This window comes from Prionailurus viverrinus, chromosome A2, assembly GCF_022837055.1.
Source record: "Prionailurus viverrinus isolate Anna chromosome A2, UM_Priviv_1.0, whole genome shotgun sequence".
Lineage (NCBI taxonomy): Eukaryota > Metazoa > Chordata > Mammalia > Carnivora > Felidae > Prionailurus > Prionailurus viverrinus.
The window spans coordinates 93,731,159-93,803,247 of record NC_062562.1 but is presented as its reverse complement, the minus strand read 5'-3'; the positions used below and the strand labels follow the sequence as shown (position 1 = coordinate 93,803,247).

The window sequence follows — 72,089 nt, the reverse complement described above, 5'->3', positions numbered from 1 at the left end:
AATAAGTTTCATTGTGTTTTGAAATAACTATCAGTTGCTGGTTCTAGGACAAAACTTGGACCTTTTAGAAAAAATAACCTGCTATAACAAGGACACATAAAATTCACAAATGAGTCCAGAAGTAAAAATAAAAAATGCATCTCCTGATGTACTCAGTGATGTTTCTGACTGACACAGACAGGCCAGGTCTAAGGGCCCAGAGGGGTGTCCTACAGGACCAGCAGGAGGGTCCTTGGCTTCATGCAGGATGGAAATCAAATGAGCCAGCAGGAGGTGAAAGCAGAGTTTATTGAGGATAAAGAGAGCAGATACAGATGGAGTGTCCAGGAGGCTCAGAAAGGAAAGGAGCATGAGTCTGATCTTTGCTTAGGGTCTGGGGTTTGTTTTGGTGATTGTGATCTGGTGCACATGTCCTCTCAGGCATCCAGGAACTTGTTAGGTCCCTGGACAAGTTAGGACCGTGCACAGGGTCCAAGTGACCTTCATAATGTTTCAGGATTCTTTATGTCATTACTGGGGTTTGTTGTCTTGCCACTTGGAAGAATGAAGAGGTGGACACAGAATAAAATGAGTAACAGGCAAAAGTTTATTGGAGTATAAAATCAGAAAGTAAGAGTAGTATGGAAACTCTGTTTATAGAGAGGGGGCATTCGAAGGTGAATGCCCCTGACTATAGGCGTATGTTTTATAGGGTTTTGGTTGGAGCCCCCTACTCCCCATTCCACCCCCCCCCCCATTTCTCCTCAGATTCTATCCTAATTGGCTAGGTAACTCTGTATGCCTAGTCATTCCTTTTGATTGACTCATTTCAATTGTATGGGGGGTGGTCTATGGCCATAGAGTTCCTTTGGGTTAAACCTTTTATGGTCTACTCATTTTTAGTCAGGTCTTTTGTTTGTCAAATTCCTGAGGGAAACCTGAGGGCAAGTAGGTGGTGTCTATTATATTCTTAAGAGGAACTTTATGCCTGAGGGAGTTTTGCTGGAGGTCAGAGGTTCCCCAGAAGAAATGTTTTAAAATATGTGTTTTTCCCCACCCTGGGACCTTTAAGCCCTAGCCTATCCCTTTTTGCCTACTGAATCCTATCTTTTCCTATCAATAAGTCACTTATTCCCTGAAGCCAGTAGTCTGGAACAGGCACATCATGTGGTGGAGCCCCTCCATAAGGAATGTGGTGGAGGCCTTCTCAGAACAAAGGAAGGCAATGTGCAACATGGCCCAATCAATAGGCATAACTCTGACACGACCCTATAATTTGGAGTGTGTCCAACAGACTATCTGTGTCACCATATATAGGAGACAACGAAGAGGAAATTACATAAAATGTTAAATCCCGCTAGATCTGAGGCTCAGTTTTTCAGGTACGAACCCACTTGAGCCTGTGATGGCACAATGGATAAAGTTGCTCCCTGGACAAAGAAAGCCTTGGTGTCTGGTCTCTGTGCAAGAATCCTGCTATAATGATGTTTCTGCCTAATCACTCCTTAGATACATCATCTCTTGTGCTGGAAGACTCCAGAGATTCCATTATCTCTTTGTTCCTTGCATGGAGGACATACATTAACATATGTATAGGGTGAGGGTACAGGTACTAGCAAGAATAGAAGTAGGAAAAGAAGCAGAGGGAAAAACCAGCTTATTCTTTCATGGGGTCCCTTTGGTTTCCCTGTCTCATGACTATACTCAGCCATGTTTCTCACTATATACTCGATTCACCATGTTTCCTGAGTAAGCTAAAAGATCTTACACAGTATGCTCTTGTTGCTTCCAGAATCATTTAGAAATATCATACCCTTTCCCCACAATGTATTTATGGAGTTTGTTGCTCCTTCATTTCCCTCTAGCACTTTACAATAGTTTATCACAATCTTGGGGGTGCAGAAGAAGACAGAAATGACTCTGGCCTGAAGCCAGGTTGTAGGGATGCTCTATTTTCCCCAGGATTAGGGGTTCTTAATTCTGGTGTCTCTCACATCAGAACCCAGGCTTCAGTAAAGGATAATCTCCTCTACTCAAGATGCTTAATTTAATCATATTTACAGAGTCATTTGGCTGTGTAACATATTCACAGGCTTCAGGGATTAGAATGTAGATGTCTTTGGGGTGGGAGGGGGCATCATTCTGCCTAGCATAGAGTTCTTAGGAATATTGGATTCTGTTCTCCAAGTTCTAGGCAAACCCAATAGGACTTGTGCAAAAGTTTCACTATTGACCTAAAATCCACTAAGTATAATACATTAAGCTGACCTTTTGCCTCTGCTTTGATTTAAAGTAAAAATAAAAAGAAGTTATAATGTCCCCTCCCCAGCTCTGTCTGGTCTCACAAGTGTTTCAGAGCCATTATAGTCAAAAAAGGCATGTTCTGTGCCCAGGAACAAACAAAATTCTCACAGACAATTCTGTCTAAATTCATACTTACAAAAAGCAGAATATCTGTATGTATACATTTTACATTACTGTAAAACTTCAGCCTGAAGCATCTATAGTTGTTCAGTTGACTGTTTTAAACTCTCTAAAAAAAAAAAAAAAATAGGTGAGGACTTCCTCACCTATACATACCCCCTAAATGTTCAAATGATTGATTCTTCCCAGAAAAAGGAAAGGGCCAGTTCTCAAAAGAGATTGAATTTTACTTCTGGAATTTGGGGATGGTTTAGGATCATTCCCTTACATCTCATGGCTGATATCCATTCCTAAAAATTGAAGGTCAAGTCTCTACCTCTTACAATAGGAAAACTCTGCTGCTAACTCTAACATAGCAGTCAGATTCTCTTACACATAGGATGGTTCTCTTTTAGGATGCATCCCCTTTCTGTACTCAGTCACTCCAGGACTTTCATGATCACTTACAAACCTCTGGAAATGAGGGGGGACTTTATAGAATATATAACTCAATTCTGAAATTTTATAAAAGAAGAAATTGAAACACGCAAGTTAAGTAACTTTCCAAGGATCCTGAGTAGTAAGTACAGGGTCTGTGCTAGTGCCAGTTTTTTTTTTTTTTTCTTTTTGACTCTCTTTATAATCTGGTTTTCAATATAAGATACAGTCTGTATAGATGGAAAATTTCTTGCTAATTCTTTATATTCAAAAGTATGTCTACCTATTTGATTTTTTCTGGATATATCATCTTTCTAACAGGTGCTCTGGTCTAACAATGACAAAACCAGGAGGAACTAGCCATGGTGGAGACTCCCTGCTTATTTATACTTTTGAGATAGCTCTAACCACTTCTTCTGGAAGCTTATTCTAGAATTTCTGCCTTCAGATATCAATGTTGTTTAAGCTTCCTAAGCCTCAAAATTGCTCTTCTTAAAAAAAACAGGGATAATACTTCTTAAGCTTTGGTAAGAATTCATAAGGGAAAGTGTTTAAAACCAAAATAGGAGTTTAAGAAATTGTAACTCCCCAAGCCTTCTAAGAAGAGTTTGTAAAGACTTGAACACAGAAGCCATGATTTGATAATTGTCTTAAATCTTAAATAGCACATTGTGGATCTGCAAGGCACACAGAGGTAAAACACAAAAATGAAAATGGAATAAAACAGATACATGGTTGAATAAAGATCATAAAAAATGATTGAATGAAAATAAGACAGTTTAGGACCTAGTTTTATGTCCTTTTATGGATCTGAAGCCCTTTAGGTACTTTTCCATGTTTTAAAATAATTTCAGTTTTCAGTACATCAGTAATCTGAACTAGCAGGGAAAATAACAAGGACCCAAGCTCCCCAAATAGTCCAAACGTAAAAATAAGATATAAAAGAAAAATGTGAAAGTTGCACACAGCCTAAAATCCCATGCTATAGCTCACCTAGGAAATATTATTCCCTTCACTCTGGAGTTTAGAAAGTAAACAATGACAGGCTTCTAAACCTAGCGGTATAAATTTAATATGATTTGAGAACTATACTGTACATGAAATCAGAGATAAAGCCAGTGGAAGAAGGAGCCACTCATTTTTCTCTATTCTAATTATCTTCGTTTCAGTGGATTAGAAAATGGTAAATGTAGAAGTCAAGTTGGAGATGGTCCTGAGCTCAATCGCCTGCCAAGTTAAGTCTGATAAATGGCAAGTGTGTATAATTAATACTGTCATTTTTCCCCAGACCAAAGGGCGACTGCAGTAACTATAGATTGTAATTGTCATCGTTGTCACATAAAATGTGCTATTATTAAGTTCAGGCTGAATTTTATTGCTGGGAATGCTCATAAATTGAGCGGTCAGTCATTTAAATTACCAAGTAGAGAGCTTTGTGGCTTGCTCTGAAACTACTTTCTAAGACAATGTATTTGACTTTGGACCTCCAGAAACTAATTGCATTTTCTGAACAGACGTTAGACAGGCTGTAACCTATAAGTGAGGATATTCTGACAGACATGCCACGTACACTTAGGAATGTTCGTAAGAATCTTACATTTTTATTTCCAATATTTTTGGTGGTAGGGGCAAGAGAGGGATGAGGAATAGATGTGAACTGACATATGAGTGGGAGAGATTATTTTGAAAATACACTTACTGCTCTCTTGCAAGATACCTACTTTCCAGAAAGTGATGTTGATAAAAAAAAAAAAAATTGCAAGAGTGCGGGATGAAAATTAGGATGGATTTGTTGTTACTGTCTTACAGGATGATTGTGGGAGGGAAATTTGAGTGGTGTAGCAAGGGAGGGGTGCCAGCTAGCAAGATGTTAAAAAGATTCGTAATGACTAATAGAATGTTTGAGGATTGGTTCCATTTATTATTAGATCAGTTTCTTTGTGTATTTAAGATCACTATAATTAAAACATGTATTAAACATAGGTTTACCTGAAATACTATAATCACTACTCTGATATGAAAAGCACTGATAAGACACATGATTTTCTCTTGGGTATGTTGAATTCTACTTACATTTCTCAGCATGAAAATAGTACACTTTTAAACTAAAAAATAGAAATAAAGGGAAAAACACACACCCCATATTAGTACCACTACTGTTGCCAAGTTAATGCATAGCTTCTACGTAAGATGAACTTTTTTTTTGTTTTATTAATTTTTTTTTTCAACGTTTATTTATTTTTGGGACAGAGAGAGACAGAGCATGAACGGGGGAGGGGCAGAGAGAGAGGGAGACGCAGAATTGGAAACAGGCTCCAGGCTCTGAGCCATCAGCCCAGAGCCCGACGTGGGGCTCGAACTCACGGGCCTCGAGATCGTGACCTGGCTGAAGTCGGACGCTTAACCGACTGCGCCACCCAGGTGCCCCTACGTAAGATGAACTTTTATCATTGTAATAAATGCTTAAGTAACCTTATGTTCTGTGTTTTGTGTTCTGTGCATCTCTTTTTCATGATTTTCTATGATTAGATAGCATTCTGTAGATTTTCACATAGCCGTCGGTTCACTCTTGGTATTCAATTCTTCCGAATCACCTCCCAGATGATTTAATCTATGTTAGCTTACTTTCTCTCCTCCAACTTTCTATCATGCTATCCTTCACAGAATCACCGTATTCATAACTATTAGTCCTCTGGTAACTAATTTTGCTCATTCAGTTGCTCATTTATTTTCTCTATTCAGTTAAAATATAAATTCCATGACAGCAGAGACTTGTCTGTCTTTCTCAATACTGTATCCCCAGCCCTAAAATAGGACCTGGCATATGCAAACAAATATCTATCGAATGAAATGAAATTTTTGCTGTGCCATTCTTCCTTTGTGGGACGTAACTTATGTCAATTTTGGTGTTGTTATATAGTTTATGCATTGAAGGGTATTTTCCATGAATATAACAGTTCTCAAATTTTAGAAATAAAATATTAGAAAAGCTTAGAAAATAAATTCAAATGTTAGATAATAGGTCAAAGAGTCTGACATTATGCTTTTTATTTTATTTTATTTTTATTTATTTTTTTAGTTTTCTTTGAGAGAGAGAGAGAACACATCCCAACCAGGCTCTGCACTAGAGCTCTGCACCATTAGATTATGATCTGAGCCAAAACAAGAGTTGGACACTTAACCAGTTGAGCCACCCAGGTGCCCCATGAAGGTATTCATGTTTTAAACATTCAACTTATTTTTTTAGAAGGCTTGAACAAATGTCAGCAGCCTTTTGCTTCTGTATACTTTTTCTCATAGTTTCACCTCTGCTGTGTGTTACAATTTTATATCTTTATTTTTTAATATTTTTAAATTTATTGTCAAGTCTGCTAACATATAGTGTATACAGTGTGCTCTTGTTTTGGGGGTAGATTCCTGTGATTCATTGCCTACATACAACACCCAATGCTCATCCCAACAAGTATCCTCCTCAATGCCCATCACCCATTTACCCCCTCCCTAGCCCCAACCCCCATCAATCCTCAGTTTGTTCTCAGTATTCAAGAGTCTCTTATGGTTTACCTCCCTCTCTGTTTGAAACTGTTTTTTCCTCTTCCCTTCCCCCATGGTCCTCCATTAAGTTTCTCAATTTCCACATATGAGTGAAAACACATGAAAAATATACAAAAAAGTTCCTATGAATCAAATGGCAAATGGGTGAAAACAATATACCTGTGCTTGTTTATTTTAATTTTCTTTGGTTTTTAGCAAGTTTGTACTTTGCTTTTTTTTTTAATAGTGGTATTTTTTTCCTTCTGTAAGTTTGTGTTCATTCCTTCATTATGTTTTATGAGTATGGGCTCTTGTATACTTGAACCCTTTGAGCTATCAGGCTTAGTTGTATTCAATTAAACCATTAATTAGAAAGGTAGCATGCTATGAGCTTAACTGGTGCATGAAGGAATGAGTTATAACCATTGAATACCCCTGATGTGACGTAGGAGGGAGATAAGTATTCTGACCCCTCAGTACTAAGACTAGTTATGTCACACATTGTGGTCAGTACTTTGTATCACTTAATTCTCAGAAGTCGACAGAGTTGATTGTATATTCCTATTTAAAGATGTGACACTAAGGCTCAGCAAGATCAGATAAATTGCTCAAGATAACACAGTTCTTAGGTGTTGGGGCCATGATTTAAACTCAACTCTGTTTTCTCTCGTAGTCTGTCTACTATGACAGGATATCACCTTTGTGATGGACATGTAGATGATTAGCAAGGAAAAGTGCCACAGATGTCACTGACAAAGATACTAGAAATGAAACAGTCTGGAAACATTGACGTCTGACATTAAAATGTGTATTTTTCAATTGGCTTGAATTGTCCCATGTTGCATACACATCACCATGTTAACCTCTTCCTTTGTTAAGTAGGCAAGTGCTTAATTTGTAATAGTGTGGTTTAAATTGCTAACTAAAATAGTTTCATTTTTCTTGTTATATTAAATACTAAAGAATGGTTTAAAGTTCTGCAAAAATACTCTGGTTCCATTGTTTGGATAAATGTAGACTGTGCACTATTTATTTTCACTGAAGTTTACATGATATGTTAATGGATGATGTGAAAACTGGTTTCCAGGACTGACTGACAATCAAGATGTCTGCTTCAGAATCCCCAGTGAGATTTACTTACTTTCTCACATTCTGCTCTTGAATAAATCAATTTAGAGAATCTATCATTTCCTGTGCTTATATTGGCAGCATGGGATTATTGGAACATCTCTGGCCTAGATATCAGATTATCAGGGCAAGCAAATACCAATCAAAGACTCACATAGTATAATCTCTGCTTTTTAAGACCTGAAATCACATACTTGCACAGAAGGGATGATGTAAGGAATAAGGTAAGAACAAAACTTCTTCAAAATGATTGATCTGATGCCACCAAAGAAAAAAATGTTTCCAGTTAGATAAACGCTTTGTGAGTTACTCTAGATATCTTTGTGTTGATAAAGAGACATAATAGTATTTTTTGTGTTCCTGACTGTGGGAGAAGCAGAGGGGAGACTCTCAAAATAGCTGAACTAAAAATCTCTCCCCATGTCCTGTGTCCCTCTTTGTACTCCTGTGTGCGTGTGTGTGCGTGTGTGTGTGTGTGAACAGGTGGTGGTTATCTGGACATACACTTCTAGAATTAAAAAGGTAATGAATGTGTTTCTCACATCCTATAGGTATCTTTTTATAACACAAATTAATAATTTTTTATCATGATCCAAAAAAATGTGAGGAAAGAAGATCTGCTAGTGACCTCTTGACTAAAATTTACAGAGAAGTCTTTTTTTGGAGTGGATTTTTTTCTGTGTTTCTGAAAAATCATGCGATGGTACTTGTATTTTCATAAACTTTTAAAGTGCCCTTTAACAAAATGATAAAGTGCCCTTTAATCTCTGTCTTTTTCTTTGGTGTCTAAACTCCACAATTGTAACTTGTTTATGTAGTTGATTTTATTCCTGTGAAATGTGTGAGTTGACATAGGAATAGTAGATAATTTTTACAGATAGGTATCAATATTCTGGAAATAAAGTGCGCCGGGATATGATGCTAAGATTCTTAACCAAGCATTGATTTGGGCCTCTTTATCGTCCATTGCATGTTTGCATAATAGCTTTGACTCCCCACAGCACTTTTACCTGCATTAGCTGACGACATCAGTACCACAGCGCTGAAGTAAGGTGGGCGGCAGTATTTTCCATTGAAAAATAAAAGGTGCGGAAACTGAGATTTAGATCTATTATGGGACCAATCCAAGGCCACACAATAAATTCCAACCAGAGCTGGATGTCTTGGGTACTCTAATAAAGGTTTGATAAGTTATAATATCTTGGTGTATCATAATGCCTCCTGGCTTCTCATTAAATTTACTTATGCTTGAGGGGGAAAAAACAATTCTCCTTAATGTGGTTTGCATCCAGAATTCACTAACTAATGCTTATGAAGTCCACATAAAGGAAATAGCAGTCAGTGCTGAAAAAACAATAAGAACCAGTGTCCCAGTGTTTCAGAAACAAGAGCCTGTGACAAGTCCTCAGTGGGTCATAGCCGGCCCTCTGCTGTTCTCTGTTAAGGCATAATGTTCCTTCATTAATATTAATGATTTTGAAGTGCGTATTTGTGGCTAACATTTCTAAGGAATCTTTCACTGAAAAGAAAATTAAGGTAGAATAAGGCAGAATACTAAGGTCATCTTCAAGTCTTCACAGCTGAAATAGGATATAAGAGACAGGGATATGGCAATGAAAAAGCTACCTGTGAGGGATTGCAGAACCCTTCGATGCTTGCAAACCATTTGTTGGTGAATATGCCATTTATAGGACAATGAGTTGTTAATATGTAACTTGCAGTTTTAGTCTGTAGTTTATGCAAACATGCCAATGTACTGTCTTGAAAATGTTATTTTGCTTTCCTGAAACCAGACTAAATCCTGAGAATAAGCCTAGGTATTTGTCAGACCTGGATTATGTCAGAAAAAGACATGGCATAAAATAGTGGTTTGGCTTATCTGCTTTGCCATGTATGTCCTGTGAACAGAAGTTTATTTATGTTTATGGTTTTATTTGCCATGATGACCATATCCTTTTATTTAATATTTTTGTTTGACCGAAAAGCTCTATACAAAATTAAAATATTAGTACTAATTATTATGGATTTCTCTTTCCTGGAAAGGGTCATATAACCTTGATTAAAAGAGATAATCTAACAGTAGATGAATACTTGGTATAGACTGGATGTTTTGGCTTAGGATTTTTACATATCAAGACAAGAGGAGGTGTAATGCCCGAAGTTCCGAAACCTCCCACAAAAGTCCACCAGAGTCATAAGTCAAAGCGAAGCGGCAAGGGTCATTTATTGCAGGTTCGAACCTGGTCCTCTACACACTCATCGCCGGTGACGCAAGAGGCCACGATCAGGGTTGGTACAGCGTTTTTATAGACAGAGACAAATAGCACAGGGGAGGTTTCAAATTATGAGGGGCCTGATTAGTTGATTTTAAAGTAAGGACATTTGTTGTTCTCTGATTGGGCGTCCTTTGTCTGTCCTTTGGCGGGAAGGCTTTGTCCGTTACTTGTGGCGGGAGGAAAAAGGGGGAAGGGGGTAGGGTAGGTGAGGAATGTGCTAAGCAAGCAGGTTTACAGAAGCGAGAAATGCCGGTTAGTTTATGTACAATCACTCATTCCATTACATACCAAACTACATTTAGGAAGGTTTACAACCCATTCTATTACACAGCAGGTTACATTCAGGAAAGGCCTCACAATGCTCGTAGCAAACAGCAAGCAAAACAGACTTCTCAGCAATTGTATTTCTTATCAAAGATCCATAATAAGCAGAAAAGAGAACCTAGCTTTAAACTAAGGCAGGGCTGTCATTTGGATTGTTCCTTTCAGAGGATAATCTGAATTGTAAAAATACTGAGGTATCCAAAATAATTGTGAAATTGGAAGGAGTTGAAAGATTCCATGTGTACTAGTTTCTCAGAGTATATAAATAAAATTTTATAAGCCAACTCTTTTTTTTCCCAGGCACTTCTGGTTCTAGAAACATCAGAGAAAGATTTCTATTACCTTTTAAAGTGGGAAGAAACATTGAACTAAAAGCCAAGCCAGGGCACCTGAGTTCTAATGCCGTCTCTTTGTCCTTGGGCAAATTTCATTCCATCCTATGCTATCGAAGCACTTTGTCTGTAATGAGGAAACCAAAAACCAATAAAGTAAAGCCTATGGTATATTTGAAGAACTCAGAAGAAAAATGAAATAGAAATTAGATACCCTTTACAGGCATGAAAATAAGCACCTTTATTATGCCTGTAAAAAATTTAATGATACAACTTTTTTATATTCCTTTTATTAACTTTGTAATAATGGCTAGAAATACGAATTTAAGGGAAGCAAACACAAGTGTGGGGCATAATCAGAAAGAGTAGGAGACTAACTGGCATGTCCTGAATCTTTATCTAAACATGCATATCAGATCCAAACATTCTGTATGTCTTGATTAGGGAAAATGAAATAAATCAGGTCAGCTAGGCAGTTCTGTCAAGTCATGAATTAGTCAAATAGTTCTCACTCGACTGAATGGTTTAGTTGATATGTTTACTCAAACAGCCAGCAAAAAAAAAAAAAAAATTTGAGCATCAATTCTGGGTCAAGCATGTAAACACAAAGATGGAACAGACATAAACTTGGGCTTTAAGGATTTTATAGATTATAGGTGATGCAACTACAATCCAAGGTATTTAGTTAAATGCCATCTAAATTGAGCCTGCTATAGGCAGAGGTTTGGTTGATTCAGGGTGAGATGAGGAACAGTGAGAAGTTGTCTACAAGATGAGACCCTTGGGGTCAAAATAAAGGTAATTCAGGAAAAAAAACTTTGTAGAGGTTTCAGGATTGAGAGAATTTTTTTGGCTGATTCATCATTTCCATTCTGCAGTCTGATGAACCTGAACCCAGATGACATTGGGTCAGTACCGAGAATAGACTTTGTTGCTAATCTTTTTACATTGATTGTAGTCCAAATTAACTGACTTCCTTTCTGCCTATTATCATCCAGAGATTCTTTCTCCTTTCTCTTTGATCAGATGAAGGACAGAAAGTCAGGTGAGTACACAAATTGTTCATAGATAAGTAATATGAATAGGTAAAGGGAATAAGGGGAACCATGACTCCATATGTTAACATGAAGTGCTTAATGAAAATTCTCACATAATATCTTAGAATGTTCATAGTAACACTAAAGCTGATCATTGCTATTTATATTCAAAGTTAAGTAAATGAGCTCCCAACTGGATATAGAACAGTGATTTGGGTTTAGCACTCTGTCTTGAAACCATAGCTTGGAAAGCTATGGAAAGGAGATCTTTATGTGTTTTTTTTTTAATGTGTAGATTTATTTATTTATTGATAGGGAGAAAGCAAGTCAGGGAGGGGCAGAGAGAGGGAGAGAGAGAATCCCAAGCAGGATCCATGCAGTCAGCACAGAACCCGATGCCGGGCTTGGTCTCATGAGCAGTGAAATCATGACCTGAACTGAAATCAAGAGCTGGATGCTAACCGACTGAGCCACCCAGGTGCCCCCAATTAAGTGCCTTTTTTTTAGTGTTCTTGGTAGTCTCCAGTTCATGTTGGACACAAATGTGAGATGTTTGTATTTTTGTGATAATTCTGCACTGAGGCACTAGGATTCACTATGGTTATCATTTAAAAGCCATATTCATTTAAGGCTATGTCTTATGAGAGAGCAGAGACCATGTTGAAATACCCTGTGCTAACAAAATCCAACTATTTCAGAGGTGTAAAATCACCCTGACTTTTGGTCTTTGGATGATGGCACTGGGGATTTGCAGGGACAGCACTTTAATAAAAAGAACAAAATAAAAAACAAAAAACAAACAACTAATGGATTATAATGGCACTGAGGGATTTCTTCAGATGGTGCATGGGAGAGTGAAGGCTTTGTCATGCCTCTAAATCAAGAGGAAATACTTAGGTTCAATTTGAAAATTCTTTCTAGGTCTAAAGTTTATTTTAAAATGCATGCCTGGGTGGTTTAATACATTAAGCATATGACTCTTGATTCTGGCTCAGGTCCTAATTACACAGTTCGTGGGTTTGAGCCCCACATCGGGCTCTGTGCTGACAGTACAGAGCCTGCTTGGGATTCTCTCTCTCTCTCTCTCTCTCTCTCTCTCTTCCTCCCTTGCTTCCTCAAAATAAATAAATAAACTTAAAAAACTGCATGCCATATCTGATTAGTTAAAATTTCACTGAATTAGTTTCTTCTGCTATAAAATTATCTTTTATAAGCTCTTACATTCAAGACTCAGTCACACCTGCATTCAGTATTAGTAATTACTTAGATATTAGAATTATCTAAATATTTATCTAAATGGATTAATGATAGCCAAATGCTGCTCTAGCAATCATCTGTTGTGTTAATAATTTTATCACCATTTCTGTCCAGATCCTAGTGTGAGTTACATAGTAGAATTGAATTAATTCATGGATTTTTTATTCAGTTATGCTTGTTTCACTGGAAACGGTTGCCAGCAGATTCTGCTTGGATCGCCTTGCCTGCAATTTAATAGAAGGATCTCTGAAAGGCAGGGGGCTTGTCCTGTAATCAGCAAGCCCAAGGCACACACATCTTGAGTCTGAGTGGGCTAGGCAGACTCAGTCTCTAATAGCACTTTTTTTAAAGGACATTTTGGATTAGTTGAAGGGAAGAACAAGTAAGTGATGAGTTTACACAAGTCATCATTGTTATACGTGATAATCTTGATTTAGGATCTCAATTTGAATATACCAGGGAAAGAGGCTGGTAGAGGTAGGAAGAGAAGAGGATGATTTTGAGAAGAGATGAGTAACAAATTAAAGGTTCAGATAGAGTGTGTGTGGCTTCACAGGATACAAATCCAAGGGGTGACGAGGGATTCCATTTTCCTTAATTTCTTTTTATACAAGTGTTAAGAGATTGAAGCAGAAACCTTGGGGAAATAATGTTGCATTAACTGATAGTTGCTAACTAGCTTTTGCATTCAAAGTTCACTTAGGCAGCTGTGTTATATCAGAAGCTTGGAAACCTGATAGTTAAAGGTGAGGTTCCACAAACTACAGTATCTTGGCCAAATCTAGCCATTGTGTGTGTGTGTTTGTTTCTTTGTTTTTTTTCTTTTACTACCTGGGGGCTGAGAAGGTTTTTTGTTTTGTTTTGGTTTTTGTATTTTTTAGTGGCTGAAAAAATTCAGAGGAATATTTATTGACATACGAAAGTTACATAAAATTCAACTTTCCATGTCCATAAATTTTTATCAGAACACACATCCACAGCCTTTCTTCCTCCCTTCCTTTCTTTCTTTCTTTCTTTCTTTCTTTCTTTCTTTCTTTCTTTCTTATCTTTCTTATCTTTCTTATCTTTCTTATCTTTCTTTCTTAACATTTTGTTAATGACTGCTTCTCTACTACCAGGGAGGAGTTGAATAGTTGAAACAGACTGCCTGACCTGTACTGCCTAACCTATTTACTTACTCTCTGGCCCTTGATAGAAAAAGTTTCTGAGCCCTGGTCTAAGATAATCCCAGTTGCTCCATTGCTTAGTGCGGGATTCAGTGATCTCCCAAGCAAAGATTTATTGCGGACGATTGTGTGTCACAGCATTTTTCAGAGAACTTGTCTATTCTCATTTAGCCCTTGCAACACTTTCATGAGATAGCTGTCATTATTTAATGCATACTTTAAAAGAAGAAACGTACGCACCAAAATATTAAAAGCTTGCCTCTAAATCACAGGGCTATTAAGTAATCAAATTGAAATTTGAACCCTGGCAATTTGACTTCAAAAAGCATGCTACACACTTTCTAATTCTCAATTTCTCATCTATAAAATAAGGATACTAATACCTTTTTAAATACTTAGGATTGAATTTGTTAAAGTATATAAATCCCTTGCCATGAAAATACCTAATGCATTAGTCTGAGCCTTAATTCTATCTATCTTGGACTCAGAAATTCTGGAAGGCAGGCTAAAAATAAGCTTTATGAAAAGTGTCCCCAAGTTATTTCAGTGCATGTGGTCAGGGTGGCATTTTGAGAAATCTTGGGTCATTGAGGATGTAGAGAAAGCAATGATTCTGTCCTCTAGAAGGATCTAACTTGTATGCATAAAGACATAATCATTATAACAAACATTAAATCCAAGGTTATGAACAAGTCTCATAGATACTCACAGGATGGAAAGATTATTGTAGGGATCAGTTAAAATTATGGAATTAGAAATGGGAAAGGTCAGAAAAGCACGCAAAGAACAGAGAACTGATTAAAGTATAAACTGCCCTAAATGAATGAATAAACCAGTGTGGCAACTTAACTTGAGGAGGAGGCATTCACAAGACACTTCTGAAAAAGGGGGTGCCCCTATTGAGTTCTGAATGCTTAAATTAGACAAAGTCTATTTTAAAACAAAGATTGTATGGGGCGCCTAGATGGCTCAGTCGGTTAAGCGTCCGACCTCAGCTAGGGTCATGATCTCATGGTTTGTGGGTTCAAGCCCTGCGTTGGTCTCTGGGCTGGTAGCTCAGAGCCTGGAGCCTGCTTCAGATTCTGTGTCTCCCTCTCTTTCTGCCACTCCCTGCTCACGCTCAGTCTCTATCTCTCAAAGATAAATAAACATTCATAAAATTCATAACGTAATTAAAAAAAGAAAGACACTTCTGAAAATGCAGGCTGTCTGGGTGTCTGTCAGAAGTAGACACAGAGACCCCGCCTAAGGAGTCATGGTTCCTGATCTCAAGGAGTTAACAGTTCTAGTGGAGAAGCAGTGACACCAGCAGTCGTTACACTACACTATTGAAAATTCAGCAGCAAAAATATGATCAATCTTGCTAATCACTAAGCTGAAGAGGTACCAACCAACTCTGCCTGAAGGAGAAAGCTAGGTTTCAATGAGGAGTCAAAATTTCTGGTGGGAAGACAAATGAAACATAAAGACCATGAGAAGCAAAATAACAACAATAATCAAGGAACATTAATGGAGAAGTTCACAATGATGTCAAAGAACAATATAACTTTTATACCAAAATGTGATCTACAGGTAGAAGGCTTAGGCCAAAGAATCTATGAAGAAAACATTTTGATTTTAATATGTATTTTAGTTGCAAAGTATCATTTCAAACTCAGTCTCTCTCTCTCTCTCTCTCTCTCTGTCTCTCTGTCTCTCTGTCTCTCTGGTCAATAAGACTAGGTAGTTCATACTTGACATAGTCACCGTTTTTAGGGCTTTTAGTGGTATAGGGTGGAAAGATCAATAAAAGGTCCATTGTCCAGACAAATGTTCAAAACCTTACGGTGGTTATCCACTGATGATGAGTTCAAGGTTAAATGTGAATTTTTAAAAGTTTAACTGACTTTCCATGCAACTTTTGTAGTAGAAATACCCTTTATCTTTGGCCTAATTTCCAAAGATGAGCCTTCTCTAAGTGTCTCCTTCCAACTTCCCTCCCTTCCTCTTGTGTTTTTTGAAATATTTCAAATATACACCTACAGCATCACTCCCCAGTTTAATCAACTCTGAACATTTGCCACATTTGCATCCGAATAGCTGGGCTTACATAACATTTTAAAGATACAGTAGAACTAAAAGTTTCATTTATATGCCTCTCCAAGGCTGTCCCCTTGGTTCTTCTTCAGATTTGATCACTATTCTGGTGTACAACTTTGATGGTTTCCATTCCCCCAAAGTTTCTATATGTTAGGTAGTTATAAAAAAAGAAGTACTAACTATAATATGTTTAAATTTTTGGTATTTAGATCTATTAATTTTAATTTAAATATTAAATTTCTAGTATTTATAACTATATATATTTAAATTTGTAGTATACATATAACTCTGAATACATTTTTACTTAAAGCCATGGTTTAGGGGTTATTCATATTGAATTATACCACACTAGCTTGTTAATTTTAACTGTTCTGTATTATTCCACTGGGTGACTATGCCACAAATTATTAATCCATTTTCCTGAGGAAGAACATTGGTTTTGTTTCTAATTGTGAGTTATGACAGATAATATTGCAGTGAGTATTCCTAGAGGTGTCTCCTGTGCACCTGTGTGACATTTTTGGGAGGACAGTGGTTTTAGCAATGGTTGGAGATTGCAATCCCCCTCATCCTCATCTGAGCCTCACCCTTAGAGATTCTTACTCATTTGTGCTGGGCCACTGGTCAGGTACTAGTATTAAATATAAAACAAACAAAAAGCTCCCGAGGCCATTAGAGTGTAGAGTTAATAACTGAAAATCCATTCTAAACTAAGAGTGTGGTTCCTGGGTCCTGGAACCATATGCATCTTTTCAGATTTGTTGTATTATTGACAGTTGGTTCTCTCTTTAACAATATGTGTGTGTTCCAGTTGAGCTACACCCTCACCAGTGCTTGTATTTGTCTCTATTTTTGTTTAGGTGTGAATTGAATTAGTTGAAAGGGAATACCACACGATTTTTAATTTTGTAGTTCTTAGATTACTAGTGAGATGAGTTTTATTTTATTATACATTTAAATTTCCACTATTGCGAACTTAATGTTTGTTTGTTGTGCTCGTTTTTCAATTAGATTTTTAATTTTCTTGGTGCTTACTCAAATTGAGTTTTTAATATCATCCAAATATTGTTTTTTATTAATTACACGTGTTACTGATATTTTCTTCATGTATGTGACTTTTTTCACTTTATTTATGGTCAATTTTCTTAAACGAAAATATTTTATTTTGATGTAGTTAATTTCACTTATGATTTTCATTAGGGCTTATGTTATTTGTGACTTATTTTAGAAATTCTTCCCTATTCTGAGGTGATAAAATACATTGTCTTACAATTCTTCTAAAAGCGTGAAATTTTAACTTTTTCCATTTGGATTCTTAATCCACGTGAATTTATATTTGTGTATGTTAGAAGAATATTATAGTGGCTAAAGTTCAAATGGAGAACAAACACTAGCTAAGTAGGCTGGCTTCCAATGAATTACTACTGGTATAGGGACTACTGGAGGAGAAGCAGATTGCAAAGTAAGTTGTGCTGTATAGCGTTGGTTAGCAAGGTTTGGGATACATCTGTCATGGCTAGGGCTGCCAAAACAAAATACAATAGATTGGGTGGCTCAAACAACAAAAACTTAGTGTCTCACAGTTAGGCAGGCTAGAAGTCCAAGGTACAGGTGTCAGCAGGTTTGGATTCTTCTGAGGTCTTTCTCCATGGCTTGTAGATGGCTTCTTTCTCACTGTGTCATCAACCTCGGTGTGCGCACCTTTGATGTCTCTTTGTACTTCGAATTTTCTTCTTATAAAAATACCTGTCAAATTGGATTGGGGCCCACCCTAACAGCCTCATTTTAACTTAATCCCCTCTTTAAAGGCCCTATCCCCCAATGCAGTCACATTCTGAGGTACTGGGGATTGGGCTTCAACATATAAACTTGTGGACGAGGGAGTCATGTTTCAGTCCCAGACAGGATATATTGAGTTTGCTTCACCCATGGAATTAGGCAACCATCCTGGTAACTATAGGCTCTCAGAGAGTAGAAGCAGAAATTGCCAGGTTTCTGGAGAATTTGATCTGGAATTGAGACAGTTCCACTTCTGCTTCATTCCATTGGTCAGGTAAATCACAGGGCCAGCATAAATTCTAGCAGGAAGGAAAGAGATGCCACCTAGAAGAACAGAGAGAATTCTCTGGCCATGAATGCAGACACTTTACTGTAGACACTGAGAAAGTGGTCACAGATGTAAGATGAGAACAGAGAGCTCATTCTCAGATTCCAAGGAAGGACAGTGATTTGAGAGGCAAGCAATTCAAAGCTGTAAACATAGCAGAATGATGAAACAGGGAATGAAACAGAGGGAAGCCTCTGGATTTGGCCGAACTATGAGATTTTTGGGCCACAGAAGGTCAGGAATTGGCATTTAAGGATTTAAATGCAGTAGAAACAGAAGGACTAAAACAGTGGGCAAAGAGCTCAGCTTCATACTATTAAGTAAATTGAAGGGAAGAAGAGAGGAAGTAGAAGATGCAAGGAAACAGGCTTCTCTGAGTAGTATGGAAATGAAAACAGGGGGTAATTATAGATAACTCCATCTCAGGGACACATACAAAAGTTGCTGCAAGACCCGGGACCTGCCTTTCATTCAGATTGTATTTGATGAGACCTCTTTCCTAAGATGATGTGACTATCATATGAGATAAGGGCTGGCCTCATTTTGGAAGATACTGAGAGGCAATTTCTCCACTGAAGATTTCTTGCACTAAATAGAAGATAACTTGCAGACAGAGCTTATGTTCTTGTGGTGTCTTTTGGTTGGGTTGATTGCTTTCAGATGGGGAACTCAGCTCACCAAATCTTACAGGAGTGTCTGTCTCTGGCAGAGAACAGTAAACTAGTGTTCATGAGGCAAATAGGACCTGCTGCCTATCATTGTAAATAAATTTTATTTGAACGTAGCCACACTTGTTGGTTTATGTATTGTCTGTGGCTTCCCTGCTATATTGGCAGAGTTGACTAGTTGAGACAGAGACTGTATAACTCAGAACACCTAAACATTTATTATCTTGCCCTTTTCAGAAAAAGGTTTTCAAGCCCTGATCTATATAATTTTGAGAACTCGCTCTAAAGCTTTGTCATTTAGCAAGCAGCTAAGGAACCCTATGGTGATGAATTAGGAAAAAGCCTTGGCAATTGCCAAGCCACTGCTGAAGGTCTTAGAGACTATGTAGGAGAAGAAAAGTCAGTCTAAATGGCAGTCCCCCTCTGGGCTGCCAGATTCATCAAATAAAAATACAGAATACCCCAGTTACAATTGAATATTAGGTTAAAAATAATTTAAAAAGTTTTTTTTTTTAATGTTTACTTATTTTTGAGACAGAGAGAGACAGAGCATGAATGGGGGAGGGTCAGAGAGAGGGAGACACAGAATCTGAAGCAGGCTCCAGGCTCCAAGCTGTCAGCACAGAGCCCGATGCGGGGCTCTAACTCAAGGTGTGTGAGATCATGACCTGAGCCGAAGTCGGATGCTTAACCGACTGAGTCACCCAGGCGCCCCCCCCCCAAAATAATTTTTAAGTATAAAGATGCCGCAGGCAATATATTGGATATATTTATACTAAAAAGCCTGATTTTTTATCTGATACTAAATGTTAACTGGATGTCTCATATATTCTCTGGCCACCCTAACTAATATCGAGGCAAAAGAGTAATGCTGAAGAGTGGATTCTGAATACAGACTGCCTGAGTTCAAATTTGCCTACATTGCTCCCTAGCTTAGTGGCTTTTATTTATTTATTTTGGGGGGGGGGGAGGGAGAGGGAGGGAGAGAGACAGAGAGGAAGAGAGAGGGAGAGACCATAAGGGGGGGTGCAGAGAGAAAGAAAGAGAGAATCCTAAACAGGTTCCAGGCTCAGCATGGAGCCTGACACAGGGCTGGATCTCACAACCATGAGACTGTGACCTGAGCTGAAATCAAGGGTCAGGTGTTTAACCCACTGAGCCACCCAGGCGTCCCCTGAGTGACTCTTACTAAGATATTTAGCTCTTTATGCCTCAGACTCCTCACTTGTAATATGAAAATAGTAATAGTTTTGACCTCAAAGGATTAAGTGAGCTCACATATTCAAAACATTTAGAATAGTGCCTGTCACAACATACGTCTCCTTACATGTTGACTCTTCTTAATCATGCAGCAAAACAAATCAGAATGAGAAAAGAACTTTGAATCTTGCTGGATACAAATGCTGTGAAGAAATGCCTAAACAGAGGTGGTGCTCAGAGAGACAGGTATCAAAGCAGAAATAGATGGATTTGGTGGCATCTGTTGAGAAGAAATTGGCATGGACTACAGTGTTTCCTTGAAAGGTGCACTTTTAAAAACCACACAGCTGATCTCAGATGCAGAGTCCCTTAATCCTAAAGTTTCCTGGGATCCCAGAGTGACATTATCATTTCAAATCACAAAGAAGAAGTCATAAAATTTTTGCATAACAAGAAATGAGGTAGAACACTTTTTCTTAGTCAACAAAAATCTTAGGCAGCATTACTTTCTCTTATTGGAATGGTCCCAACTATTTACCATCATGGATCTTATTTCAAAGGAGACTCATTTTTTTTTTAAAGTTTTATCTTATTTATTTTGAGAAACAGTGAGAGAGAGCATGTGAGCAGAGGAGGGGCAGAGATGGAGAGAGAGAATTCCAAGCAAGCTCCATGCTCAGTGCAGAGCCTGATGCAAGGCTCAGACCACAAAGCCATGAGATCATGATTTAAGCTGGAATTCAGAGTTGGATGCTTCACCGACTGAGCCACACAGGAGCACCCAAAGGGACTATTTCTTAAATTCCTTGAAATGGAATGTGCTCTAGAAAAGCAAAACGATTCATGGTTATATTCCTGAGTCAAATAATATCTACTAACAAAGGAGTTTTTTGTTTTATTTTTAATTAATAAAACCTTTTTTTAATGTTTATTTTTGAGAGAGAGAGAGAGACAGCACATGAGCTGGGAAGGGGAAGAGAGAGAGGGAGACACAGAATCCGGAACAGCTCCAGGCTTTGAGCTGTCAGCAGAGTCTGATGTGTGGGGCTCAAACCCACAGACCACAAGATCATGACCTGAGACAAAGTCAGACACTCAACCGACTGAGCCACCCAGGCACCCCCAAAGGAGTTTTTGTAATTGCAAAAATTAGCTACTGTTTTATACTTACCACTGATTTGCCATAATGCCTTTAAATCTAGGGCCTGATGGGATAATTCAGAAAGTGACAGAGACGTGGAAACCGAGACTAAAAGTAACCTTGCCCCAAATAGTGAAGCTCATTTTGGAACATGGTGAGATTTTTCTTTTGGTTAGCTGTGACAGACAAGATCAGGTTTTAAAAAGGTCTTGCTTTGTTAGGGTGCAAAACAGACCTAGTTCAAAAGGTGTTTTTAAGTATATCTCTTTTTTTCTAGGATTACAACTTAGGTTCTCCTGTAAGCCAAGGATTTTATTTAAAATCGTTATCAAAAATTAGTTGTTTCCTTATCAGTTATCTACCTTTAACCCCCATTCATCTTTCTAATACTATGTTAGTCACATGAATAGAGCTCATTGTACAATATTGTCTGTACCTTTGCTATTTCAACAGGAGTCTTAAATAATACTATCTAGTGACCAGTTGTTGGGAATAGAGGTGCCGACTTAGACTTGGTATGGATTCCTTGTGCTTAAGCCAATATAAGACGTTGATTTGTGCTCTGACAATAACAAATGAACTTATGGAAATACTGGGGGGGGGGGTGTGCAATAGATACACCGAATGAATGGTCCAGGAATAATGCAGCACACTTTAAATTACAGACCATTTCAGAAATGATGATGAGGGAAAATATTTTACAGATATTTTTCCGGGGGATTCATTAGGGGTTTTAAGTGATCAGGAGTTTAGATTTATGTGCTACTGAGTCAGTACCAATAAATTATCTATCCATCCATCCATCCATAAGGGAGGAATAAAGTAAATGAATAATATGAAAAATATTGTAGGGAATACAAAATCATGCAAAGATATAATATGTCTCCAAGCCAACACAATTTGGTTTGATACATGATCCTTTTATTTTACAGTTTTAAAATGCATCTCACAGGCAAAACCATTCTTTACTTCTCTCCTTGGGGAAATATGCAAAGACATGCAGTTCCACACAGGTCTGCCCCACTGGAAGGTTTTTATTTCAATGCTATCAACTTCTATTCTCTCCAATCATTTTTCTTTTATTCTCAGTATCCATTGTTTCCAGTAATTCACTTGAGTGATCTGAGCACCGCTGAGAGCAGCTGTGAGAAACCTCTCTGCCTGCCTACTTTGTTGAGAAAGGCTTTTTGTGAGGGAGGTTCTTTCTGAGTCTATAGACAATTAATAAATAAAGAGACTGAAATTAAATTATCATTATCTCAAAATCACACTGATAAGAAAATACAGTTCTATTTTTTGCTGTACAGAGACGATTTTAAATTGTATCTGCCAACATTGATCCCCACGACTTTGTGTGGTAATGGTGTTTACTCTTGTCCAAACTGGAGGAGCACAGACGGGTCATCTGGGCAAGATTCCTTCCATACTAACCACCTACCTTCTCCTCGGCCAGTATCCTGTGGTGACCTTACTTTAAATTTCTTCGTCAAGGGTTGCTCTATCGTGTAGTAATATGGTAAATACAAGAAATGTGTGTAAGTTCATGGGGGAAAAAAAAAACCCACCAAGTTGTATGGTTCATTTGGTTGTCTAAGCAGTTACATCCAAAATGTATTAATGACATCTCTTCGATTGCTATTATCTTGATCATGATGGTTAGTATTATAATCCTCGTCACTCTCATTGATGATAATATTTTATTACTTTTAAAGCTCTAAGTATATGAAATCACGGCTATAGATTTACTTAATCCAGTTATCATAAATAAGTCAAATCTCTTTTTTTTAATTTAATCAGGGTGAGCAGATCAGTCTGATCATTCATAAATAGGCAAACTAACCTATGCCTTGTCATTCTCTTGCTCTTGGAGTACCATTCAGTTGGTTTCAGCTGACCAATGTCAAAATCATTGCAAAATGTAGTGACCTAAGATCTTTTTTTCTTATCAGTTATGTGTGTAAATTATTTTAGACTAAACAGTAGGCCTCTGGTTTCGTGAGGTTGGAAGGGATTCTGTGTATTACGCAGTCTATCACTTAACAGTTTGTGAGGATGGCTTTGTTTCATGGAAGTTGTCAAAGTACCTACTAGTCTAGGATTATTTTATATCCAGTAACTGCTTTAGCCAGTTGCATCAATAATTACTGATATCAATATTGAAAATACTGATGTCATTACTGGTGTAATAATAATAATAACAGCTCTCCTTTTCTTTTTTAAAATGTTTGTTTTGTAACTAGAATGTGCCAGGCTGCAGGATAACTTCTTTTTTCAACACTATACTAATTCATTTGGGGAACTGGCTCTCTTAGACACCTTGCCTACAGATGGCTTTTTAGAGAGTATATAACATGCAGTTCAGAGTGGTGAACACAGTGTGTCACAGAAATAATATTATAATGATTCATTCACATAACTAGAACTCTTAGAAACATCTTTTACACAGTTGTCCTTAGAGAGTATATGATATGCCAGGCTAACTTAAAAAAAAAAAAAAGATCTTAATTATTTTAACAACTCTGCAAGTTGATAAAATTATTATCATTGTGTTGATGAGCAAATTGAGACACAGGAAGGTTAAATATCTCAGAGAAAACCAATCTTACTTCCACTCCTGGAAATATTGGCTTTTTCACCTTCCCACTAAAAATAACTAGAAACCCTGGGTGTTGTATATCAAACAATATAAGAAGTCTTTGTATGGTGGAGAGAAGAAGGAAGAGCACTGTCAACTTTGAAATACAAGAACCACCATGGTGGTGAGTGTCCTGAATTTTTTGTTGGCTGATACATCCAGATAGCAATGAAGATGTAGGCAACTGGTAAATGCCAACAGGCACAGACAAAAATTGCCCAAATAAAAACCTGTGTTTGCAAGTCAGAGGACCAAGAAAGGGGCAGCCTACAAGTTAGAAAAATTTTACACAATAGCTACTCTACTACATTTGAACACCACAGGAAAAACAAAATGAAACAAACAAAAAGCATGGCCCTCCTCCACTCATGCTAGTAAAGGCCTATTTGAGAAACCTAGATCTCAACCTTTGTCCGGCTGTAATGGAGTGCTTCCACTTTCACACTAAGGTTAGTGTCAGAGAATGCTGACTGGTGAGACAGACTTTCATCTCCATGTGGTAACAAAGAGACAGCCTTTCTCTTACCATGGGGGTGGTGTGAGAGAAGGCCCAGTGGAGAGTCAGGACTTATACCACCACACTGCAATAATAAGGCCCTGTGGTGACTGTGAAGTCCGTATGGGGAACAGTTGATGAGGCCTTTCTATCTGTTCCAGCCAGGGAGGTTGGTGGACACCCTGTGGGAGCTAGAATTATTATTCCCACCCAATAGAAATGAGGAATCCTCCCCCTGACTGTCAACAGAGGCCAAATGGGGAATCCAGACTTCTACTCCCTTGGGCAGTAATGAAGTGGTAACCCATATATCCTACCATGATTTCTACAAAGTTGTATCTTCCACATTTTTTGGCTTTTAAATTTAGGAGTTACAGGATGGTGTGTACCATATACTTGAAACAATGCTGTCTAAATCAGGGTATGGTTACCCTGGGGTATGTATGAAATGATTTATTGGGATGTCAAATTAAAATATTAGAGCTTCTATTAATACTTGGTTATCTCATCCTTTTAAATGACTGTTTATATTTAAATTAAATATACTTATAATAGTACATGTATATCATTAATATATAAAAACATACACCGGGGATGTACGCTCAGAGTTTTTTTGTGTGTTTTTTTGTTTTGTTTTTTTTTTTTTTTTACTGATTGGATACATCATATCTGGGGAAAAGCATTTTAAACAATATTTAAAATGTTTTCTGACCTGAGGATTGAACCCTGTAAAAATGGGTTGATGTCTTGAGAATAGGTACTCAGAAGAGTGGTCAAAAGGAAGATTTGGGAGGTTCAGGAGATAAATATTTTTGTGTTTGATTACTCTGACTGGATATAGGGACATACCTAGATAATCATATACTTTCCCCTATATAATGTCATAGTTCCAACAGACTTTAAAATATAATTATTTTAAGCCCTCAGGTAGAGAAGAACAACACCGGCATGTTGAGAATTTGCCTATCCGAGGTTAAGTCAGGCAGGTTGAGGTGTTAGGGAGCAGGATTGGACAGGGTTTGCTATAGTCTCTAAAGTAGACATCTAACAGGATATGATATACCATATAATAGTGCTTCTAAAACTCTGGCAGTTTGATTGATTCAATCAATACATAATATCTCTGAGCCTCCAGGGAATCACACTTGAATGAAATTTAATCAGTGCTATTAACTCATCCAAAGAAGGAATGGCTCTGATGGAGAAAAGTGGAAAGCCTAGAAAATTGAGACTGAGAATTGAAGATCTGCTTGATTTTTTAGTAACTGCTCCATTAAGGGAGATTCTAGATTTGGGAGATAAAGACACACTTGTTAGTTTAGCTTTATTAAAAACTGAATGTATGAAACACTACCACTACCCTACTTCCTTGGATCTTCCATTTCATACTTACCAAGCAACTTTGTGCTGAAAAAATATGGGTTCTTAAATATCTTGCTAACTAACAGCTCAAAATGGTTGATCACTACTGTGTGTCAGACACCGTTCTGGGTGCTTTATATGTATTAGTTCAATTAATTTTTATAACAGCACTCTGGAGTGGAAACTGTTATTGGCCCCATTGTACAAATAAAGGAACTTGGTTCCACAGAGGCTAAGAAACGTGCTCAATTGTTAAATTGTTAGTAAGCAGCAGAGCTGGGATTCATTCCAGCAGCAGAGCTGGAATGGTCAGAACTTCAAGTCTGAGTTCTTAATCATTCTGAAACACGGACTTGTTGAATCTGGAATGAGGGAAGCCTTGGAAAGGAATGTAGGTACTTAATTACTGAAATAATGTGACTGCTGTGGTAAATTAATGAATGGTCATTGAGCTGTTTGATCAGAAGTACATAGATCAGTCTTGTGTAAAGTCAGTTAGCAGGGCTTCATCGTGGAGAGACTGCACTCTGTAGTTTACTAAGGACTCCTGGTTTTTGGACTCCAAGAGGATTACCACTACAAGCCTCTGGTGAGTTAATCACCAGGATCATCCCTTCAGCAATCCAGCCTCTCCACTAGGGAGCTTCATTAAAAATTCTGATGCAGGGCACCCGGGTGGCTTACTCAGTTGTGTGTCCAACTCTTGACTCTTGGTTTCTGCTCAGGTCATGATCTTACGGTTGTGGAATCAAGCCCCACAACTGTGCTGTGTGCTGCTAGCACATGCTCTCAATTAAAATAAGTAAATAAACTTAAAAAAAAATGCTGATGCAAGTGTGTCCTATAAGTATGGCTTCTATAGGAGATAATTTGGGATTTTTCAAAGACTTCAGTGCAGTCTTCTTTTATGTGAACTCCTATGTCTCATTGTGACTTCTCCAAACTGATTTACGGTTTCTGAGAACTCTTTATCTCCTAAATTGATAAAGTTATTCATAGAGTAATATTGTAAAGAACAGCTGTAGGGTTTTTTTTTTTTTGTTATGCTTTGTCCATTTGTAGGACTCAAAAATATTTTGAAAAGTAAAGTTGATTATTTAGTAAACTCCCAGTTGTGTTGGGCCAGTTCTTCTTTCTAGGAAATGACTCCTGAGAGTTGGCTTGTGTCAATTCTTGCAAGGCAGAAACATCTGTTAAACTATTTTCTTCTTGGCATTTACAAAAATAGCTTTAAAGTTGTCATTATTGTCGTTTTAAAAGTAGCATATTTTCATTTTAGTCTCTTCTTTCTCCAAAACTGCTGTCAGGCCATCCAGCACCAGGGACTAAAGCAGTGCTTTTTGTAGCTCTCTGGCCTTCCTTCTGTCTGAGATGATCATCTGGGGGCCTGGGCTCATCCATAGGCACATCTATTAAAACAACTAAATCTAACTAATCGGGGCTGAAACCTCACTAGTTTCCTTCACTTCCATGTAGCCCCCATGTATCCTCTTTAACACTTACCTAGAAAGTTCTCACATTGAACACAGCTCAGTCCGGCAAGCTTTCCTTGATACTTGCTCCTGTCTATGTATTTTTAATAATTTCTTTCCTAACTATTCTGGTAATTGACATTGGCCTTCCTATACTGCCTTATCATTGAGACCAAGAAAGCTGCTCTCCTAGTTCTGGCTACTTTCACTAATTGCTTTTGGGCACCAAAGTGACTGCTTTTCTGTCTGTTGTATTATTAAAGGATTAATTTCCCACTGCCTTCCTGTACCCAACACAGTTGACACAGTGGGATTTTTTTCTTTTTTTAAAGAGTGAAGGGTAAAAATACATTCATACCTAAAAGTTTCTAATTCTAAAAAAAAAATAGTGAAGAAAAGAAGGAAGATGGAGGGAAGAAGAAATCAGTCGATATCAGAAATTAAACTGTTTTCCATATGATGCTGTCTTGTGCTCACTTTGGCAGTACATATACTAAAATTGGGATGATACAGAGATTAGCATAGCCCCCGTGCAAGGATGACCTATAAGTTTAGGAAGCGTTTCAAATGTTTCTCTCTCTTCTCTATATAATATATTGAAAGGCTAGTTACTATTTCCTATCAAGGAGAATAGAAATAATTAAATTAATAATATTCTGTTTTGTTTTCGAATTGATTTTTATTGATGGATAATTATAAGATGTAATATATTGATAATAATAGAGTGGTTCTGGAGGTTTTGACCATATCTGTACTAATGTGACAAAGAAATAAAATATAATCATAGAGACTAAAACATTTATATAGAGACAACAGGGGCTTAAATTAGTGGTGGCATCTTAGTTGAAATAAATGGCAAGCCTCAATGTTAGAAGGTTCGCCTGACCGTAATTTATGAATTTGTTGTTTGGTTCCTTTTGTTGCATCATGATTTTATATGAAATTGCAGATAGAAACGTAGAGTAATATCGTCTTATAGTATCACTTTTTTTGTCCAGAAGCTGGAGGCAATTTTAGGATAATAAAAACTTCATCTTTATACTTCAAGTGGGCAAGATGAGGATGGGTAGAATTTTTTTTTTCTTTTTCTAGAAATGAGTAAAGCAGAACTACTCTGTGGGTTTCCAAAGTCTGAATACCACTGTTGGAAATTTCTATTCTTTAAAACATAATTTTCATTATTAAAAATTGCTATGATTTGAAAGCCCAAGTGTGGCAAAAAAGAATATAGTTGGTGGCAGAAAATTTATTAAGGCATGTATGATAGCAAATGTGTAGGAGACAGGTTTATAGGAACTGAGTGAGGTAAAGGTCAGGTTGCTGAAGAGTTCTCTACATTCATTCTTCAGCTCTTGGATTCATTGCAACATAAAATAAGTCTTCAAAGTTTGCTCCCTTCCTTGTACCCTGTTGACCTTCCGGGGACTTCTAAAGTGATGTTAAATCCAGATCTACCTTCTCAGGGCAACAGTCTCATCCAGAAATTGGCTTTCTCCCATTTGTTCTCTAAAGAGCAAAAATCCTTATTTATTTTAAATGCAGCTGTTAAGGGCTACTGGTCCCATTGTAAATTTTCTGATAAATTTATGTGGAGTCCATTTCATAGAGATCCATGTTGTCTTATGAGGAACACGTTCCTAACACAAATGATTCACTATCTAGTGCTGAAATGTCAGACATCTGTTGCAGATTGATGGGAAAACTTGGGAATGTGAGAGCTTTGGGCATTTTAAATCAAACAAATAACCTCTTGGGACTTACTTTAGGCATGCTTCCTAAACTGACCATCTGAAACTGTATACTGGTTGTAGAAAATGATACTGAGCTGAATCATATTCAGGACTGCGGAAAGTTATCACGTTAATAATTCAAAGTGAATCATGCCTCCTGTTACTTATGTCCCTATATAGTCTTCTGTGGTCACTATGGGCTTGCTCATGTGTCTTGATTTGGCCAGTGGTTGGTCAACAATTAGGAATACAAATATGAACGTGTGCTTGCACATGGGGTTTCTCTCTTGAATCCCAGGTTGCCCAAGACAGTCTGCTTTATAATCCAGGTAGAGGAAAACCAAGGCACTCTGTTCATTACCACCAGCCAATTGCCAGCATGTGGCCCTATGGGGTCAGCCAGCCTCGAGCTGACTTGCTGACTGATTGCATCTGCATGAATAAGTCAAATCAACATTGCATGAAGGAAAGACAACCTTCTCCAGTTGAGTTTTGCCTAAATTACCTGTCCAAACATTTGTAAAAAGATAAATCGTTCTTGCTTTAAACCAGTAAGTTACGGAGTGGTTTGTTTCTCAGCTCTTAGATAACCAATATTTATCTGCTAGAAACTGCATTGGCAATTTACCCCAAACTGGGTAACTTCTTCTCATTATCCATAGAAAGATGGGTAAATTACATTCTCTGAGAATCAGTTGGCTAATAAAAAAAAAAAGTAATAATATTAGTATCTTTCTGTGTGTGTGTGTGTGTGTATGTGTATGTATGTATGTGTGTATATGTGTGTGTGTATATATATGTGTGTGTGTGTATATATATATATATATATATATATTAAATTATAGAGATCATTTAGTTCATTCCTTTTCCAGCTGCAGAGACAGATATTTGTGGGATTAAATGGCTTACTCAAAGTCACAAAAAATTACTAGTTGGTAGAAATTGAATTAGCTTTCTTTTACATAAGTAATAAACACTTAAGTCTTAAATGATATGTGATAAGAGGATGGTCATTTGCATTAAAAAAAAAAAAGGCAGAAACATAGAATACCCAGGATTGAACCTGACACAAAGGAACAAGACTCATAACAGGATTTACTGGAGGATGTAAAAGAAGACTGGAATAAGCAGCCAGGCCTGCCAGTTTCCTCAAAAGATGTGATACTGTTCAGATGGCAATTATTTCCAAACCCATACACTGAATTTCAATCAACACTCTACATTTTTGTTGTTGCTAGAACCCAAAACGTTGATGCTGCAGTTCATCTGAAAGAATAATGAATGCAAAAGGCCAAGAACTACACTTAGAAAATAGAACAAGAAATTTATGAAAAAGGTACAAACATTGGAAAAATAAGCTAGGAAACTATTGTAATTGAGGTAGTACAGTTCTGGCATCCTTACCCTTAGATAACATTCCTGCTTTCTATTCTATTGTGGAAAAATAGAAACAATTAGAAAAGAATTTCCATTTGTTTTTTGAACTACATTTGTCAACCTGTCTACATCTGTATCTAGACTCTTTGTCTCTTCTCCTATCACCACGAATAAATAGTTCATCCAGTTGGTATCCAATATGAACCCCTTTATTTTATAGTGGCTCCTCTCTCCTTTAGCCTGTTAGACTTTGCTTTAACAAGAGTCTCTTCTCTTGCAGTATCAACATTTCCTGCTCCACTGGATTATCTACCAGTACACTACTGTGCTGTTATTTCTTGGTTTAAAAAGGAGGAAAAAGGTCTACCTTGACCCCTTATTCTCTTCCAGGTTTTACTCTATTTTTCTTTCAGCAAAACACCTCTTACATTTCTGTAATCACTCATTTCACTTTTCTTCTCATTCTCTCTGGAAATCATTGCAGTCTTTGGTGTGCGCCACTTTAGCGAAATCACTCTTGTCAAATGCATGTGGGACTTAGGTTGGGAAAGATGGTGTTCAATACTAGGGCTTCAGTGTACTCAGTTTGTCAGCAACCTTTCCCACTGATGATCACTCCTACCTTGTCAAAACATTTTCTTCATCTAGATTTTAGGAAACCATGTTATCTTCATGACCTGCATATAGTCTCATGGCTTTAAACAATAAGTATGCATTCATGAATTTCAAAGCATACCTCCGGACCAGACACCTCATCCAAACTTGACACTCATCCATCCAGTTGTTCAGTGTATATACTCCACTGGATGTCTAATAGACATCTCCAGCTTAACAAGCTCAAACCGAAGCTCTTGAATTGTGACAACCAAAACCTACTCATTTCATAGCCCCCTCCATCTAAACAAATGGCAACTACATTCTTCAGGTTGAATAGACCCAACATGATGATGATATCCTCCATCGTCTTTATTCTTCATATCTGCAAATGCTATTCACTCATATTTGCAAATGCTTATAAAAACTCCTCTGTCACTATCATCCTCATTCAAATCATCATTTTTTCTCTCCTGGATTATTGCAATAACCCATAACTTGTCTTTCTTCTTAAGCCTTCCACACAGGCAAATTATACCCCAACTAAACTAAAATATCCACACTAAAGGAGTCATCTTACAATCAATATGGCTTATGTCCTTTTTCTTGAGGAAGTAGAAGCAGATGTGGGTTCAAATTCACATTCTACCATTTACAGTATGAGTACATTATGAACATTTTTAGCCATTGCTCTTTCTTTTAAGAAATGTGTATGTAATTTGCTCTCTCTACTCCACAGAGATTTAAAGGGCATTAAACAAATACAAAAACACATCTGTGTATGTGAAATTGGTAAAATGTTACCCAAATATAAAATGATAACAAGGGGCGCCTGGGTGGCTCAGTCGGTTAAGCGTCCGACTTCGGCTCAGGTCATGATCGCGCGGTTCGTGAGTTTGAGCCCCGCGTCGGGGCTCTGTGCTGACAGCTCAGGGCCTGGAGCCTGTTTCAGATTCTGTGTCTCCCTCTCTCTCTCTCTCTGACCCTCCCCCATTCATGCTCTGTCTCTCTCTGTCTCAAAAATAAATAAACATTAAAAAAAATTTAAAAAAAATTAATAAAATAACAGATTGATAGTATAATTATTATGACAAGCAAATACATGAGTCTACACTGTATAATATTTCAAGTGTCATAAAATATTAATAACTTGAGATTAATATAAACCATAATAACCACTTCATATAATGTACTACACAAAATGGGGAAGGGGAGAAGAGTATAGCCCAGCCACTGGAGATGGACTTGTAAAGATTTATTAAGCCCAGGGAACAATCTGCTGTCTAGCAAATTGGCATTTGAGGGGTGTCACAAATAATAATGTACTATACTTTACAGTGCACAGGTGTCTAAAGGCTATTACAATCCAAGCATTGCACTAAAATTGTATGAAAGTAATAACATGGTTGCTATGAGAAGCGTACTCAGAAAAGAGCTTTTTAAAAAACCTATTTAGTACAATCACTGCTGCCTTTCGTCCAATAAAACTATAGCTCAAGAAAAAAAAAAAAACCTGGAGAAATTAAATCCTCTGTTCCCAGTTCAGCCACTACCTCTTTAAGTAATAACAACAGGATAAAATAATTATACATCAGAAGGGTGTCTGAAACTCTAGGCTTGTTAGATTCAACCCACATACAAGGGATTGTTGAAAGCTGACCGAGGGCCTGGAAAGTATGGGACCTCCCCATGTCAGCCTACTTTTTGAATGAATTAAATGAATCCTTTACAGTAAGAATTTGGTATGAAATATTTTTTGGTGTACTTAGTTTGGAATATTGTATATGTCTCTAGCAAAGGCTTGGGACCTTTGATGCATGCGTTTTGTTGACCGTGTCCTTGTGTCAGTTCTAGACTGATATTTTCATTATGTTCAACTGATTATTTAGTTAAAACTTCCCACAAACATGGGTTGAATTCTGAATACAAAGGAAATACTAAAGCTCAACTGCTTTTTCTGTGCTATACTCTTAAATCCAGGATTATACTTTCTATCTTATGAAAGATTGGAGTTTTAAAATGTTACTCAGTTACTGAGATACATCGTTTTCTTTATGGGCAGAAGTTGAGTCCATGTACAATAAAGATTATAAAAGGGTATCATAATTATAATTGCCATTCTTATAAACCATTTTAGTCTTTTTTCTTTTTTTTTCCTTTTCTTTTCTTTCTTTCTTTTTTTTTTTTTTTGTTTGTTTGTTTCTTTAACCGATTTCCCTATCTGGTAGGAATTAGGCTAGGTATTAGAGCCACAAGGTTGAGCAGGAAAGATGTGGTCCTTGATATGTTCTTACTATATAATGTTCAGATATACAGGCTCTTAGTTTCTGACATCTCCAGACTCTATTTCTCTTCCCTTGTTCTTTTAGATCCTCTTCTCTCTTCGCATGAACTTTTGAGGTCCTGCTCCATTTGAATTCTGTTTCAGGCTCACACTCTTTCATGTGGGGATTGAGTCTAGAGCGGTTTTCAGGCTGTCAGTTGTGAAAGCTTGCAGCATCCTGATGGCTCCAGCCCCTTTCGTCATTTCAGTGGGCCCCTTGCAGTTACTCTGGAATAGGAGTTTGAGCTAAGGTCCTCACACCAACTCATCCTTTGCTTGGAGTGTCTCCTGGCTGTTGGAGGTCTTCTTGTTCCCACCTCACTCCCTTTTGCCTCGTTCTGCATAGCTGCTGATACCGCACACGTCTTTTAGGTGCCTTGGTTTATCCACACCTGCTAATATTTGGGGTGAGGGGGTTACAGATACATTTTCACCTCTTTTCCTTATTGATACCTGCTGTGAGCTTTGGTGTTTTCCTCTTCTAGTTGGTCTTTCTCTTATTTATGGGGGTTACAGGGAGATTAAAAAACTGCCACCACTGACATCCTCCCAGAATTCAAAACATGTAGTTTTGAACTTGTCTGGACAAGTAGAGAATCTCTGGGGATGGAATAAAGCTAAGATTTATACACACGCCAGAAGTTACAACAGCACAGCTGGTCTGCACACAGAACTGGAAACTGTGAATCAGGCAGTTGTTTATCAATATCTGAATGTTTTTATTCTTGGAAAGCTTTCTCTCAGGCTGTTAAATCTATACTCCACTAGCATTCTATGAATATGTACACATACATATAGACTGCAGACAAAAAAGTGTACACATAATATTTTGAAAATGGGAGCCAAACGGGGATGTTACATTACCACCTGTGTCTAATTAAATATTTGTGGTAATTTAATGTAATTAAAAATTAAAGAACCATTTGGTACAGAGTAATATATCATATTTCCTCCATCAGTTATGTGTTTCAATATGCTCTGTGGTTGATTGTTTTAACTTGGACTTGGTGTTAATAGCTTCTACTGTTGGTTGAATTTTACATTTAACATAACCTCTGCTTGCATCTCTCGGTTCCACCTTGCATCCAGTTAATTCTTTCTTATTGTGAGATCTTAGCTAGAATGACATTTCCTTAAAAAGCTTTTCCTGACCACTCCACACCCTGACACCATTTAAAATCTGTTTCTTCTTTTATTCTTTGTGACAATAATTGGGGTCCCCCCCACTCCCTTTGGTAGCACCTAGGAAGGATCAATGCTTGAATAAACAGCCAAACAGTCTCCTTCTGATCTGCATACTCTGTTTTTTTTTTAATTGTGTGATTTGAGGAATGAGGTAGAGTCAAAACCTTTCCTAAAGATTTTAAGTGTCACATAACACAGAGCTTCCACTATTTCTCGAATGTCTGATGCTCTGAAATATGTGACTTAGTTGATAATTATGTTGTTGGAGTAGGAATCACCGTCCCTACATTCTCTTGTGAAGGCACAGCCAGAACAGTGTCATGTAACTGGTGTTGGTGGTGGTCTTCTTCTTTTGTCTGCACGATTACTCTTCTACAGTACTAGGAACCACACTTCTAAATTGTTATATTTACATAACTTGACCACTCTTGCCTTAGGGTTAGACAACTAAACTAAATTGGCACTAAACCAAATTGCCTTAGGCTTAGACAACTAAACCAAATCAGAATTTCTTTGCAGGGACATAAAAACCAGAATCTAGGGGCACGTGGGTGACTCAATCAGTTAAGCGTCCGACTTCAGCTCAGGTCATGATTTCATGGTTCATGGGTTGGAGCCCTGCATCTGGCTCTGTGCTGAGAGCTCAGATCCTGGAGCCTGCTTCGGATTCTGTTTCCCTCTGTCTCTGCCCCTCCCCCACTCATGCTCTGTCTCTCTCTTTCAAGCATAAATAAATATTAAAAAACATCAGGATTGAATATAGCTGTTCTTTTCAACAGAGGATCTGTAAACCTCAGAGATATGGTCAGCCGTGTCCTACCATGTGAGCTTATCATAAAGTAAAGTGGTATTCTCTGAGCTAGAATGATGATGCAGTCTGGTGGACATGAGAGAGGGGGAGGTGTTTTGCTTGTATTTGTGGCCCTGGCTGTAGTTTATTTCCGAGGTCTGACTGGATCTACGTCTTTCAGCTCTCTAAGGAATTTTTGTGTTCTAAAATTACTTTTTCTTTTAGTACAATCCCATTGAATGGGTTTTTGTTAGTCATAATCTGCAGAGACCTAATAAAAATACTAATTATTAGCTATTGGATAAGCATATGACACAACATTTAAGAGTTATAAATTCCTATTGCTTTCAGTTGAGGAAATGAGCAGTCACTGTGACAAGAGAAGGTTCATTCTCCATACAGCACTTGATTGTGTTAAATAGGGTGTGCAGAACTATTCAGGATTTGTTGTTCACTTGGCAATTGATATCTGAAGTGAACTTGAGATTCATCTAAGCCATTTAACCGTGTCTTCAGCATCTTCCGGATGTGTCATCCTTCTTAAGTAGAGCTCAGCAAACTTCCTTAATAACAGTTACAGAGCTCATGTGAAGCAGTGACATGAATATAACCTAGACTGTCTGAGACCCAACTGTAAATAATTAATGCTCTCGTTTAATATCCTCCTGGCCTATCATGGCACCACTAAGAGATGGGGGTATGAGGAAAACACTGGGTCTAGCTATCAAATTGTTATCTCTGCCTCGGGCGTGGAAACCATCTGGGGAAGGAGATAAACCTAACTCTCTATGCATCTTCAAGGAGCTCTTTTGCTCCTGCTGTTATCACAGAAACTCCCTGTGGATGCTTTCTCAAGCCCCAGCCACTGATAGAATGTTTGAACCTAACTCAGTTATTGATTCTGTGATCCAATACCTCCAAAGGTTGATTTTCATACTACATGCTTGAAACATGCTGAATCAGAGTCAAAGACAGGAAAATTTGTTAAATTGTAGTTTATAAAATGAAAGAATAATTTTCCCTACCGGTTAGCTCTTCGTTAGCTCTGGTTAGAATCAGAGAGAGAGACAAATACAAAGTTTAGGGCCTTGGCAGGTAGCAGCTACACAGGTAAGTCAGAGCAGACCAACAATATGGTAACTGATTTTCCTCTCTGACTACCAAAAATAGATTGAGGAAGAGGTGCCAAACTAACAGATGTTTTCAGTGTAACTTGGACCCTTCTGCCGATCCAGAATAAATCTCAGCCTCCTGGGATTTATCTTCTACTGTTCATTTGAATTGCTGGAGAATAAAAGCCATACCTTCTTTTAATTTTTTTTGTGAGGTTTTGCTATTATGACATCAATAAAATTAAGGAAATGAAGTGAAAATAAGGAAAGTACTCAGGTTTATAAACTTATTGATAAACTAATTGTAAACAACTAATCAATATGTAAATCAGGAGCATGCCATAGTAATCTGTATCAGGGCATTTGAATTAAGTGACTAGAAAATTCCAAATTAACTTTTTCCAACAATTTCTGATATTTCAGGTATTTTTTTGTATGTCCATATGTATGAACAGTCAAATATCTTCATACTATTATGTTATTGTTTCCATTCATTTTCATATTTTAGATTGTATGCCTCCCTTGTTATGTTTAGAGCCATTAGCCATGAAACCTACATGGTTAAAACTGTAATTGCTAAGTTGTTAAGTGTTGTCCATAATTGCTATTACCATGCCTAGTGACACCATAGAAACAATGATAATCATAAAAAAAAAGAGAAAATTGGACATTTTAAACAGAATAGTGTAGATTAAAACGGGACTAACAGACCTCATGTGGAAAGCCTATATTTAAGTAAGAAATATCCTTTTTTCTTGGACTGAGATTTCCCTTCAAAGGCATTATTTGTTTGTGACTCTCGGTATACACTCAGTGTCTCTACATCATGGCATTCAGATTGCTGGAACATAGAGAAAGTTTGTCATAATGAAATGTCATTTCTTCCTAAAAGTCTTGGACATTTAAATCTGTAGAAGTAATGAAGCTGATATCATCAAACTATCCCCTACTCTTTAAAATTAAATATTTTTATTGATTTTTTCAAATGTATGCCAAAGTCAGCATTTTATCATAATTTCTTATGGATTTTTTTCTTTCCATGGAAATCTATTAACTCGAAGTCTAAACTTTAAGTGTTTTTTGTTTGTTTGTTTGTTTTATTTTGTTTGTTTGTTTTTTTACTTTGCTGAAATTTGTGTTATAATGTTAGATTTCTTGCCAGGCAATAATTTTAATTCCTTTTAAGTACATTGTTACTCTTTTTGATTTTGGTGCCAGTTGTTAGAGCAAGATGAGAATTATCATGGCATGTGCAGAATTAGAAAGTATTTTTAGGGATCTCTGTTCAGGGTAGGAGGCAGACATCAACAAGGTAACTGCTATTTCAGATGCAGAAGGAAGTTACTTATCAAATCTATTTCACCAGCTCTAGCAGCTATGAACCACATGAGTAGGAGAGAGAAACTCTCCTGAGCTTCTGTTTGTCCATGTGGAAAACATGGAAAATAAAGAGCCCTGGGAACCCTATCACTCAAACAATGTAAGGGGAAAATAGAATAATTTATATAGGAGTGCCTGGGTGGCTCAATTGGTTAAACATCCTGCTTTTTGGCTCAGGTCATGATCTCATGGTTCATGAGATCTAGCCCTGAGTCTGACTCTGTGCTGACAGTGTGGAGCCTGCTTGAGATTCTCTCTCTCTCTCTCTCTCTCTCTCTCTCTCTCTCTCTGCCCCTTCCTTGCTTGCATGGCCTCCCTCTCTCTCTCTCAAAATAGATAAACTTAAAGAATAATTTATATAAAGGAGATTTATAAACTGTCAAAAGCTGACCAAAGGTCAGAGGCTGTCAACTTCCCTGTGAATCTGGTAAATGTTTTTGTTTCTTTGACCTACATAGGTAGATCAGGGTCTGAGTCCTCCAGGGACGTTCTCAAGCTCCATGTAAGAAACTCTGTCTCTGATTTCCTGGGAACGTAGGAGTAGTAAACGTGGTTCACTGAATGTCTTTTGGGCACCCAAAGAAAAAAAAAGCTTATAGATACAAGCCTTAAATATAACAAATCCTTTACATTACAAATCCTTTATATTTTGTTTTTATACTTAATGAATTTTGGGGTTATTGGGAATTATATAGAGATAATTTTTATTTCTTGACTAAAGATAAAATAATAAGAAAACAGCATTTCTCACAGAAAAGGGGAAATAAAAAGTCTTGTCTTTTCATTTTTTTATCCATTCAAGTCTCTGAATTTCATATAGACATTCTAGAATTGAAACAAAAGCATGAGTACTGAAGTAGTTAAATATATGTGTGTTTAATCAAGTTTAAGCACAGCCACTAACACTGCCCATACATATGTGGGATTTCACTGTTCATATCTGCACATTAAGTATTTTGATGAGACACTGCTAATTTTATGAACTCTATATATGAAATGTAGAAGAAAAGGAGAAGATCTGATGTTATCCTAGAGATATGTTACTTGATTAGCAAAAGTATTGACAAAAAATAACAGTATTTTGTTTATAATGGTACCTTCCCTCTACATTTCTAAATTATTATTTTTTCCCTTTGAGCCTAGCTTTTTGATGACCTTCAAGCCTTTGGGGCTGTAATCAAATGAGAGGATTTATTTTTGAATGTTAAGAGTGAAGATGGTAATGAAAATAAAAGCTCTAATTATTATAAGGTTGAATATGGCATATTAGACTACAAAATGTTAAATATAATTTATTAGCTAATAATTCAGTTCTAAGTGCTGCCTTTAGCTCATCACGTCTTTTAGGGCACTACGGGAAGGGGCTGTGCTGGGAGGCTATAGGGATCTATAGTGCCTAAGTCAAGTGCATTTTGTCGTGGCTACTTTGTCACACACTGTATGATGCTCATGTATGAACCTGCTCCCCTCTCTCAAGACTGGCATGTTTCCATCTGATGTCTTTAGATCAGACCTGCAGGGCACGGTTCAGGAGAAGAAATAGCCTGGACCTACTATACAGAACAGCTTATTCCATTTTTGTCTTGAGAGATGACTTCTAAGTCTTGCCGGATGATGGTATTCAAACTACTAGCAGAGGAGTCTCCCTCAGAAATGTTATTCCGGGAAGTCTGAGGTGGAATCAGACTGGTGGTATTTACTTGCAAGTCTCTCCGGGCACCAGCAGCTTCTCATCTATAAGAAAGGGACTGTGATAAGCTCAGCCTCATCAACTCTGATATTTAAATTTAGTCCAATATAGGCTCTGCAATTAAACATGTCTGAAGTAACAGATATAATTAGACAAGTGGAAAGTAACAGATACAAAGCAGGCCTTGCAGGCAGTGCTGAAAAATAAAAAGCAGTTACCCCCAAGAAGATAACAAAGCAATGTCTTTGGCTTTGTAAATGCTTCTGGAAATGACAAGCCCATTAAATTACCAGATTCACAGATTTTTCTGCAGAGTATATAGACTTGCTTCAATAGAGGATGTACTGACTATTACAGGAAATGCATTGAATCACAGGAAGAGTTTAAAATGAAAGATTCCCTGAAGGCTTTTGTGTTAGTGTGATATGACCATCTGGCAAAGGAAGTAAGTAGAATGATCAAGACTTATATGTAAATTTGTTAGACTCTGAGTCTCTTTGCTGTCCAAAAGTCCACTTTTCCTATTTCCATGTAAAGTGCTGGTAAGTGCAGATATAATCTTAAAGAGACTTCTAAATGACACATTCTTAAACTCAATACTTGGAATAGACAGTAACACCTTGATTTGCAAGCACAATTTGTTCTGGAAACATGCTTCTAACCCAAAACGCTTGTATATCAAAGTGAATTTCAAGAACCATTGGCTCATTTGTGATTATGTGATGTTCAGCACGTACTACTCCTATTGCAAGACATCGCTCCTTTATCACATTAAAATTTATTAGAAATGTTTGCTGGTCTTGTGGAACACTCGGAGAACACGTTACTCGCAATCCAGTTTCATTGTATTTTTGTGGAACACCTTTTATCTATGGCAATGAGGTTTTATTATTTCTCATTCATCATGATTTAGTCCTAGACTGGTTTCTTCTGCACATCTATGGCACACGCAGGTTACTGCTTTCCCTTTGTTGTTCTCTCTTCTGAGTATGAGAGGAAAATCATTTAGTAAGCATGGATGAGATAGCAATATTTCTGAGAGCTGAATGAGAGAAATATCAGCGTTTATAGAGCTTTCAACACAAATTCAGATTTTCTGTTTTTCTAAATCATCTCTGGTGGCACACCCAAGAGATCCTTCCTTAGAATTCTATATTTCTAGCTTCTTAGGTTGCTTGCTTGCTTGCTTATTTATTTATTTAGCCTTCATTTTTGGGGACAGGAAAATACCACCACCAATGAAACCAAAAACTGCTTTTGCCTTCCTAACTAGTCAGGTAAATGATAAGAAAACATAACCTAAGGCTGACCTAGAGGTCATTTTCTGAATTAGCTCACGGAAGAGTCTGTATTTATGACTCAAACCCAACCACTGAATGAATCTCCATGTGTGTGTTGCAGAACTAAGCAGAAATTACTCTTCGTCGTCAGTAGAGCAGAAGCAGTAACATCCTTCTGAGTACAAAAGACGGAAACTCTCTTCATTTATTCTCCTGTTGTGCCACTCAATTTGAAATAATTAATTACCTAACTACCCATGTTATATGTGACTACCTGTATATTATGTATACTTTTATAGGAAGAATAACTTTACCAAACATTCAGGAAAATATGGTACCTTGTTTACATTCTGGATGATGAATACCAGCAAAAGTTTTTCTCCTTTTGCGTGCTCTTTTTAGTACTGCCTACAAACATACATAGTTTTTTAAAGAACACATTTATTTTTATACTATTTGATACTTGCTTTTTATTTTCAGCTTGACCTTAGATCATATGCATATTTTCTTCATGCTATCTGCATTTCACACTATTTCTTTGGCAGCATAATGGGATGTTTTATTTGTATGTAAATAAATCATTTCTGGCTGATGTAACCTTAAGATCGACTCTAGTTCCCTGTTATAGATAATGCCACAACGGAGATAGGTGCCTGCAATAGGGTACTTGAAGTATATCAGTTTTTATGTAGTAGCAGGTTGTGATTCCACATGTTTTGGCTTCTCTGGTGTTCTGGCTCTCTATTCCTGGGCTGCAAGCCACCCTCCACTTAATGACATAAGGCTACAACTGTTTTATTATGCACATGGATTTGGTGGTCAGGAACTTGGATAGGACACTGTGAAGATAGAATGATGTTCAGGGCTTCTGCTGGGAAGACTGAAATGGCTGGGGGTAATCTGAGTGACTGGAGGCCACAATCATCTGGAGGTTTCTTTACTCCCATATCTGGCTGCTGGCCGGTGATGACTCAAAGTCTGGGCTCACCTAGGACCATCTCTCAGAATGTTTACACACAGGCCCTCCACATGACTTGGACTTCTCACAGTGTGGCATGTGTTCTGAATGAGAGTATCGTGCCAGGGAACAGCTGACACAGTGTTCCAAGTGTCCAAGGGGACCAAGATGCTGCAAGGAAACTAAATCATGTGGGGCTTTGTAGGGGACAGGCTTCTTTGGATTTAGCTTTAGAAACCACTGAAGTGGAGGGGTGTCTGAGTAGCTCAGTTGGTTGAGTGTCCAACTTCTGCTCAGGTCATGATTCCACAGTTCGTGGGTTTGAGCCCCGTGTTGGGCTCTGTGCTAACAGCTCAGAACCTGGATCCTGCTTGGGATTCTGTTTCCCTCTCTCTCTGCCCCTCCCCCCACTCATGCTCTGTCTCTCTCTTCTTCAAAAATAAGCAAAAACACTTAAAAAAAAACAAAAATAAAAAGTTACTGAAGTGGCTTCGATCCAATTCTCTTAACTACAAATAGGTCAGTAGAGCCAATTGAGGTTCAAGGAAATTAGACTCCCTCTCTTAATGGGGCCTGGTAAAGTCACATTACAGAAGAACAAATATGATAGAAGATATTTTTATAGCCACCTTGGCCACACATGTGAGTTACTACAGTATTATTTCTGGGGGGACAAGATTTTAAGTGTATATATTAATTATGTGGTTGAACTGTGGAAACAAAGCTCCATTTGGATCAGAGTGTTTCTACAAACTGCTTTCCCAACCCAGAGAGATAAATGGCTTTAATGCTGCTCAGTAAACCATTAGCAGAAGGTGATTGCTTCAGTCTTTGTCACTGAAACCTCAGAGACCACTTTTCAGTGGGGCCACAGTGTTTCTGATTCACCTCTTTGTTTTGACTTGGAGCCAGATCTATTCTCAATGTTTAGTTCTTTTTTCCAATTATAAAAGTAAACATGCCCTGAGGCATATGCTTATCATCTTCTCTTTCTATCTGAAAGCTGTTGGCTAGGATTATGCAAAGTACCTGATTTAGTTGATTAAGTAAGTAATCCATTTAGGTTTTCATTCTTGCATGAATTCATGGATACATACATTTATTCCTTTAACAAATGTTTATTGAGTAGTTTTTTGCTAAGTGAAATACATTGTGAATAAAGGTATGATCCCCACTCTCATGGAGCTTAATGGATTTTAGGGCAGAGTAAGAAGAGGTATTAAAAATGCATATCATAGGGGCACCTGGGTGGCTCAGTCAGTTAAGCATCTGACTTCAACTGAGGTCATGATCTCACAGCTCGTGGGTTCGAGTCCTGTGTCAGGCTCTGTGCTGACAGCTCAGAGCCTGGAGCCTGCTTCGGATTCTGTGTCTCTGTCTGCCTCTCAGCCCCTCCCTGACTCAGGCTCTGGCTCTCGTTCTCTCTCTCTCTCTCTCTCAAAAATAAATAAACATTGAAAAATTAAAAAAAATAAAAATGCATATCATAGTGCACATACAATAGCATGTTGTGATGAATGCAGTGAAAGATAATGATGAGAGTGATGTGTGGGAAATGAGGAACCTGGCTGTTCAAGAGGTAGAAGTAAAACATTTCAGCCAGGAGACAGCATCTGAAAAGGAAATTTATAGTTGAAGAGTGGAAGGCAGGGCAGTTTCCCTAGTGCAGTGAGTAAAGGTGACAATAATGCAAAAGCTTTAGTAAGGTGGGCAATGGTCTGGTCCTGCAGGTCAGTTGAATAGTCTGAATTCTATTCTCAGCATGAAGTAAAATGATGAAATGGCCTCAAGGTGACATCATTTAATTTTTTTTTTTAAACTGAAGTATAAGTTTAATTGAAGTGAAGACATATAATGTTAGGTGTCAGGTGTACAACACAGTGATTGGACAACTCTGTTAGGCTCTAGTCACCATGTGAGCTGCTACCGTCTGACATGTGACATGATCTACCTTAATCCTTCAGAAGAATTATTTGGGTAGAGAATAGTGTGAGGAAGGTTGGAAGGATTCCATAGAGATCAGGAAGGCACCAATTTTAAATTTTTTTTTTTTCAACGTTTATTTATTTTTGGGACAGAGAGAGACAGAGCATGAACGGGGGAAGGGCAGAGAGAGAGGGAGACACAGAATCGGAAACAGGCTCCAGGCTCTGAGCCATCAGCCCAGAGCCCGACGCGGGGCTCGAACTCCCGTACCGCGAGATCGTGACCTGGCTGAAGTCGGACGCTTAACCGACTGCGCCACCCAGGCGCCCCAGGAAGGCACCAATTTAACAATTCAGTTGGGAGATAATCCTGGTTGGTAGAGGAAGTAAAGAGCATTGGAGAGCTTTCAGATATATCTTCAAATTTAAGAACATTGGTGATGAATGAGTTGTAGGTGATATGGATAAATTGCTCAGAGTGGCTCCTTCGGTGGAGCTGTCTATCCTTAAGGACAGGAAAGCCACACAAGGATGAATCATGCTCTGCTGCACATCAGTCAGATGGTAGGTGGCCGGCAGTGACTTGAGGAGGCAGCTCCATAGTGTGGAAAGGAAGATGCCCTGTGGGCTGAAGTTAAAAACTACTGCCACATTCTCAAATACTCCCCAAAGCCCTAAGGATATTATGGTTGGAGGAAATAAAGTACAGGTGAGCAGCAGAAGATAAGGTCCGAGAGATAACAGGGAGCCACTTTGTGTCAAGACTTTGTAAGTCATGGTAAAGACTTAGGATTTCAGTAGGAGTAAGATGGGAAGCCATTGGAGTTTTTTGGTACAGAAAATAGGTACGAGTTCATCATGTTTTAATAGAATTACTCTGAGCTGAAGTGAAATTGTAAAAGAGCAACATCAGATTTAGGGAGACAGATGAGGAAAATGCGTAAATCATGGAGACAGATGATGGTAGCTTGTACCAAGATGTTGGTCCCGAAGGTGGAAAGCAGCGGTCAAATTCTAGAAAATCTTTGCAAGCCATTTGCTTCAGAAATAAACAGTTTGGTAACCATAATTCCTTGCATTATTCCAGAAAGCATAGGTTGAAATGGCATTCTGCGTTGTACTGAAACAGCATACCTAGCAGAAGAAGAGTTGTTACATATCATGGTAATGTGCCAAAGGATTAAGCTAACCCCATGTCCATTTTGGGTATGAAAGTAATTTCTTTATGAAAGCATTGAAAACAAGGAGTTGCAAGTGTTTTCCACTCGTGTTGTTTTTTTTTCCCTGCAATGCAAATTTCCTTTATGTATGTTTCAAAGTAAAATAAATTGATTCTGGGAGACATGCACTGCTATCCTTTAGAGGATAACACAGACCTCAAAGTGTTTTAGATCAGATGCTTAAAAGTTCTATGTGCATATATCTTGTTGGATTATGACTCAAACAAATGAACTAAAAAGAAAAAAAAATATGATAGAAAAATATAAGCACATAATGAATATTTGATCATTATTAAGGAATTATGGTCATTATTTTAGGTATGATTTGTGATATCATGGGTATGTTTTTAAAATGTCCTTATCTTTTGCATGTGCATACTGAAAAATTGATTGAAACTGTAGAATGTCTAAGATTTGTTTGAAAACAAGCTGTTAGGTGTATGTGTGTATATGTGTATTGGGAGATGAAATGGATGGGGATATATAAAAAAAACCAAAAAAACAAGACTGGCCATGAGTTTATAATGGGTAATACTGTAAAGTGTGTTTATAAGGCTTTACTACACTATTTGGTTTACTACACTTTTGGTATTTCGCATATTAAAATGTTTTTAAAGTGAGCTGTTACATTTGTAAAACAAGTGACATGATAAATTGTATGAGACTGGTTGCCTGCCCAGGAGCATCCTATAGTGTGATGATAATCAAAGATGATCAGCTCATAGGTTGGTATGGCTCATAGGTTGAGAAATTAAATTTTCTAAGGCATCTAGAATTAGTTGCCTTAGTTGAAGTTCACATTAGTTGAACTTATGTGACTGATTCATATTAATCAAGTTCAGAACATGAATTTAAAATTGAAGATAACTTTTATTAGTGATCAGAATTCTTCAGCATTTTACTATATACACCCCCTGCATGTATCAGAATAGAAGGTTATAGAGGTGCAAGGTACTACAGGAAAAAGAAGTGCACCATTTTGAAGGATACATTATCCATGACTTGGTGAGGCCTGGTGAGCCCTCTCTGATCTAATAAAGGACAACTCTTTAGGGATCGGAGGCCAGTGCTTTCTCCAAATTCTTGGTCTGTGCTTGACATATGTACATTATCAAATTCTATGTTTTTCTATCCCATTCTTTTGGACCCTTTGATCATATTCAGCTGCAAAGTCATTAAAGTGATAGTTTTAGACAGATATTCTAATGTACTCACTGACTGTGAGTCAGGAAGCATTCTAGTCCTGTGTCCAGCACCATGGGTTTTTTATCATAGATCTCATTCATGAATTGTTACTTGTAATATCATCCTGGGGGTAGTTACCATGACATTTGGTCATATCTTGCGGTTGTCACAGAGAATAGAGAGCCACCGTGTTAGGTACCCTTTCATGTTTACAGATTTCGTAGATGGGGACTGGACATCTTAGGAAGACCATCTATCTACCAAAATAATCCTGGTCCACAGCCCTGCATCTCGATCTAAAATCCTGTCCTTGAATTAAGTATCCAGTTTTGTATTGAATTTATAAAATCTCTATACCTTTATGAAAAACATGCTTCCCAAAGGAAATAGTTGATGTTGTGTTTGTAAAACTGGGTCTTTGGCTATAAACCTCAAGAATGTTAAGATTTTCAAGGGTACACATAATTTTCTAGAAATACATTTTACTTTAAAATTCACTATATTATATATAATTTTTACTATATAATTGAAAGGAAATTGTATACCAACTCTATTTGATATAGAAGTGTTCTAGACAGAGTCATGATGTTCATTCTCCTTTCCAGGTGCCCTTCCTAGATCACTCTTTTGTTATAAGCTTAGTCTAAGACCAAGTACATTACTAGTAACAACCTCACATAGAATAAAATGCACATTTAATAAATGGTAACAATTTGTCTACCTAGCATGTTAGGTGTGCATCATCATTACACATGAATTTTGGGGGAGATGGAAAAATTAATATAACCTCTTTATAAAATTACAGAAATAATTTAGGGAGAGAAAACACTCAAATTCCCCATCAGTGATAACCATTATTAAAATTTTGCATGAACTTTTCCATGTTTTTTTCCCCCATGCATCTATTTACATATAGATTGACATACAAATATAGTTACATGTTTTTGAACAAGAGTGACATTTTTAATTTATTGAGGTGAAGTTCATATAATATAAAATTAACCATTGAAGGTGAGCAATGTAATGGCATTTAGTACATTCTCAGTGTTATACAAAAAACACTTCTATCTAGTTTCAAAATCCTGGCATTTCCATCACTCCAAAATAAAACCCTATATGCGTCAAGCACATTCTCCCCAGTCCCTTCCCCCCAACCAGCTACTAGCTGTCATTAATATTCATTCTATCCCAAAGAATTCATTTATTGTAGACATTTCATATCAAAGGAATCCTTAGTCCCTAACCTTGTATATCCAGCTTCTTTGACTTAGTATAAAGTTTTCAAAGTTCCTCTACTATATAGCATGTGTCAGTATTTGATTTCCTTTTTCAAGGCTGAATAATACTCCATTTCACATATATACTGCATTTGTTTATCCATTAATTCATTGATGGACATTCTGTCTGTTGCCACTTTTTTTGGCTATTGTTACTAGTGCTATTATGAATGTATGTACACACGTACATGTCTTTGTTTAGCACCTCCTTTCAATTCTTTTGGGCATATAACTAGGACTAGAATTGCTCAGTCATATGGTAACTCTATAACTTTTTGACAAATAGGAGTGGCTTATTTTATACATATGGTTGGGTAATATGCTTTATAAAATATTAAATGTTTTTTGATGACATTCTGCAATTACTTAAAAAGTTTCTCAATTTTGGCCATAAGTGGTATGTAATTTTTATCAGGATTATAATAGAGGAAAATTTTTTTCCTCTTTGTGTAAGCCTGTGTTTCAGAGTAAATCATATGGAACTTAAGTGAAATCCATCACAGAAAAAAAATATTTAGAACAAGCATTCAAAGGGCGGGGGTGGGGGTGGGGCAGGAAACAAGCATTCAAAGAAATATAACTGTTATCTATTTGTTTAGATAAAAGAGCTGTTGAATGCCACTTCATGAATTGTCAATTTTCATGTACTGAATTGAAAGAATGAATATCAAGTTTTTTTGATAGCTAAACCTTTTTCTTCAAAAACACAACAGAAAAAGAATGGGTCTAAGGTTATAACATTGTACAAAAATACATTTGTCATATATAAAGTCAGTTGACAAAACTCAAGTTTGTCCCCACAATTAGTATTCGAGCAGCACTATAAACCAACTCAAAGAATTTAGAGAACTATGTATTTTTGTGTATGAGAAAGTACTAACAAAATTCTTACTCATTTAAACCATTCAAACATTATTTATTGTCAACTCTGTGACACATACTTTTCTAGGCAGTTGAGCTTCATCAGTGATCACAACAGACAAACATGGTCTCCCTCAGAGACTATTTAGAATGTTTACATTTTCCATTCTTTATGTAAATATAATTATTAATATTGGTAAGTGCTAAGGATATGGAGTTGGAATTTTCCTAGAAAATAATTCCCTCGACTAGTGCAAAAATTGACCTAACTACAAATGTATAACCTGAGAATCACTCAACATTTTGCTTCATTTGAGCTATCAGTAGTAAATCTGAATAATTCATATAAAGGATAATTGTATCATACGATTCATAGCTATATTGTCCATTATTTTTTTTTTAAACCTTTAGTCTTTCTCTTCCTATTTCAGAGAATGGCTTGCTATTTCTCAAGTCGGTTTCACTCTTCTTTCAATATTCCTGGACTGTATTTGTCTGCCTCCCTTGCGGTTGAGTTTGGCCATGTGAATGAGTAAGTGAGCAAGTGTGATATTGGCAAATGTTCTGTGCACCAATTCAAGCCATGGCCCATGTAAATCTTGAAAGGGAGATCTTGCCTGCTTATCCCATCATGCTGGCTTGATGCAAAAGGGCCCAGTAACCTTGGAAGTCATGTTGAATATAGTCAATTCAAAATATGGAAGGAGCATGAGTGCTGATTTTCCGCTTGGAGGAGAGCCACCTGCTTAATAGGACTACCCATTTTAAACCTCTGTTTAAGATATTTTGTGTATTACAGCAGCTAGAGTTACCTTAACTATTATATTTACCTCTATAAATAGCAAAGGAAGACCAAAATGTCGATGCATTGGGAGTTAAAGAGCTATTTCAGAAAGTTGAATTGAATATAAAAGTAGTATTGGTTTCTCTAAAAATCTCTTTTCTTAAAAAAATATAATTATAATATATATATTATATATATATTTCCACTTCCTCCAAGTGGAGAATGAGTTGAGCAAGGTTGCTTCCCTTAGAATGAAATCTTAAAGAGAGCCAGAGGAATTAGGAATTTATTTTTTAAATTTTACTTGATTTTTTTGTTTCAGTTTTTAAAATTTAACTGAACTGCATCTAAAGGAAGATAATGAGGACGCAATGAGCAGAAATGACATGAGTGAATTTTCTACGATGTTTTACCTATTGCACAAAAAACTCCATCAAAAATAACTAGAAAAATGCAATACTTGTAATCAATGTAACTAAGGATTAGACTATGATTTGAACCTAGTGGCAAGAGGATATAGGCAAGTCTTAAAATGAATAACATTAATTAATAAAAAGAATCATTGGGATGATCAGGGTTTTATGTTTTAATTTTAGTGTCAAAGAGGTTATGGGTCAGTAGAAAGTTAAGAAAATTAAGTGGCAAAATTAATGAGTAATATTTTCAAAACTAGGTCATTTTGAGGGGAAAAAATCCTTGGCAATTTAATTTTGCAGTTTTGGATTTTGTAAAGTAGTAATTAATAAAAACAAGTAACTGGGGTTTATAAACACAAAAACTATCCAGGACATTATTTATTAGTGTTTTGATTCTTGGGCATATGGGTATAGTATTTGTTATTGAAAATGTCTGAAAAGTAACCTAAGGGTAATAGTGGACAAGTACAAAGGTTTTCCAGATGGGAGTAAATTAGATTTCAGAAGCTGAGAACAGAAGAGTCTGGTGTTCATCTATGTTACACTTTAGAATGAATTCTTAAGCTAATGGTTTGAGTGTTTTTAGAAAAGAAAATAGTAACCATTACCTAATGTCTTTAGTAAATTCAAGTCTTGCCAAATCAGCCTGCTATTCTTTTTTAAAGGGTAATTAAACTGACAGTTGAGGAAATTGACAGAGTTTTTTACATCTTAGTGTAAGCCAGGCATCTCACAAATATTGCTTATACACAGGAAAGAATCATATGCCACAAAATATCACCCTTAAGTGCAATTCTAGTCAATTTAGCAGTGGATGTGGAAGCAACTACTGCAAAGCTAACTAAAGTTGTTTTTGTTGTTGTTGTTTTTACTTAAGCTTACTTAGGAAAACAAATCCTGTAATGACCTCACATTCAGTGGAAAAATAATCTTTATTTGGTTTGCAAGAGAACATGACCATATACCCATGATTTAATATGATAAATAACATTTTATAAAAGTAGTGATTAGTCAGTAATTTGTTTTAATAGTATATTGCAATTTATTTAACTGACAAAATTCACAAGCAGCACACCACAAATTAAGCGCCATTCTGGAAGGTAATATGGTAGAAATACATATGTGTACACACATATGTATATACACATGTATATTTACACACACACACACACACACACACACACGCACACACACCAGCTTCAGGAATGAGAAAATACAGGAATGAGAAATATGAGAAATATGCCATGATACATACATGTCTTATCTAACTGGAAAATCATTGGCTAAAATATGCAAAAGATTCTACTACACGTTGTAGAGATATCAAACAATCCCAGCCAGTAATCTAATAATAATGATAAAAAATTAACACTGATTTTAAGTGATAAAGGAAGAATGATAGCAAATGAAATTTCTGATGATAACTTGGGCCAAGAGTGATAATACATAGTTAACAGTGTTCATTTTGAGCATTTCCGAATTTCCAAATAGCTGCACGTGAATTGATCTGGTAATCTGCTGTGCAACAAATCACTTCAAACGTAATGGCATACATGACAGTCATTTTATTATGCTCACGGAGTCTGTCAAGAACTTGGATAGGGCCTGTATTCCTTTTGTAAGGCCTCTGTGAGCACTTTTCACAAACGTGGTCATTTAAAAGAGCTGAAAGCTACTCTCTCACAGTTTTGGAGGTCAGAAGTCTACAATGAAGGTTTGTGTAGGATGGTGGTCTCCCAGAAGACTCTAAAGGGAATCTATCCTTTACTCAGTTTCCAAATGGAAAATCTAGACTTGAAAAGCATAGTAATTGAACTGAAAATTTCACTAGATGAAACCAACAGTAAATGTGAGTTCACAGAAGACAGAATTCATAACCTTGAAGATAGATGAATAGACTTGATCTAAACTGAAGAACAGAGAGAAAAAGACAAAAGGAAAATGAATAGAACCTTAGATCTTCAGATGATATGTGGTGAAATACCTAGTATTCATTTTATGTTAATGAGAGTTCCCAAAGAATAGAGGAGAAAGGAGTAGAAAAGAAGAAATAATGGCCCCAAGGATCCCAAATTTAATGAAAATCATTACATTAAAAATATAAGAAGCTACATTAACCCTGGGTAGAATAAATGCTAACATAACATTGTAATATCTTCTGGACATTAACTCATTCTTCCCTTCGTAAATACTTAATAGATCCTGAGTTTGACTTGCGTGTGCCATTCGGCCTTAATGTGACACAATTATTTTTTTATTAAAAAAAAATTTTTAACGCTTATTCATTTTTGAGAGACAGAGACAGAACACAGTAAAGGAGGAGCAGAGAGAGAGGGAGACACAGAATCTAAAGCAGGCTCTAGGCTCTGAGCTACCAGCACAGAGCCCGGACATGGGGCTTGAACCCACGAACCGTGAGATCATGACCTGAGCTGAAGTCAGTCGCCTAAATGACTGATTCACCCAGGTGCCCCATCAATGTGAAACAGTTTTTTAAATTATTTTCTTTTATTTAAACCTCAGGGCATTATGATAATTTGGGTTTTCACTTGCAGTAAAATTATTGCTTGCCAAAATGGGTGAAAGGGAGCTATGGAATAACTTCCAGTTATGGAATGAATAAATCACGAGGATGAGAGGTACAACATTGGGAAGATAGTCAATAACATTGTAATAGTCTCATATGGTTTCAGATGGTCACTATGCTTGTGGTGAGCATAGCATAAAGTACAGAATGTTGAATCACTGCTGTATACCTGAAACTTAGGTAACATTGTGGATCAATTACACTTCATTTGAAAAAAGTGAAAATACAAGGAAAAAATTAGTACTTGCCCATTAATTCCATTTCTTTTTTTCTCATTTTTCTAGGGAAGGAATGGGCAGACTTTTCTATGAAGTTCCAGAGAGTAAATATTTTCAGGCTTGTAGTCTATACAGTCTCTTTTGTAACTACTCTATCATTTTTGTGTGAAAACCACCATGGGTAATATGTAAACTAATAAGCATAGTGTGTTTCAATACAACTTTTACAAAAATAGAAAGTGGTCTGGGTTTGACATGTAGGCTGTAGTTGCTGAGCCTTACCTGGTATAATAAAAGATGTGCTCCTTGGGTGGGGGAAAAAAAAAAAAGGAGATTTTGGCTCTGAAATTACATGTCCTTATCAGATAAAAGGATTGTGATCCACGTAATTTTGAAAATGTTTACATTATGCTTTTATATTATGAAAAGAACACTTTCCTTTTTAAAAGAAAAATGATCAAATTTGAGAAATACTAACCTTAAGGAAGATCTGTACTGGTGAACTACAGGCTAAACTTCTTTTTCAACAGTTAATATCAGTAATTTGGATGAAGTTACAAAAATCTGGATGGAAAGTTTAATACACATCTGGATGGAAAAATTTAGCTCAATAGATATCAATGTGAATTTGGTTGACAGAGTTCAATGAAAGTATGTACTTTCAATAGTAATACAAGCATGGGCTTCATCAACTCAAGTACAGCATATATTACCTGGAACAGTGCAATTCAAAATGTGGTCTTTAATTGCTTTAAGTCTTCAATAGTTTGCTACTGGTTTATGATGAAATAAAGAAAGCAATTGAAAGAAAGCAATTAACTGAGTAATGTACTTCACTCTTTGACTAAAATGTTTAAATAAAACTTTTGTCCTCAATAGAGAGAGGGATAAAAGCCTACTGGTGTTTCACTACAGATAGTATGAGAATTGCTGACCTGAGAGATATTCTGTGGTACTGATTGTACGTGTCTTTGGTGCTTACTCATACCTAAGTTTCTAGTACTTTCAGAGAGGAGAAATTAGGATAGTGGACAACCTGGAAATGACATCAGTTGATTAGTGGTAGAATGGAGAGGTAGCAACAGGAGGTCTGATTATTTTGGAATTTGAGGAGTCATCATAGGAAAAAGAGCAAGTGCTTATTATGTGTAGATAGAAGAACCAAAAGGTAGAAATTAGTAGGGGAAACATTTTGACTCAATAGTCAGAAGAAGCCTAATTCTTAGAGTGGAAAATGAGAGTATTCTCCTATAGGATGAAAATACTCTGCAATATTAGAGCTACTCAAATAATTTCAGTTGATAAGTTGAAAGACATTTGGTATAAGACTGATTCTTGGGGTGCCTGGGTGACTAGATTGGTTGAGTTCCGACTTTAGCTCAGGTCATGATCTCATAATTAGTGAGTTCAAGCCGCACATTGGGCTCTGTGCTGACAGCTCAGACCTGGAATCTGCTTCAGATTCTGTGTCTCCCTCTTTTTCTGCCCCTCACCCACTCTCAATCTCTCTTAAAAAAATAAAATAAAAGACTGATTCTTAAAAGTTCTTTCCCAAACCAAGATTCTAGGACTCTAAAAATAGGATAAATAATCTAGTTTGGTAGTAGGGTACTAGCTTGTGCTGAATATAATCCTCATTGAAGTCTGGAACTAATAGTGCTGCTGTCTATGTAACTTCAAGACCATACTAATTAAATGGGTAGGTCTTACTCTTATGACATGTTTTGGTTCCCTTAGAGGTGTAGAGTTTTGGCTGTCCTATTTAAAAAAAGTCACTCATCCTGATAGGGTGTTATGTAATCTCCATACATTTTCTTCCTAAGTCTTTATTTTTGTTCAACAATATGCTTTTGGCCTTGAGCTATCCAGATATTTTTCTCAACATTATATCTCTTACTTCTGCATATGTATTGTAAAAGAATAAGCCAGTCTTGAAATATACTCAGGAACTAACTGTGAATTTGACAGTCACAGGTATAACTGAGATGAAGTGAAATATTATTTTATATCCTGAAATAACCTCCTCTCTTCTAAACTCTCATAGGAACTTCTTTATACTTTCTTTTTCTTTACTTTTTAAAAAAATTTTCTCATTGCATTATATTTATCATTGTTTTATAATACATACATGCCAGAACTTCATCTTTTCTCTTGTTGGTCTCTCCTGAAATCAAAAGGCCTGCATAATATTTTATTTTCACACAATAGGTAGAAAACAGCCCTCAAATGGTAAAGGCTTCTTCCCTTGCAATTTTTACTATTTTGATACTTGTTGTGATACCAAATAAACAGTGAGTGCTTATTGAGTCATTGCTATGTCGAGTCTTTGTGCTAAACATAATGTTATCTCACTATTTATCCTCAGTCATGACTTAGCTCTGCCTCTGATCTGGGTAAACCTGGTGATTAACTACACTTGCTGTTACTAAAATGAAATTTATTTTTGGTTCATATGTGCCAAAGTAGGGAGTTTGAATTATCTTGACTTGCCCTTAGGGAACCATATATATTTAAGCCATTTGTATATGTCTTATACCTTTAACATACTACCCAGCAGTGATTGTGTCATATTGTTATATTTTCTATCTTTCCTTTTTTTTTAAAAAGACATTTATTTATTTTTGAGAGACTGAGAGACAGCATGAATGGGGAAGGGGCAGAGAGAGCAAGAGGGAAACACAGAATCTGAAGCAGGCTCCAGGCTCTGAACTGTCAGCCCAAAGCCCGATGCAGGGCTTGAACCCATGAACCATGAGATCATGACCTGAGCTGAAGTTGGATGCTTAACCGACTGAGCCACCCAGGTGCCTTGTTATATTTTCTTAAAAGAATAAAAATCCCTTATACAAGGGTGACTCAATAAACATTTATTTCATGGTTTACTAATTTTAGCCTGACATATAGACAGGTATATACAATTACCCAAGACTACTAGGGAAGTAGATTAGATGGAGAAACCACCCACTCATGAGTAACTTATAAAGCAGAATAAGGTATATGGAGCAGCAGTGACGCTTTCTAAGAGTGGACCGTTAGTAAACAGAGTATTTGTAAGACTGGGGATCCTAGTAAATAATCCTGGGGCTGAGGTGGAAATTGAACTCTGCAATCAGTCTTGTCATGTTCTTGGTGCCTATGCCAAATTTAGAGTGCAGGCTCTCAACTCTCATATGCCTGGGTTTCTGTTCTATTTGAGCTGCTTAATTTTAAGTGACCATAGGCAAGTCATGTAATATATCTGTTCCTCAGTTTCCTCATTGAGAAAATGGAAACAACAATACCTACCTCAGAATGGTGGTGAGGAGTAACTTAGGTAATCTAGGCTAAGCAGGAAGGAACATAGTATCCAGCACCAAGCAGGCACTCAGTGAATGACACTTCTTTTTCTTCTATTATAATTGGTTCTGGAATCTGGATTTGGCTCTGGCTCATTGTTCACCCATGATATTCTTGCTTATATAGATCCTAATTCTAAAATTTATGTTTTATTTTTGACCATATTCTAGCATCTAATTCATGTTCACTTCTTCTCTTGGCTTTTGTTGTGTTGGCTTTGGGCACTCAGTTTCATTGTTATCCATTTCTCAGAACTTAATCTCACATGGTCCTCTCAAGAATGGTGAAAAAATAAACACTAACACAAACACAATGAAACAAAAAAGACCTGACTTTTCTTTAGAGATATATTAAAAAAAATTTTTTTTAATGTTTATTTATTTTTGAGAGAGTGCAAGCACGAATGGAGGAAAGGGCAGAAAAAGAGGGAAACACAGAATCCAAAATAGGCTCCAGGCTCTGAGGTGTCAGCACAGAGCCCAAAGTGGGGCTCGAACTCAAGAGCTATGAGACCATGACCTGGGCCGAAGTTGGGCACGTAACTGACTGAGCCACCCAGGCCCCTAGGGAGTTACTTTTTAATCACTTGAAAATCTGATGAAGTCTGCCTTCTGTATGTATAAATAATATTTGAACAAGACTTATACTAGCTTCATAAAAGTTTTTGTATTTCTTTTTTACAAGACAATTTTGCTGATCAGAAAATGTTAATAATGGAATATATAGCAATATCTTTACATTTTTGTTTTGTCTCAATATTTTTCTGTTGCAGAAGAGTAATAATAACTTAGCCAGGTGAAACTTGATAGTATGTGAACCTTTGATTTAATATAAATGTAGTTTATGTAGCTATGTAATCATTATAACCTAAAGTTATGGTTTTGTGGACTTGAACTCTGCTTTAGATAAATATTGTATTTTTAAATGAATAATTGTGTAACATATTCAGTAATGTAACAAAATAAGTAACCTGAATATTAAATAAGTTTTCTTTAAGAATTAGGGGATTTTCAAAGTGCTATAAAAACTGGTTAGGTAAGCACATAAATAATTTTAGGTTTTCATAGATTTGATGCATATCCAAAGATTATCTGGATTAAGAAATTAGAATTTCTGTTAGTTATTAGTTTGTTTATTCTTACCACAAGGTTAGCCTCAATTATCAAGAATAGTAAGCCTTTAAATGTAGTTTGCATTTAAAATCTGAGGATGAAAAAGTATGGTGAGTTAAATTATCAGTAGCATATTTCTATATGTCAAATACCCACATAAGAGACGATAGTAAATGAAATACGCATCTGCATTTTTAACTAAGAAACATTTACTAAAGAGCATCATAATAAAGATATTTTATTTTTAAGAATTGATCTAATTCAGAGGTTCAACCTCACTGAAGAACTTCCAGGATAAAATCAATACATTGTAAGGACTTACGCCATACTGAATGAACATAGCCCTTCATCACTTTGCTTATGTATTTGTAGTCCACATATTACTGTTAACTTTTATATTCATGGCAGGTGCAGGAGTACAATCTGTCTCTGAAATATTCCTGTGATTATTCAAAAATGACAATTGTCAGGAGGTAAAAATACCAGACTAAATTACTCAATTATCAGTTGGTAATTAGAGCTGGACTTAGCCGAACAGGTGTGGTGTTAGCTGGGCTTCTTTATGCATCTACAGCTGTCTGTGAGATGTAGATCTAAGGTAGCCTCGATTCAATGGCCAACTCCTTGAGGTTAACTCAGACTTGTTTACAGGGAGACACATTTGAATGGCTGCAAGAACACAAGCACCAAAATAGCACCATTTTTCAAATCTCTGTTTGCACTATGTTATATTCCATTATATTATACTCTATCCTACTGTCCAAAACAAGTCCGATGACCAAGCACCTTAGTCAGCGGGATAAGGCATCAAACAAAAGTAGGGACACAGGAAGGCATGAATAAGTTTGGGGCTATCACTGTAATAATTTATAATGAGGTTTAATGAGGTCATTTACTTTAAATAATCTCTTCACAATAAAATAGTTAAAACACAAAATATAAACATAGTACCTTTTTCAACATGAATTTTATTTCAATTTGAATTTGCTTGATACCACAAATATTTTGTTATTTGGTAACATCCCCCTGTAGCAATAAGCATTTCCTAGTGACACATCTACCTCCACATGGTTGATACGCAGGAAATTCGAATCTTCGTCCTTACTTCCCTCCATCCCCACCAATCTTCTTCATTGATGCCTCAAAAATTATATCTGATGTGTTTCTTCTGACATGAAATGAACTTGACGCGATACACTGAACTAAACAAACAAAAAAGCAAACCCCTCAAACTTATATCCTCTTTTTTTTTTTTTTATTTACAAATGGTTTTGATTGTTTACTGACCAGAAGATTTGGGAAAACCTGAGAGTGAAGCTAGAATAAGAATTATAATTCAAGGTGATAATGTCTCTCAAGAAGATTTTTAGACTAAACTGTTTGTAGGCTAAATAAATGAATCAGGAGAAGAGAAAAGCTTTGTAAGCTTTGTAAGAAAAAAGTATAATTATGGAATGAGTTCACAGGGAGTATAGAAATTATTCTTGGAAATAGGACAGGCTTCTTCGTCTTTGGGAGAAAAAGAAGGTAATACAAGTGTAGACTGAAGAACAAGACTTTGCAAGGAGCCATGTGTGATGCAAAAAGGACATGTTACATTGGAAGGAAATACATTTTTCTTTCTCATGCATCTTAGTAAGATCAGAGGTAGCATCACTTACTTAGATTGAAAGTCCAGTTCATTTCACCTCACCTCACATTATTTGAGCATCTCCTGTGTGACAGGACTCCTAATAGTTGTTACCTGTGATCCAAAGAGGAATAATGCATGATCTCTTTTTTGAAGGATGTTACAATCTAAGTGAAAAACAGTCACGTAAACCCAGTGTAGTGTTCATAGGAGGACTCTCAGAGAATACGCACGTACGCTTGCTTTTAAAGGATATATGGGGGCACCTGGGTGGGTCACTCAGTTAAGTGCCCGACTTCAACTCAGGTCATAATCTCACAGTTCGTTAGTTCAAGCCCCACATCTGTGCTGACAACATAGAGCCCGCTTCAGATTCTCTGTCCCCCTCTCTTTGTGCCCCTCCCCTACTCATTCCCCCCCCCCCCGCCAAAAAAAATAAATAAAAACTTAAAAACAATAAAAAGATGTATGGACATTGACCATGAAAGAATGGAGACAGAAATTTCAAGCAAAAGAATAATAATTGCCAAATCAACCAAGATGGAAACATTCAGTATTGATAGAAATGTTTCTCAATTGTTTTTAACCTATTATCCCTTTGATGAACATGAAAAATGTTCACAACCCTCTTCCAGAGATGCTGAGTGGCCTCTTACTGATGAAGAGTTATTTTCCTGGTATAAAACCTGGTGTTTCTTAGTGGTAAGACTCTGCCTGAGCACATTGAAGTGCCAATACAAATAATGTGCAGGTTTTTTCATAAGCAATTCTGTTAGGAAGTGAATGCTGAGGAAACCAAAGGTAGTAGAATATAAATAGAAAGGGAGTAAAGCTAAGGTTACAAGACTCCTATTTTTACCCAGAGGAGCCTTAGATGACTAGAAATGGCTCTGAGGCAGTAAACCAAAGGGCTTAAAATTTTCTGCCAATCAAATTCCAATATAACCTCTAATGTAATACCAATTGATTACAGTAAACCAACACATAGGGACTGTGTTCCTCCTTTCTACATGTTTCAAGATACTTTTTACCAATACTCTTTTTATTTGCCCACAAGGGAAGCCCAACACCATTCACTTGTATTGAACTGATCCTTTGGCTGTCAAACAAAACCCCAGATTTCCAAGTTCATGTTAATTAAATGATTTTAGAAGCTATTTGGGTAATCAATTTAGCCTTCTCTAAAGGCTACCCTTTTAATGACAATCTCAATAGGGGAATAATGTCATTAAGCCAGTTTCAATTAAACACGTTTATTCATAATATCATAGGTTAAAGTCATTCTTATGTTACTCAAACATTCCATAGTTGTATATTTTTATATTTAGCAATCCATTCTTAATGCCTTTGGGTGTATTTTATAAAAGGAATGGACATCTGGACTAAATGGCTCATGAGGCTTACTTGTCACACCTGAGACCCCAAAGGTTACAATATTAAAATTGGCATGTGGGTTAGGTTGAGAAATTTTCTTCTGATGGTTTTAATATTAATTTCTTTCACTCTCCTACTTAAAACAACTGTTTTTAAAGTATCTGTATTGAATAGAATAATCAAATTTAAATTTTGATAATTTATCTTAATTTTCACCTACCCAATATTGCTCTCCTGTCAGGGAGTAATGTAAAATGTAGTTAGGAGCTTGAACTTTGAAATCAGACAAACCTAGGTTTTGGTTGTGTGAATTCAGGCAAATTTTAAACAATGCCTTAAGCTTGGTGTTCTTTCTTTCTCTCTTCCTTCTTTGTTTTCTTTTTCTTTCTTTCTTTCTTTCTTTCTTTCTTTCTTTCTTTCTTTTCTTTCATCTTTTTTTGTATATGTCCATTCATTTACCTATCTATCCTTATTTATAAAATTGGTAAAATAGTATCTACTTTATCTCTCAAGAAGATTTTTAGATTAAGGAAACTGAGTATGTTTGTAGGCAAAAGAAATGAATCAGGAGAAGAGTGAAGCTTTGTAAGAAAAAAGAGCATAATTATGGAATTACTTTTGGAGGGTTGCCATCATGATTTATGAGATCAGGCATAAGAAGTGGTTTTGGTTTTTTGGTGTTGTTTGTTTTGTTTTGGAAAGAATAGACTTTCAGTGAATCCTCGGTATTAAAAATAAAATAATACTGAGCTTTTCTCTTTAGGCAGGCATCTCCTCATTTTGTCCTGAACATATCATGCTCTCTTGATCCCTACTTGTTTGTGTATGGTTGTTCCTTCCACTATAATCCCTTACTTGAGACTCAGTCAAAACCCCACTTATTCCATGAGGATTTGTCCCATCAATGCAGAATACACAAGTTTCTGAAGATAGATCTAAATTTTGGGGGCACTTGGGTGGCTCAGTTGGCTGAACATCCAACTCTTGATGTCAGTTTAGGTCATAATCCCCTGATTTGTGAGACTGAGCCCCTCGTGAGGCTCTGTGCTGTAGGTGTGGAGCCTGCTTTAGGGTTTCCTCTCTCCCTTTCTCTGCGCCTCCCCTGCTCATATTCTGTCTCTCTTTCTCTCTCATAATAAATAAATATTTTATAAATAAATTTATTTGCTATGCACTCTTTGGTCTTTAATTGGAGTTGTGGCCCAGTATTGTTTGTTGATTTGCCCTTATATATGTACTTTTTCTGAAGAGATTTTAAATTCTTAGATAACAAATTACATTAGCAAAAGACAGCAAACATAACAAAAATACTAACAACCAAAATAACCCTCCCCCACAAGATACTTCCAGAATGTACTTCAAGCTTTCAGGCATTTACTAACTGAATATTTGAGTGTCTGTCTTAGGATGTTAGAAATTACCCTCAAATTCAAAGGGGTATTGAATATACCCAAAATGAAATATTGTTTTTCCTTAAAGTTCTTGTCAGCCAGACCTTTTATTGGTGTAGGAAGGTAGGTTTTCCATCACAGGGTAAAAGCAAATTTACTCCCAAGCTGGGTGCTGCATTTTGATTTGGGGCCTCCTACAAACTTAACTGTGACATTAGGACTGATAAAGATGGGCAGGGGCTGGTTTTCTTTCCCTGGCTTGCTTCAGACCTCCTTTTATTATCTTCAGTTGCCTAGCAACAGATACGGTTGTGCTAAGGCCAGATGATGCCATTCAGGTTCTTCCCTGTGCTGTAATTTTGAGTGTTTATTCATTAACTATATTTCTTTGATGTTCACATAAAGACCCATATTAGTGGGAAAAATGGGAAAAGAGTTATCTGGCTAATGGAACAGCCACACATTATTTGAATAACATAGAGTGAGTTTGTTTAAAAAATGTGCTGAGTAAACTTCTTTGATAATTTGAAGAAAAATAATTTGGTGGTGACTTACTATAATTTAAAAAGAAGTGGAAGAGATTTCTCTATAGGTGGCCTCTTTCAAATTGCAGGTTTAAAGGTGTCTGATCACAGTAAGGAACTAATTGCCTGGTCTTAACTAGGCTCACTGCTGTAAAAGATCTTGGAAACATTTCTTCTCCTGGTGTTTGTATCACCTTGAGCTTCATTTTAATGATGCCTTGCTCTTTTTGTATTGAACCTCATATCAACAGAAAATGTGAGCTGTTTTCACTTTTATTTTAAAGAAAAGTTGTGTATAAAAAGTTTGAATATGCTGAAGTTTCTCATTTGTTTTAAAAATTCTGCTCAGAGAGGTAGATTTGTCTCATTAATTTTTTAACAGTTAATAATACTTTGTGACAGCCACCGTCGCTAATAGCTCTGTAATATTTCCCTTTTTTACCCCAGAAATATAATTACCAGCACCATTGGAGTATTTTTATATAACTGTATTGATGGAGAACCATGAGAATCGCAAATTTATGTATTCCGAAGTCTAAAATTATTTAAGGCATTTTGTACCATTTTATAACTAATTTTTCCACCTACCCTAACTTTAAATTTAGAATGAATAAAATCAGTTTGAGATGTTTAATATTTTAAAAAACAACTGACTTCCAATTCAATCCAACACACCCTACTATATGTTTGTTATGTTTATATGACTAAGCATGGCATTTGAGGTCTTGCGAATATGAAAAAGATATAGTCTTTATTTTCAGGTGATTTATGATTTGTGAAGGAGCTAACACACATGCAAGTTAGTATAAAACAAAGTAGAATGTAGTTAAAACAGAAACCTATGCAGATATGAATACATATACTAGGTATATTCAAGAGCCGGAAGAGTTTAAATTTATCTAGGACAGTGGTTCTCAAACTTCACCCGGGTCCAACCAGCAGCATTGGCATCATTTGAGAACTTTTTAGAAATGCAAATTCTTGGGACTCATCCCAGACTACAAACTCAAAAAGTCAGGAATAGAGTCTGACTGTCTGTTTTCACAAGCCTTCTGGATGACTCTGATGCATGATAAAATTGGAGAACCACTGCTGTGGAGCTCAGTTGTGCAATATGGTAGCCACTAGCTACATGTTGCTACATAATTTAAATTTAAATTAAATAAAATCAGGATTTCACTTCATCAGTTGTATTAGCCTCATTTCAAGTGCTCAGTAAGAGTATGGGGCCAACAGCCACCATATTGAACAGAACAGATGTAGAATATTTCCATTATAGTGGACATTTTTATTGGACAGCATTGCTCTACGACATGGAGACCTCATGGGAGATTATTGAGAAATGAAAGAAAGTAGATTTAACTCAGATTGTAACAATTTTTAAATGTACCGGTAAGGAATTTGAGCCACATTCTGCTATTTGGAGAGAATGATGAATTCTTACTTTCTTAAGAAAAGGACATAAGAAGCCTGGACTTTGTTTATGGAATATCAGTCTTCCAGTCAGATACCTGATGCTTCATACTGAGTGAAAATGGAGGAAAGCAAACACTAGGTAGACTTGTACTGAGACTGTAATAGTGGGAAAGGAAAGAAGAATGTGTGTTTATAAAACATGGAGAATATAGACTCAGCAGAAACTGATTATCTTTGAATAGGAGTTGGTCAGAGAGGTAGAAAGATTGTACAAGATTGGATTTTGAGTGAATAATTGGGACAAGATTAATGCCATTACCTATGACAAGGAAATAGGAACAGCAGTAGTTTATCTGATTATGTGAAAAAAGATGGATTTGCCATGAAACTTTTTTAGTCCCATAGTTTTTATGTTCATATAGAATTTTTCTGCATTACTCTTATAACACAGTTTCAGCCTTTGCTTGCTATCTACTGATATTTTAGATAAGAACTTTTAATGACAAAAATGAACATTTAACCATAGATGATTCTGAATGTTTTTCAGAAATGAAGGAGAGGGAATAAATTGTATCTGTTGATGAATTTGCTATGATATGTGAAAATAATTTCCTTTTTCCCCCTTTTGCTATAAAATACTATTTCTGAGTAAAAGAGTTGCAAAGAAAAAAACCTGGTTGTAATGCATTCAAGGAAAATTCTAGGTTCCTTAACATTATGGTTGGATTTTGTGGTAAAATTGAAATGATTTTCAATTTTTTGTGAAGTGGAATATTTATTTTTGAAAATAAACAGAGTGCTTAGAGTGTTAGGCATTGTTCTAGTTCTTTCTGATCATACAAATATCCTAGTAGCATATATCCTTACACAATAATATGCTTAAATCCCTGTGGAATTATTTTATTTTCATTTTGAAGATTAAAAAAAAAACAGGGGTGCCTGGGTGGCTCAGTTGGTTGGGCAACAGACTTCGGCTCAGGTCACGATCTTGCAGTTTGTGAGTTCGAGCCCCGTGCTGGGCTCTGTGCTGACAGCTCCGAGCCTGGAGCCTACTTCAGATTCTTTGTCTTCCCCCCTCTCTGCCCCTCCGCTGCTCATGTTCTGTGTCTGTCTGTCTCTCAATAATAAATAAATGTTAAAAAAAATTAAAAAAAAGAAAAACAATGTTGGCTAATGTCCTGTAAGAACACTTTGTGCATTTTAGATTAGTTCTTTACTGAGATAACTGGCATAATTTTAGGCATCATAGTAAGGTAGAAAAGAATTATTCTGTTGGATGTCCAGCATCCGGTGTTGTTACTTCTAGTATTTTTAGGATGCTAAGTAAAGAGTAAAATTCTATGGGCTAAAATTTTCCGATTTATGTAATAAAGAGTTTGAACTAGATTGCCTTGTTTTTATGTCTTTAAATGGGTCAAAGCATGAAAACATACTTGCTTGCAAATTGTTTATTAGCTGTTACTTATCAAAGAGCATGCCTCTTGGGTGAAAACAAGGCACAGGGCAGTCAAGCTGCTGAGAACTCAAGGAAAATAAGATTTGGGACAGATGATGGAGTTGATAGTGTCAGATTAGACAGTAGCAACTGGAGACTGACTCTGAAGTCTGTGAGACCTGGGGTAATGTTTTAAATAGGGGAATTGCTTTTCTCATGTAAACGTGATTCTCATTGGTAATGGGGGATATGATGGAAATAAAGGGAAATGTTAGATATAGTTGGCAGGAAGTGGAATGAGAAAGGCTTCTGTAAAAATGAACTCTGTTCATATGACTTGGCTGTACTTGGTCTGCCTCTAGCTTCTGTTATTACCATTAAATGCTTATAACTCTGAATCTGTGTGATGTAGAAGTAACCTGGCAGATACATTCATGGGTGAATATCAGATAGGGTAGAAAGAGCATTGAGTAGGGAATAAGAAAGTCTTGGTTGGGTGTTAGCTCTTCTAATGCCAGTGTTGCTTACGTTGACACCTAGTTCTTTGCAACTATCCTCCTGGCAGACTGGACACTTTTAGGTATATCTGAACCACAGTGAGAGCAATCTAAACAGCAGGTGGCTAAATTGCTCTAATTTCCATCCAGCCTACCTAGTTTACCAGTTAGTTGAAATTGGCAGCACCCCAGATCAAAACTCTTTCTGGTAACAAGTAGTCCTTAGGCCACATGGATTTGTGAGCATTCAAAAGGTTGACGTTGACTGTGTCCAAACTAGAAGAAACACTAGGTATATGTAGCAGTGAGGAGTGATTGATCATTCTGATCAGTTTAATGCCCTTTTTTTGGTCTTATCTCCTGCTCAAGTCCTTTGTCTGCAGCACGGACACTTATTAAATTTCTCTTCAGGTCTTTCCAAATGGGGTTTGCTAATTATAGTTTCTAAGCCTCCTAATTATCATTAACTGCATTTACATAGAGTTGTTTCATATTGACCCAAGGAGGGATGTCTGTTATGCAGAGAACCAGAGGGTGAGACAGGAATAGTTAAATCTATGCTTGAACCTGGTCAGATTCTACCTGTGCTTTGGCTTTTCCCACTCCTTTGGCTACATATAAATTGTGCAGTGACAATGCATTTAGGCTTCAGATTTCTCAATGATCAGCAGTTGTGAATTTTATTACTTCAACAAAGAACTGAAAATAGTTTTTCAAAATAATTTACATGATTCCCCATAAAATGGAATTACTTGATAATTCTTAAAAAATCAGTTACTACACTGATACATTTCCCTTAATATAATCATTATTCTCATTTTAATATAACACAAGTCCTAATCCTCCCTTCTCCCATAAACTTAATCTCTAGGCTGCATTTTTTTTTCTCCCCTGCACACAGAGTAGTTTGGATTTGGGGAGCTCTGAGTCCCTTCAAGCTCTGAGACTAAGTCTGAAAGTCAAGTATGATAATAGAAGGATTTTTTTCTAGTTTCCCAAGATTGAAGTTGTGGAAAGTGTCTACTGTGCTGTTTTCTAAAACATCCCTTAGATTCACTGAAGTGAATAGACCATTGCAATGGTCTGACACTGAATGCTATTTGTCTTCTGATATTCATCAAATGGTTGCCTCTCACTCTTCCATGAAATGATTTTGCAGGCATTCAGTCCTTGAAGCAAGTGGCATTTTTCTAATTTTAACTCAGGTCAATCATTTGGGTGAGTATTGATGAACAAGCATTTGTTAAAATCGTGTCTCAAGTAATGTCAATCTGGATTGAACATGTGCCATGCCTAAGAGATTGCTTCATTAACCTGCTGACACTGCCAATGAGAGTTCAATGTTGTTTCAAGAAAGAGTCCCAAGGGCACACACCCTTTGCTATTTTTACCATTTACTCTGACAGTCCATGAATCTCATGACTTTTTTTTTTGAAAGCTAAATAATTAAGATAATTTCAATACATTATTTCAGTTCTTTAAAATGTTGATGACTATAATATTTGATAGCTGAGCTATAGATTTATTGAGATATAGTAATATGGAGGTCACAATATAGGACCCAATGAGCTATGATTATGATTTTATTTATTTATTTATTTATTTATTTATTTATTTATTTATTTATTTATTTTAGAAAGACATGTTTGAAGCCACTTATCTGCAAAGTATTGCCTGAAAGGCCTAAGTCCTGAGACCTTCTCCCAGGGACTAGATATTATAATGTTCACTTTGCCATTTGTTTTTTATTGATGTATAATTGACATCTAGTATTCTATTCAGGTGTACATCATAGTAATTTGATATTTTTATACATTACAAAATGATCCCCACGTGATAAGTCTATTACCATATGTCACCATACAAAGTTATTACAGTATTATTGACTATATTGCCTATGCAGTACATAATATTTCCATGACGTATTTATTTTATGCCTGGAAGTTCGTGCATCTCAATCCTCTTCATCTATTTCACGTGCCTCCCAAGCCCTCCTCCCTCTGGTAACCAACAGTTTGTTTCCTGTGTCTGTTTCATTTTTGTTTTGTTTGTTCATTAGTTTCATTATTTAGATTCCACATATAAGTGACATCAACATGGTATGTGTTTTTGTCTTACTTATTTCACTTACTATAATACCTTCTAGGTTCATCCATGTTGTCACAAATGGCAAGATTGTATATTTTTGTGGCTGAGTAATACTCAGTTGTATATGTCTATACCACATCTTCTTTATCCATTCATTTATCACTGGACACTTGGGTTGCTTCCATATCTAGGCCATTGTAAACAATGCCGCAATGAACATGGGGTGCATATATCTCTTCAAATTAGTGTTTTCATTTTCTTCAGGTGAATACCTAAAAGTGGAACTGCTGGATCATACAATAAATTTATTTTTGAGTTTTTGAGGAAACTGCCTACTGCTTTCCATAATGGCTGCACTAATTTACATCCCACAACAATGTACGATGGTTCCCTTTTTCCACATCCCTATCAACGTTATTTTTTGTGTTTTTGGTATTAACCAATCTGACAGGTGTGAGGGTGATATCTCATCGTGGTTTTGATTTGTATTTTCTTGATGGTTAGTGATGTTGAGCATCTTTCTGTGCTCACCTTTTCATGACCATCAGTTGGTCATTTGTATGTCTTCATCTCGCCATTTTTGAAACGGTAAAACTGCTGCTATGGCTTTCACTCCAGAAAACCTAGTATGTGCCCATATGACTTGCTGTCAAATATGCTTGAGTTTATCTTAAAAAAGTATTTAAAAATTATATATTCCACTAAAAAAATTAAACTGTGTTTTTTAAATTATTTTTTTAATGTGTATTTTTGAGAGAGACAGAAACAGAGTGTGAACTGGGGAGGGGCAGAGAGAGATGGAGATACAGAATCCGAAGCAGGCTCCAGGCCTTGAGCTGTCAGCACAGAGCCCAATGCGGGGCTTGAACTCACAGACCACGAGACCATGACCTGACCTGGTATCCCAAGACTGTTTTATCAGAGATTAATTCAATAGCATATTTAAAAGTTGGATAATTAAAATACAAATAAATCCATGAAATTCACTAATTCTAAAGACACAGTTTGATGACTTCTACATCTATACTACCCAGATCAAGATGTAGAATATTTTCAAACTTCGTAAGTTTTCCATCATCCCTTCCAAGTCTGATCTACTTTCCTCCCCTGTTGAGGTAACAACTATTGTGATTTTTATCATTGGGACTGATTTTGCAAGAATTTTTTTATTCAGATGCAGAGACAGAAAATAGAAGGTCACAATATAATGTGGGGAGATAAGAGCCATGAAGAAATTACTACAATACAAAAGTCATCCCTAAGTCCCATACATTTGTAAGGGCAGTTATGCCATTTCAGGTTTTATAGTATTTGCTTTTTATAAATATGTATATCCTTACAATCATAATCCACTCTCACAACACTTTTGTACAATGAATGCCATTATCTCCATTGTACAAATGAGACCACTTGAGGTCATAAAGTTGAACTAACATGCCTGTATTGGTTTTCTATTGCAGTGTAACAAATGGACACATGTTTAGAAGCTTAAAATGACACATATTTATTATCTCACTTTCTATGGGTCAGGAACTCAGGTACGGGCTAGGAGGTATATACCAGTGGGCAGGAATCTTTGGGGCTATGTGCCTACTACATTGTCAGTGGTGTCACATAGGTGATAAGACATAAACTAAACCTGGATGCATATCTTCTGTATCTTTACACCATACTTCTGTATTAATTCAGAATGAAGTGATATTAAAAACATCTCTTCTGGTCAACTAAAGCTATCATTTATTGAATTCTTACGTTCCATTACCAGATTTAAAGATAGTGGCAATCTTAGGAGATAACATTTGAGTCTCATTTTAGAGATAGGGAAGCAGATGCTTGGAGAATTTAATTAACTTGGTTAAGATCACACAGTTTGTATATAAAGGAGACAAGATGCTAACTTAGTTCTTTCTCATTCCATATTCTTTGCACTTATCCACTATATGACATGCCTGACGGTAATATTTGAACTAGCCTTTGAAGGATATGTAGATTTTCAACAGACATATAATCAGAAATTAACAGTAACATGCAGAAACAACAGCAAAAACAGAGGTAAAGAGTTGGGGAAGTGTCAGTTACGTTGTGTGAACTGTGGTATTCCCAACAGGATACTTGGATTGTAGCAACCGAATATTTACCTTCCCTTACAAGAGCATTTGATTGGCTAATGCTTTATTTTGATACCAATGACTTACATTGATAAATACTATAAATGGCCCTATAGAAATTTGTGTTATCACATGTAAAGGAGAGTGTTCATTTCCTATTTGGGATCTTTTTCTTCAGAACTTTTGAGACAGATTCCTTTCTATTTCTCAGATGAAGAGCTGGGCTCAACCAACATGCAATTGGTTTTCCTCTTTGCTTGCTTAGAAATCTTGGTGCTGAACTTTTGGCCCATCCTAACATCTGTATGACTTTATGATCAATGTGCTTTCCTTTTTTGGTGTTACCCTCTTTTAATGTATTTCATCTCTAAGCTGCCTTTAAATTCTTCTTCAAATGAGTCAGGGTATAAGTACACAAGTTTATGAATAAAATCTAGGTAAGCAGTTTATCAGAACCACTTAGAAATTTGCAGGTAGGCAGAATTCCTGACGCTCAGCTATCAATCCTCCTAAGCTGAAGGGACCTGGGTGCACTGGAACACTAAGCCATTAGCTTGGCTGTTATGCTATTGTCAATAGATCCCAATGGCGGGCCCAGACTTTGCATTATAAAGATTATGATTTGGACCTACTGATAAACATTCCATGCTGGTGTCTCCTTCCTTTAACTTAGACAGTAATTGAATTCAAAGGATGTAAAATGTGAGCTGTAAGAAATTAAAGTCCTTCCACAATTACTTCAAATGCTGTGTCAGCTCAATTTAGATAAAAGTAGGCTGGCACAGACTCACAGAATATGGTACATCAGCAAAGTGATGATTGTTACAAATAAAAGCTCACACCTCTCTTACGTTTTCAAAAATGCAAACTGTGTTAGAAAAAATGATGTGATACAACTGTGTGGTGAACAGGATATAGGAATTTGTTGTCATGCTAAGCTGTTTGGATTTCACGGCAATAGCTAAAAGCAAAAGGCAACCCTGATGAGGAATCATCAGCGAAGAAGTTAAGTTGAAAAATGTTGGCCCCCATAAAAATTGAAGGAAACTAGAAAGAAAGGGGTGGGTTACAAATGATTAAAGGATCAGATAATAAAGAAGCATAAAAAAGATGGGAATCACCCAGTATGAGAGTTGAGAAGACAAGGTAAATGTCCTAGAAAGCTTTGAGGACAGAAGCACAATGAGAGGTGAATGGGAGTGACACACAAATCAAACAGGTAAGGAAAAAGAAAACAAAATAGTCAAGAAGACACTCATAAGGAGGTAGCATTCATATATGCACTTAATGTACATCATAAGATGAACACTGATGCATCAGGAGAATTGGGTTGGAATCATAGCAATGTCACCTGTTGTAGCTATTCTTTCTTGTGAAATCAAGGGGAAAATAAGAGGCTCTTCTACGCGGAACACATAGAAATTCTGATTTGCTAGATTTCTTTGAAGTCTTTGGATCTTAGACAGCAAGACACTAGGGGACACCTGTGTTCATTTAGTCACCTTCATGAGGCTAATCAGTCCAGATGTAATAGACATTCAGCTCAGACCTCTGTTACTTTACTGCGGTTGCAGTTAGGAATTGTCACAAATGTCATGGCTAAAAAAAAAGCAGAAATTTATTTTCTCACAGTTCTGGAGGCCAAAACTCCAATTTTGCTGAGCCAAAATCAAGGTGTTGGCTAGGCCACACTCTGTCTTAAGGCTTTGGGGGGGAAATCTGTCTATTGCCTCTTCAAGCTTCTGGCGATGCCAGGATTCCTTGGCTTGTGGCTGAATACAATTTCGAATTTCCAAGCCAACACCTTCCAATCACTCTCTGCTCTTTCTTCACATCACCTTTGCTTCATGTGCATAAAATCTCCCTCTCACTTTCTCAAGGATACATGTGATAGCATTTAGGGTCCACTTGTATAGTCCAAAATAATCTCCCCATCTCAAGATCTTTAGCTTAATCACATCTGCAAAGTTACTTTATCCAAATAAGGTAACATTCACGTGTTCGAAAAGAGGAGGACCTGGTATCACTGGAAGCCATTATTTAGCCTATGACAAACCCAATCTGGACATAAGATGGTGTCTTGGCATAAAATAAGGACTTTGATGTAAATGTGCCTTTTCTTAGCCTCTCTAGGCTTTGGTTTTACCCATCCTTCAATGGATATGATGTGACTTGCATTATTGCCATTGTGAAAAATGAATGATAGCATGTTTACAAAAGTGTTGCCTAAGTGATAAAGCACTATACAAATATAAGGCAGTATAAATATTTTAATAGCAAACAATTGTATTTTAATAAAATATTAGTAGTGTTTTGCTGGATTAATAATGTAACTATGATAACACAATGATAGGATTTGAGGGAATCTGGGAAGATAGGATCAAAAATATCTCCTCCTGGGGGGCTCAGTCGGTTAAGCATCCGACTTCGGACTCAGATTATGATTTTGCTATTAGTGTGTGTGAGCCCTGTGTCAGGCTCTGTGCTGACAGCTCAGAGCCTGGAGCCTGCTTTGGATTCTGTGTCTTCCTCTCCCTCTGCCCCTCCCCCACTCGCACTCACATTCGATGTCTCTCTCTCAAAAATAAATATTTAAAAAATTTTTAAAAATCTCCTCTTTTGTCCTCTGTTTACTTACATTTTAAATGGAATAATGATAGCACCCACATCTCAGGATCGTTTTCAAGATTTAATTAAATTAGCTGATGTGTGGAACATACTCAGAGTTAGGCATGTAGTACAGTTAGTAAAAATAACAATAAAAAAGCCCAACTGAACTAAGAGCTTTGGGTAATTGGTCTGGGAATTTCAGGAAAAGGATGTACACAGATATGGAGAGGAGAGATTGTCAAAGAAATGTTTTGATATATCCCTTAAGTGGCAAATACTGTTTTGGGTTAGCCCTGCTTTCAATTTTTTTTTTTCTTAAAATGTGCACATCCTTTTTTTTTAGCTTTCAATATTTGTGTTAGTTAATTGTATAATGACAAAGAGAAGTGCCTTAAATAGAACTCATAGTACCACTTGGGTTCTATGCAGTCTATAAAATAGGCCAATTGAGGGATTAGGATGGAGAAAGTATTAGGATTTTTGACCCCCATATATCATGAGCCTATGACTTCCTACATACGATAGAAAAGAGTCATGTCACATGTAACAAATCCATGTAGATAAATCGTTAGAGGACCATCAGATTAAGTGCTATAAAAAAAAGCGTTATAGGAGTCCAAATATGGTATAGGGAGCTGGGAA

At 36.7% G+C, this 72,089-nt stretch overlaps 1 non-coding gene across 1 annotated transcript; it reads left to right on the top strand.

The window, feature by feature from the left end:
* The first annotated feature begins 27,503 nt into the window (after positions 1-27,503).
* LOC125161346 (U6 spliceosomal RNA) lies at positions 27,504-27,607 on the top strand. Its single transcript, XR_007150561.1, has one exon. It is a non-coding gene; the product is annotated as a U6 spliceosomal RNA (small nuclear RNA).
* Positions 27,608-72,089: the final 44,482 nt, after the last annotated feature.